The following is a 72089-nucleotide window of genomic DNA, read 5'->3' as shown; positions in this document are numbered from 1 at the left end:
GAAGCCAACTGTCCTCAGGGGATATGCAGAATTGTGCCTTATTTTGCTGTAACGATTAAATTCAGAGAGAGAGAGAGAGAGAGAGAGAGAGAGAGAGAGAGAGAAATTATGTAAATGAAGCTGCAAGGAGAAGCAAACAGGAAAGGAATGAGGGAAGGAGTCCAGAAACGAGAGAAAGGGGAGGAAGTTGACAGAGAGAAAAAAAAAAAAAGCCGGATATAATTAGAAGATAATATTAGGGAAAGAAAAAAAAAATAAAGAACCTGAGGAATGGAAAAAAAAATGAAAGAGAATTGAAAGCCAAAAAACAAAGAAAAAAAAGGAAATGGGAGTAAGCAGGTAAAAAATTCAGGACCAAAAAGAGAATAATGAAGAAAATTTTGCAGAAAGGAGTCTTGTGTGTTTCAGTCTGCCTCTCCATGTGACTCTACATGCTCCTCTCAAATAACTCATTTCCACTGTTCTCACTCTTGATTTCCGTCCCTCCAACAAGATCCAAGCTTCATTTCCATACGTTAGAGCTGGTATCACAATACTGTCATGTAGTAGCTTTTTCACCCCCATGCTCACTTCCCTGTTTCTTATCACTGCTTTCAAGGTGATATATATATATATATATATATATATATATATATATATATATATATATATATATATATATATATATATATATATATATATATATATATATATATATATATATATATATATATATATATATATATATATATATATATATATATATATATATATATATATATAATATATATATATATATATATATATATATATATATATATATATATATATATATATATATACATACATACATATGCGCTTGCTGTTACATATTCCACTGAGGTGGCGACCAAAGGCAGGAGAAATCTTCCTCATTCACTCACATTCAGTTCTCCAATTACTGCATAAAACAAATTACTGCATAAAAGCAAATTTAAGTCATCCACAGTCGCCCCATTAATCCATGTACTCGTAATTAGATTTTTAAAGGAACTAAGCAGTGCTGTTCAGTTTTATTACATTCCTGTTGTATTTCATCTTTTACGTCCAGTGTTATTGACAGCTGAAGCTATGGTCACTATGTGACGGGACATGAAAAGTGATGCTGGTAACAATGGCCTTTCATATGCCTGAATATGTTGGCATTGTATTGGTTCTGCTGATAATTTACAGACACTGAAGCACACAAACATAGCCTATGCAGCGCGTAGAATTTTAAAAACGTCACCCTCCCTACAGACATACCTTGTGGTGAAGGGTTAATTCCAGGGCTTAAATGATATATAATAGGTCTATGCACGTAAGATTTTAGCGCAAGTGGGTAGAAAGGTGTGGCGTCACTGGGCGACGAAAAAGAAAATGGTATTAGAATGGAAACTATCTTTTGTGCACCTTTTGCCTGTGGAAGTGTTAACATTTGTTAAAAAACAAATCTTCAAGTGGATGACTTTTCATAAGGAAAAAACATTTGGAAAATAATTTGTATTCATTCATCTTTCATGCTGGTATGATTATTTGTAAGGATGGAAGCATGTGAAAGATCATCATAAGTGTGACCAGGAGAAGGCACCCAATCTTGATTGGAGCACTACTGGCTGCTGACATGCGCTTGGGCCCCAAAAGCTGTCCACCATGTGACGTCACGAGCATCCCAGGGCGAGGAACGTCAGTGTATGGGCATGAATAGATCTGTTGTTGTTTGGGTCTTGGTTAACATCCTACTACCACTTCCCTTCCAATGAGAAAGTTTATTTGTGGGAAAAAAAAAAAAAAACTAATATAAACTGCTACAGATAATGGCGTCAGAGTATGTTGAAACGTTTGGGAAATAAACCTTCTGTAGTCCATGTCCCTTCCTGTTGCCATGTAGCTAAGGTGTCCTGCGAACACGCCAATATTTCACACACCAATTTATTATGTTTACGGTCGTATTACAGAAGGAGGGAAGAGAAGGGTGAGATGGAGAGTGTGAAGGAGGAGAGAGAGAGAGATGGACAGAGGGAACAAGGGAGGGAAAGATGGAGAGGAGATGAAATAGAGAAGGCGAGAGGAGATCAAGATGGAGGGAAGGAGCAAAGAGAGAGAGAGAAACTTTAGGGGAAACATTCAGGAAAGATGAAAACAAAAGGAGAGGGGAGAAAGATTGATAGGAGGACCAACAGAAGCGGAGAGAAAGGTGGAGAGCAGGAAGAATGATGGAGAGGTAGATGATAGGGAAATGCAGGGTGGGGGGGGGGAAGATGGGGAGAAGGAGAGAAAGATGAAGAGAATGAGCAAGGGAGAGAGAAAGGGAGAGAGAGAGGAACAGAGGGCATCTCCCTGATTCCCTGGATTTGGTGTTCTTAAGTACAGGTCGCTCTGAGGCGGGGTGAGACTGGTGAGGGAATACTGATGTTGTAGTTGTGGTTGGGGATGACGTAGGAGAAGGATTGTGGTAGTTGTGGTTGAGGATGACGTAAGAGGAGGATTGTGGTTGGGGATGACGTAGGAGGAAGATTGGGGTCGTTGTGGTTGATGTGGTGGATGGGGTCCACGTAGAATCCTTACGGTTTTGATCATTTTGGTGGCTGAGGTAGCTTAGGTACGGGTGGGAGTTGCATCAGTTGTAGCAGGGGTGGTAATTGTGGTAGGGTTGTGGTGGTTGGGTATGGAGAGGGGTTGTGGTTGCGATTATTGTGGTGGTTGTAGTAGTTTAGGTGTGTTAGTTTTGATAGACAAGATTTATTTACATTTTTCTTTCCCTGTAGAAGGTGTTGAGTCTTCTTTTGGGAGTAAACAGGGGATTAAGGCTGTGTTTTCCTCACCGTCTGTGTTGTGTTTGTGTGAGAGGCTGTTTGTGGTTTAGTTGATGGTGGTTGTGGTGGCTCTGTGTATAGTGTATGTGTGTGTGAGAGAGAGAGAGAGAGAGAGAGAGAGAGAGAGAGAGAGAGAGACGACGGGAGTAAAGGGAAGATAAAAAATAGAGAAGGGAAAAAAGCAGAGAGAGAGAGAGAGAGAGAGAGAGACTGTCCTCTCACTGTGTTGACGTTCCTTCTTGTGATCATCTCTCATTCCTTTTCCATGAGGCCTTCCTCTCTCTCTCTCTCTCTCTCTCTCTCTCTCTCTCCTAACTATAAATCTGTCTTCCTTTCAGTCTCTCTGTCTCTTCAATCAGACCATCTATGTATATCGTATGGCTATCTATCTCGACAGACGGATCGCTCAATCAGTCTTTCTCTTATATTCACGTCCCCTTCTCCCTCTTTAACTTTTTTTTTTTCAGTTCGCTCTCCCTCTCCCTGTATTTACTGATCTCCCTGCCTACCTCCCTCCATGACTGCCTCCCTCCCGTTACTCCCTCATTTTCCTCTCCATGCATGTCTGTTCTTGCCTCCCTCCCTTTTCTCTTTTCCTCCATGCATGTCTCTTCTCCCATCCCCCCCTCGCTCCCTGCCCTTCCCCTCTCTCCTCCATGCATGCCTCTCCTTCCCTCCCTCCCTCCCTCCTCCTCCTCCTCCTCCTCCTCCTCCTCCTCCTCCTCCTTCTCCACCACCACTTTCCCTCCCTCTCTCCCTCCTTCCCTCCCTGCCCGCCTCACTCCGGCCCCTTGCACATCAAATACAGACATGCGACCAGGCCGGATGTGTTGATTAAGTGCTTGGGAGGCAGGTAGGCAGGCAGGGAGGGGAGGCAGGCAGGTAGGTAGGCAGGCAGGCAGGTAGGCAGGCAGGGAGGGAAGGCAGGCAGGTAGGCAGGCAGGGAGGGGAGGCAGGCAGATAGGCAGCAGAGAGGGGAGGCAGGCAGGCAGGCAGCAGAGAGGGGAAGTGGGTTGACAGGCAGGTAAGCGGGAAGGCAGGCACAGGCAGGCAAACAATAAGAAAGGGAAGGCAGAGAGGAGAGGTAAGCAAGAAACGCAAATAGGGAAGGTAGGCAAGCAGACAGGCGGAGAAGAAAGCAAGCAGGAAGGCAAAGAGGACAGGCAGACAGGCAGGAAGAGAAGGGAAACAGGCAGTCCGCCAGGCAAGCAGAGAGGAGAGCCAGGCAAAGATAGAAGGCAGGCAGGCAGACTGACCTAGAATAGAGGCAGGCCAAAAGGGGAGGCAAGGCAAATAGTTAGACAGAGATTGAAGGCTGGAAGACAGGAAGACAAGAAGGCAGGAAGGGGAGGCAAGTTGGCGACAGGCAGACAGAATATGCCGAAAGAGATGGGAACCAGAAAGGCAGGTAGTGTTGGAGGAGATGCAGGTAGGCAGGCACCCACTGAATTTAGGCAGGTAGACAGGCAGGGAAAGAATGCAGACAGGCGGGCAGAGAGAGGAGACAGGCAGAGAGAAGAGGCAGGCAGAGAGAGGAGACAGAAAGATAGGAGATACAGAGGAGACAGACAGAGAGGAGAGGCAGGCAGAGAGAGAAGGCAGGCTGAGAGGGGAGGCAGGGAAGCAGAAAGAGAGACAGCAGTCTTGCAGATAGGGTTGAAGGAAGAGGGGGATAGGCAAAGAAGCCTAGGGAGAATAACAGGTTGACAGGATAGGAAATAGGCAGACAGAAAGAAAGTGCGGGAGGGAGAGAGGGTGAGTAGTGAGTATTCAGGTAGGTGGATAGGTAGGTAGGCAGGTATGTATGTATGTAGGTAGGTAAGTAAGTAAGTAGGTAGGTAGGTAAGTAAGTAAGTAGGTAGGTAGGTAGGTAGGTAAGTAAGTAAGTAGGTAGGTAGGTAGGTAGGTAGGTTGGAAGAAGGCAGGCAAGCGCGGAACGGGAGATACGATGGGAAGTAGTTGGTTAGGCTGGAATAAAGGTAAGTTAGTAGGAAGGTAAAACAGGTAGGTAGGTAAGTACAGAAGCAGATAGGAATGAAGGGAAGTAGGTGGGGAGGCTGGGAAAGAGGTAAGACAGGGAAGGTGATGAATATGAAAGTAAGTGAAAATCTGGGAAGGAGGAGGAAGGGAAGGTAACAGGGGAAAGTATGGCTTTTAGAGCTGTTTAAAGAGTTCTATATCCATCCACCTCGATTTTCTTACAGGACAGAAAGACAGACAGACAGAAACAAACATTCTCTTTTATACAGATAGATATGTAGGTATAGATAAACACATATAATGATAGACAGATTGGCAGATAGATTCATAAAGACAGACAGACAGACAGGGATAGCTTGAGAAAGGAAGGCAGATAGAGATACAGATATACATTCAGAATAGGTAAGTGTGTGTGTGTGTGAGAGAGAGAGAGAGAGAGAGAAGTAGGAGAATTGTGTCAGTTCCCATTTTAAGTCGAAAGTAATTCCATAATTTATTTCGAACGACTGATACTGTATATTCGAGGGATCAGGCAAATCACCCTTAAATGGTGCAGTATAACTTTACCCTAGTTAATCAAGCGACGTATTGTTAACCTTTTTTCCTCCTCCGCCTGACGATTTTGTTCATCCCCTGGGAGTGGTTCTGTTGCGATGGGGCCAGTGACAACCTAATTAGAAATCTTTAATCTGGATCAAATTATCCGGTGGCAAGAAGAATAAAATACACCTGGGGATGAGAAAAATAAACCAGGATGAAGGGAATTACCAGGAAAATATGATGTCAAATAGCGACTTATTGAACGAAGAGGAATTTCTGTTTGCACGAATGTACACATGAAGTGAACGAAGAAGTACATTAAAAGCAAGGATGGAAAGTATGGAAAAAAAAAAGGAATGTGAGTAGAAACGAGGATAAGCATAGGTAACGAAGAGAGAGAGAGAGAGAGAGAAGAAAAAAAAAAAAGAGCCTTAAAAGCAGTCAGGGGTGTTGGATGAAATTAGGGTAAGGAAAAAAAAAAACTTAAGAAAGAAAGAAAAACATGCGGAATGGAGGGGAAGGATGCAGGATGATTATGCAGAGGAGAAAAAAATATTAGTAAAAGAACACCAACAGTAGCAACAAAGAAAGCAACAACAGCATCCAATCCCAGTTTGCCCTGTATAAACGAAGAGGCCCGGGGCTAGGCTACTTAATTCCGATATTTAAGGCAACGATGACCAACCGTTCTAGTCTGAGTGGCATTACGTAAGCAAGAAACCCTATCCCCCCTCAGATGGAGTGCCTAAACCCACTAAACTGCCAGGCGTCAGTTATATCGTTACCATAATACCGTAAGGAATGATTTCCTGGGATACAGGAAAACATTTCTCTTGTCACTCAGTTAAATGTCACTAGGAGAGAGAGAGAGAGGGGGAGAAGGGTGTGTGGGTGAAAGAGCAAGAGGGGGAGGACGAGAAACATATGCACTCAGGGGAAGGTAAAGGGCAGAGAGAGAGAGAGATGCGGATGTGGCTTTGGGAGGGAGGGTGTGTGGATAGGCGATGGGAGTTGGTGAGACTGTTGGTGGAAGGGTGTGGTGGTGGATAAATGAGTGAGGGTGAGGACTGGTGGGTGAGTGAGTCAGGGTGTGTGTGGAAGGGATGGTGGGTGCCGGGAAAAGGAGGGAAGAGTGAGTGGGTGTGTGAGGGAAGGAGTGGGTGGTAGGGTGATTAGATGGGTGCTTGTATCACTTGGACGGTGGGTAGGTAATGGGGTGGGAGGGAAGATGTGTGTATGTGTATGTGTGTGGAAGTCTGTGGTAAGGTGGGGGGGGGGTGACTTGGAGAGTGGGTGAATTAGCATACGGGGGGAGGGCAGGTTTGTGGGTGGGAAGGTGAGTGAGTTTTGGTGGGAAGCAGGGTGAGTGTAGGTGTGACGGGGTGGGTGAGTGTGTGGGAGGAAGAGTGGGTGGTTGGATGTGTGGGAGGTAGGTAGGTAAGTCTGCAAGAGAAAGGAACGGTGTATGAGATTGGATGAGTGGGTTAGTGTGTGGTTGATAAAGTAGGTGAATAGGCGTTTGGGAGCTTGTGTGGCTTGGAGAAGGTGTGGGTGGATGGGTAAGGTTAGGTAGGGAAAGTAAGAACATGATTGGTTGTAATGGAGGACGTGATAGCATGGGAAAGTAGGGAGATAGGTGAGGAGAAGGATATATGGAGGGTAGATGTGGGGACGGGTATGTGGGTGGGTGTGTGCGTTTGTTGGAGACAGCGAGGGGAGGGAGGGGATGAGTGGATGGATGCGAAAGTACAATTGGAATAAGGGGAAGAGAACTAGAGAGAAGAGGAAATGGAGGTTGGGCGAGAGTAGAGGGGAGGACTGGAGAGGAAGGAAGGAGGAAAAATGTAGTGGAGACGAGGAGGGGAAATGAAATAGGAGAGAGGTGAAGACAAAATTTAAACTGGTAAAAGCTGGAACACACACACACACACACACACACACACACACACACACACACACACACACACACACACACACACACACACACACACACACACACACACACACACACACACACACACACACACACACACACACACACACACACACACACACACACACACACACACACACACACACACACACACACACACACACACACACACACAGGTAACGTTGACGAACCATGTAATTTCTCGTTAACATGGGAAAACGTTCGCCGAAAATTCTATACATGAAAAATTCCCTTTCTGTTCTACCCGACCAAGAACAAAAAAACGCCAAACCCTATTATTCTCTGTGGATAAAAGGTAATATATATGAGATGTAAATTTGTTAGTCTAAGCGTGTGATCAGTTGAATGAAAATGCTGATTTCTTCGTGGCTGCAACACACGTCATTTAAAAACAAGAAAGAAAGAAAGAAAAATAAACTGATACTAACTTGCCACATTTACACAAAGTCGCCAGTGTCAGATAATTAGGGCCAATCTTACTTTCAGAAGCCTGTAAATAGTCACGAAGCACGAATGTTTCCAGAAAAGTACAAAAAGATGAACTATAACTTGTCAGAGATTGTGTAAAGTAAGTAATAATAATTGTGTAAAGTAAGTATACTAATGATAGTAGTAGTAGTAGTAGTAATAATAATAATAATAATAAAATAAAATAAAGCGTTGCTAATGGGAAATATCACTACACCTGGCTGTAAAATCGTTAACCTGGCAATACCAGAAGCCACCAGCATCAAACACAGGCCACTAAAATCACCACTGGCTTTGACGTACAGAAAAGTTACACAGATCACAGAGACTTTTTTTATCCTGACTTTATGATTCTATCTTTGTCCGTCATTGCGCTGGTGTCTTTATTTTATTATTCATGTGATCACCAGGGGATTTTATTGCTCTCACCTGGCGATTTTATTTTTCTTCCAGACGATTTCACGCAGCACACAGGAGGGTTTTCTTAGTGAAGTGGTTTTAGTCTGTTTCAGTGTCATCTGCGTTATCATTGCTTTAATCTTAATATCCCCAAATTATTTACTGGTCTTTTACCCCAGTACTACAATATCGTCATTTTTGCGCTATATTTACGCAGCTACAGAGATTTTATTCAGCTAAGGAGAGCTCGGGGATAGTGGAGGGATTATTCATGTCTGTATATAATATTGCCAGTTCTCAGTATCCATTCTGTGCTGAATAAAATTATCGGAAAATATGTAAATAGAGTTAAAATGACATAATTTGATTGAAGGGTTTAACAGGGTTATCGGCTACAGAAACAGGAAAAAGGAAGCAAAACTCGTAGCTCAGTCATCACAGAGCCAAGTGGCATGGATCACGCTACCATTCATACATAATTTAAACCTTCAGGTCCCCAGTTCTGACATAGACGTACAAATTATTCCCAAGCGACAGAAATGAAAGAGGAAACCTCATCAGAAACACCCTCGCTCACAAGCACACATTGTCTGTACCGTATATCTATGTCAGGCTAGTTGTAATGCACTGTAGGACCAGAGCCTTTCATCCAAGAGAAAGCGATATCCTGAACAAACCCTTCCGCATTTTGGCTAAGTACTTATGTGAAAGAGGCGACTGTAGGAATATATCATCGGTAGAACGGACGCAGTGGGAACATGTGCAAGCATATGAAAGGGCACATTTCCAGCAAACACTTTAAATGTCAACCATGGTTTTAGTTTCAACCTTTGACTTGAAGCACTTGCACCGCGAGACGAGTACGCTACCAGTCGAACTCCCGCAGCCTTACACACACACACACACACACACACACACACACACACACACACACACACACACACACACACACACACACACACACACACACACACACACACACACACACACACACACACACACACACACACACACACACACACACACACACACACACACACACACACACACACACACACACACACACACACACACACACACACACACACACACACACACACACACACACACACACACACACACACACACACACACACACACACACACACACACACACACACACACACACACACACACACACACACACACACACACACACACACACACACACACACACACACACACACACACACACACACACACACACACACACACACACACACACACACACACACACACACACACACACACACACACACACACACACACACACACACACACACACACACACACACACACACACACACACACACACACACACACACACACACACACACACACACACACACACACACACACACACACACACACACACACACACACACACACACACACACACACACACCGTTGGGGAAAAAAAGTTACCGTCAGTGCTTTAAATAATTCGTAGACAACCTCACGGAAAAACTTAATCGAATGAAAAATTGCCCAAACCAGAGACCGTATAAACCCACAGAGCGAAAACTGGAACTGGAACATCCCTTAAAATATATAAGTTCAGTCGATATCGCTGACTTTAAATATCCCGGATCGAGTTGGCTGCAGGATATGTTTCTGTTCGTATTTTTCCGCTCATAAAATAATAGAAGGAATGCACAAGCTTACTGTTCTGATTATTTTGAAGGCTTGATTTCAGTGCTATTTTTCCGCCAGTAATACCTTTCCCTACAATTATACAGGAATGAAAAGTGTGCCTCTTGCCTGTAGTTGTGGACGACGATTATAGCCATGCGAGAGAGAGAGTTTTTTTTTTTTTGTGTGTGTGTGTGTAAGTATATATATGGACTAAAGTTTGGCGAGAACTGATGGGCTCTCAACCATTCAGTGTTTAAAGCGGCTGTCCGTCTGCCTATCTACCTGTCTGTATCTGTTTCTGTCTCTGTCTCTCTCTGTTTATCTGTCTGCCTGTCTGTCAATGTAAGTATCTGTTTTTACGTCCATCTGTTTGTCCGTCTGAATCTGTTTCTCTCTCCTTACCGGTCTGTATCTGTATTTGTCCATAATGTATATATATCCGTCTTTTTATTTTTCTATTTTTCTAGATCTGTCTACTTATCCATACTATATGTGATTTGAGGTAACTGTCTTCAGCTGTCAGTCTTTATGTTTGTCCATCTATCTGTTTATCTGTCCATCTGTCTGTCTGTCTTTCTGTCTAGTTAGCTGCTTAAATTTTATCTGTGCCTGCTATCTGTCTGTCCATCTATCTACCTGTCAACCTAACCTCAGTCTGTCTCTCCTCTCACCTACTTCACTATTCGTCTGACTCCACTATCGTTCTGCCAATCATATACGTACGCAAGCAACTGCATCTTTATTGAATTAATGGCATGTGTTGTCATGGTGCTCCTTTATTTACCTACATTATTTGTCTACCTATTTGTCTATCTATCTGTCTACGTGAATTTGATTTTTACTCTGTCTTTTTTTATCAGTCATTCTAAGGCTGTCTGTGTACTACGTCTGTATACTTGTCCATTTCCTTCTGGTACAGTATCCATTACGGCTATTAATTATCTGTCTCTTTATCTATCGAGCGATCTGTTTATCTCTGTATCTATCTATCTTCGTCATCCTCTGTCAATCAACATTTACGCACTTTACCACCTGCATCTTTATTGAATTATTGTCATATTTTATCACTTGTTCCTTTATCTCTCTATCTTTTGTCTCCGCTAATGAACTGACGCACATTATCGCAAATTATCTTACTTATTCTCCCTCTCTTTATCACCGTTCATTGTCATTCTTCCAGTTTTTGCTCTCTTTCTCTCTCTCTCTCTCTCTCTCTCTCTCTTCCTCTTTTTCTTCTTTCTCTCTCGTTTTTCGTTGTCTGTGTATTTTTTGTTTTGTTAGTTGTCATTAAGTTCATTGTACTGGTGTTTTTATATTCTCTCTCTCTCTCTCTCTCTCTCTCTCTCTGATTAGGTTTCCAGCATCTCACATTTCCCTGTCGACCCTTGCTAATTCTCTCTCTCTCTCTCTCTCTCTCTCTCTCACACACACACACACACACACACACACACACACACTAATTAGGTTTCGTGCATCTCATATTTCCTTGTCGACCCATGCTAATTCTCTCTCTCTCTCTCTCTCTCACACACACACACACACACACACACACACACACACACACACTAATTAGGTTTCCTGCATCTCATATTTCCTTGTCGACCCATGCTAATTCTCTCTCTCTCTCTCTCTCTCTCTCTCTCTCTCTCTCTCTCTCTCTCTCTCTCTCTCTCTCTCTCTCTCGCTTTGGCAATGTGAGAGAGAGAGAGCGCCCCCAATTTGAGGTGCGTGTGCGGGGTGCAATTAGAGATTCATATATGCACATTAGATCAGAGCACACCATTTTCCGATACCGGTCAGATTAGAGAGAGAGAGAGAGAGAGAGAGAGAATGGACTGGCAAACAGATAGATAAAGCAGAAACATATACATATCGATAGGTCACAGGTAGAGGTAGACTAATAGATTTACCGACAAACAGATACATTACAGGTAGGTGTAAGGAAATATTATGAAGCCGATGTGAAAATAATGATATAGGCAACCAGACAGACAGATAGGTAAAAGAAGCTTGCATTGGTATATCAGTAGTATAAGGTAAAAATAGCCTTTGGTTCCTTCTTTCTTGCAAAATAAAATAATGAACAAAACTGACTGAGAAATACCTAATGGACGCACATTGAAAACTGCTGATAAGATACAGAATACGAGTAGACTAGACAGACAGCCAGATATCCGACAGACAGACAGTGATAAGACACAACTGATGATAGACAAGATAAAATTAGATAACAGTCTTACAGATAAATAGACCGCAGTTCGTACTATACCTTAATATACAGACTCCGATAGACACAAAGGCAAAGAGTGTGAGAGAGCGATAGACTCCACCACAATATCCCAAACCACAAAGAACTCCTAGATAGATATTTATACAGATGGACAAGCAGAGCTAAATCGAGACATACAGAGAAGACACAGATCAAATTAGACAAATCACCTGGTAATCAGACAGCCAGACAAACAGATAGATTAACAAAGAAATAGAGTAGCTAGTCTTACCACTTACTGCCATGCTTCACACCAAAATGATTTACATAAACAGAAAGACCAATAGACCGACAGCCAGACAGAGACACAGACCCACTTTACATCATACCTCAGTACACCTCAACACAAATTTCTCCTCGATAGACAGATTGGTAGAGCTAAATCAGCCATACTTATACTGACATGATATATATTAAAACAGATAAACAACAGGCTAAAAAAAAAAAAAAAGCACCACTCATCACACGTTAAAACTCAGGCTCCCATGACTCATTCCTAGCTGAATAAAATCGTCTGACGCTAGCTGGAATAGAATGCTAGAATTATCCCGACCATGAGAGAGTTGATATTCCTATCCACAATGACCTTTATGGCTAAACAGTCAATCAGACAGAGAGATTGAAAGACAGACAGCACCCACGACATACCAATGCCCCATGTACAGAATGTTACCTAACCACAAAATTCTCTCTCTCTCTCTCTCTCTCTCTCTCTCTCTCTCTCTCTCTCTCTCTCTCTCTCTCTCAAAATACACATACAGGTATACCGATACTATTTAACGACTCAAAACGTAATCACATCGTCCGTAAAATCGTTTCGAGTCACATTTATCATGCCTAATTCAAGCCACCTGTGCTTGCATAATCTAGTTGTGGCTACTATAATTTAATTCTAAGTATGCTCTTTGAATTAGTGGCTCTTGACAGTGCCCACCACACTGAAAATGTTTTGTTGTTATAAATATTGATGAAAATATTCCTGTGATGAACTTTTATTGTCAGAGGGTTTGATTGTTGTGATGATGATGATGAGGAGGAGGAGGAGGAGGAGGAGGAGGAAGAGGAGGTTGTGTGTGTGTGTGTGTGTTTTTGTGTCCGACTCTGGGCAAAGGCTTCAGGGCCTATATCTCGGGGGCAGTAGCCTATCCCAAGGCCCAGTAGTCCTCCTACACCTCCACATGTCATCACTTCGGCGCTAACACCCACCGTCCATATTGAATACATGCTAGGGCTGTCTCATACAGGACTGGTGTATTGGTATTAGCGGGGGTACTTTTATGACATGTCGGCGGGTCATCTGGTAGATCAGGAAAGTCTGCTTCTATGAAATTCAAATCCTTAAACTGTTCCCTGCCCCAGCCGGGATTCGAACCTGGGTCCATCAGGACTGCAGGCGGCTTCTCTACCGATATGGTTTATCATCATCATCATCTTCAGAAATATCTTACTCCTATGTACACAGTTCCTTACGTTTCTGTTGCCTGTGTAGTGCATGTTCTCTCTGTCTAGGGATATGAATCAGAGGTGCGAGTCACTCCCTTCCTCCACGTTACCCAGGTGTGTCATAGAAGCAGCATGTACCCGGAAGGCGGTGTTTCTCTTCACCTATAATTACACCCCAGCAGGAGGGATTTTGTAGTCAGGGATGCTCACCGAACCAAGTCCTGTTTTCCGATGTTAATGCAGTGAGTAGAGGCACTGATAAACTTCACAGTGAAAATTTGTGGGTAACATAATTACATCTAGAGTCAAGAAAATTTCAAACCATCAGTAACAGATCTTCGTTTGGTGTGAAACACTGGTTTGACGCGTTTTTAGCCTAGGGTACATATTGAGGAGAAACTATTATTAATTCTGATATGCAGAAATGCAGGCAACATCCTAAATCATGACAGTTGTTAAAATATCTTTGAGTACATGATGTAGTTATTCTGGATCCCTCGTAGCAAAATAAATTAAAAAACGAAACTGAAGTGTATAGCACACCTCTTCCCATTTTTTACAGACAACACTACATTTTCGTGTCCTCATATGGAGAGTCGTTGCTTCCCTATGTCATTCTCTGGATGGGAGAGAAGAGAGGGTAGGCGGAAATCAGGCTGTCTTCCCACACCTCTCTTCTAACCTCCTCCAAGCCAAGGACAGTCAGCCACAAAAATCCATTCGACTTTTTGCCTCATTCATCGCAGAAGCCGTTGTTGCTTAAATGAGTCGTAGTGGCTGTTGTACATAATATGGCGCACCTCAGTGGATGATAATAAACAGTATACGTCAGTCCTCTACTTTGAGTACATGATGTGGTTATCCTGCATCCCTCGTTGCAGAACACATTACAAATGAAACTGTGTATGATTGTGTACAGTACACCCCCATCCACTACTTTTCATTCAAGCGTCAATGAATCCAGCGATGAGAGAGAGGTAGTGGAGGAGAACGAACCTTAGTTGACTCCACGTTTTCATTGTTTTATTCTTGCTATCTCCTGACCATTTCATTTAGCTTCGGATACACTTGTCGAACTGGTAGGGTTGCTTTCAGCATTCATTAGTACCTGTATAAACGGTGTACTCTCCAAATCTGAAAAAAATCATCTGACGGCAGCAAAAAAAAAAAAATAAAATAAAAAAATAAATAAATAAATTAATTAAAGATGTCAGCTACCGAAAAGATTAACCGATCAGCAGAATGACATTTTTAAAACGATTCATCCTTCTGTCACATAATTTTATTCAGCGTAGGAGAAACCAGTCGTCCGAAAAAGCTGATGGAGGTTGTTTTGCTGTCCTTTCTTGCAGAGGCCATTCTTGGCCTGAACTGAATCTCCTGGAGGAATCCGGAAATTAATAATGACTGCCTAGTGGTAGGTGGTGGCGACCGTCATCCACTTACTTGATCTAATGTTGATTACTTCCTCCTTCACATTTATTATTCTTTTTCTGTGGCTGCTCTCTTCCCCTCCAGTTTCTCCCATCCTTCGTGCCACTTTTGACTATTCCTCATTCCACGTCGGGTGGCTCAACGTCGAGTGACAAGGCTAATGATCTCCTGTAACCTAGGAAACCATTGACAGCGCTAGGCGGTAACCATATAGCCAAATAACAGGATGGTGTGGGGCCTCCTGTGGTGCCTCTGTTAACTGGGCGGAGAGACGCAAAAGTGGCAATTATTCAAGAACTAAACCTCCACACCTTTCCCTGCTCCTCGCTGTGGCAAGGGGAATAATCATGCTGAACGTGGCGTTGCTTTTGATTGAAGAATACAGTGGCCTTTTGACGAAAGACGAGTCATTGCTTCAGTTCTTACTACAAATCACTGAGCAGCGCCAGCAGCTTTATCAAGACAGCAGGAGGCAGACACTGATTGAACTCTGTGGACTGCACTGATTTTGTTGCATCTCTTCATCCTTTAAAATATGTATGTTGCAAACGGTGGTTGAACATAACATCGGCTTAAACAGTTAAGCATGTTACATAACTATAAGAAAATAGTACACAATTTGTTTATGTGTTTTTGTTAACAACTTTGTTATTTTTGTTTTCATTTTGATCATTAAGCAACATGTAAATATTAAACTAGAAGGTTCAAAATTTTTGCAAATATTTTAAACTCATATGAACATGTTTTAGGGGATAAGACCTATTAATAAAATACCGATAATCTTTTTGTACCACCTATATATATATATATATATATATATATATATATATATATATATATATATATATATATATATATATATATATATATATATATATATATATATATATATATATATATATATATATATATATATAATTTCATGTTAAGAGAATTGGTTTGCGGTTTGTTTATTCCGAAATTGCTTAAGATCCTTGTAAATACGGATCCCGGTGAACATCAGCGGTGACTTTTGAGCGCACGGACTCCAGTTCTGAATACGAGGATTTATTTAACGCCTCGTGGTGTAGTAGTTTAAGGCGCTTCAGTTGGACGTGACCTGCCTTGGCTGTAATCCGAGGGAATGCTTGAGCTATTACTAACATAATGCCACTCAGTGACCGGCGATAGGCTGTTTCACCGTAAAATAATGTCTGGACAGGGTAGCCTAGCCCAGGGCTTTTACTCTCCAAATTTGGAGGTTATAAAAAACAGCATGATGATTTTTTTTTTAATAGATTGCTATCTGTGTGAACAGAGCTAAAGTGTCAGGACTTGACTTTACTTTATATAGGCAGATATCGGTGTATATCAAATATATTTTTGCGTTAAAATCTTAAAAGGATGCAATTTCTTGACTTCAAGGACCTGCTGCATTGTTTTGTAAGTGCACTGAAGACAAGTCAAGATTTTTAACTATTTATGTAAGTAATAGTAGCGTAAAGGAAAAAAAAACAGAAGACAGCAATAGACATTTTGAGCAGAGTGACACAGAGATAAAGATACAGAGAAAATAACTAAAAACAAAGCATACGAAAGAGAGAGAGAGAGAGAGAGAGAGAGAGAGAGCGAGAATGGTGACTCCTCCCCTCACCAATACTAACACACCATCAATAAGGAAAATAGCCAACGATAAAAGCTAATCTACCTCGCTCATGACCTGGGGGCTGGAGAGAGAGAGAGAGAGAGAGAGAGAGAGAGAGAAGACATATGTAGTGAAGATGTCATTACAAGATCTATTAAATAAATGGTTACAGTATTACCAACAAAGACAGAACATAAGAAGGGGAGCGGAGAGAGAGAGAGAGAGAGAGAGAGAGAGAGAGAATAATTTATAGCGGGCATTTAAATGTTTATGAACCCATTTTCCCAGACAGTAAAATTCACAATACCCCTTCCTATACCAGTCTCTCTCTCTCTCTCTCATAGAGGGGCAAAAATTGAGCCCTTATGCGTACCTGTGTGTACAATTTTAAACTTTACTCTCCATGCGTATGCCATGTGCGTCTTTAAGCTTATGTGTGTTTATTTGCCTGAGCGTATTTGTGCATCAGATTGTGTTTTGGAGAGCAGGGAGGAGGAAGAGAGAGAGAGAGAGAGAGAGAGAGAGCCGCCCAGGTGTAGCAATTCCACCCACATTCTACTCTGCAGACGTGCACACTGCACACACTACGGCCTGTATGCCACATCCGGCCCTCCACACTGTTCAGTCCGATCCGCAAGCAAACTGTTTTGTGATATAGCCTAGTGGTTCTCATATTTAGTTCTCATCATCATTTTTTCTTTGTATCCTTGTTGTATAATGCAGAAAAATATATTAATATCTTTTTAGTTATATCGCTGTCTGAAGAGGAGTGAGTACTGTTTTTTTCATGGAGTGTACTACTCGTAGTTCAGTATATGTAACATTATTAATGACTTAATTTTTTGTTTGTGTGTTTGCGAGGAGTTGTGAACTGTATGTGTGTGTGGGTGGGTGTATATTAGAGTAGAATAACTCTGGATGAAGAATGTAAAATGCTGTCTACTTGATATTTTCTCTAGCTATAGTTTATATTCTTAGAGTCGAATCATTTATTATACTATACGACCTAATACAACTTTCACGACAAGAAATAAAAGGAAATATAATAGAAAGATAGCTCGCTGATTTCTGTCGATAACTGATACTTCCCTTCGTTGTAATTCTCTCCGATAAGTTGAGTATGTTTTCACCCCTTTTTGTTTGTGTGTTTGATTGTTGGTCAGTCTGTTGCAGGATTACTCAAAAACTAAAAGAGAGATTTGGACCAAATTTGGTGGGTAGATAGCCTATGTCCCAGGGAACAATCGATTAACTTTTGGGACCGATACGTATCGTATTACAGATTCGGGATCCAGAAAACACTTGTTGCGAATCCCTAATCAATGATGAGGAAACAACCCATTATGAAGAGTGGTTTGGAAATTACGTTTGCCTTGTCGGAGAGATGCGCTCCACTGAGTGCCCCTCTACTTTAGCTCTGTATCTTTCTCCCCACAACTTCTCAACAACTTGCCTCCCCCCCTCCAACCAGGTACCCGAGTTCTCGTATTCAAAGGCCAAAACCACTTTAGCAAAATTCTTCAAAATAGGAACGCTAAAAGAGAAGATCCAGTTACAGGGAGAGAAATAACGAGGCCATAAAAGCCAACGGCATCCACTTTGCTTGTTTCACGACTAACAATACGGGCTTTGACTTAAAATATTACACTGCGGATTGTTTACCATCTTTACCTAACCTGTACCGGACATACTCGTAAAACTCTCTCGTGGTTGTGTCACCATTCTTATATTATCGGAGCGAACGTTAGAGAGTTGTATTCATCTTGGAGTGGGTTATAGGAACCTGTATGAAAACTATGACCGTTAACCCTTGTGTGGTCGGGGCAACTCTAATACTCTTTTCTAGATAATGCCAGACGATCATATTCAGCTGAGAGGAAGTCAGAGGATCCAGGGAGTTAACAGTGAGGCAGTAGGAGTAAGCATCAAACACTTTCCTTGTTCCATGACAAACAATATGATCACCAACATAAATTATGAAGACAATGATCACTTGCCATCAATACCCAGGCTGTGATGAGATACTTACGGTAGAGGAAGTGCTGGTGGTGTGTTCCTTCATCAGTATACCTGCATATATTCGCACCCTCTTGCTTCAGGCTGATGATTTATGTAAACAAGGACACAAAGACCATCATTACAACACTCGGATTTTCGCATGCACGGCGCTTTCTGTACAGTAGGTAGTCCCTCCTCACCCACATTCGCTCATTCGTCCATTCTCTCTCTCTCTCTCTCTCTCTCTCTCTCTCTCACACACACACACACACACACACACACACACACACACACACACACACACACACACACACACACACACACACACACACACACACACACACACACACACACACACACACACACACACACACACACACACACACACACACACACACCGGAGCTTAAACACAACTTCCGTAGAGGCTTAAAACTGAGTAAATAGCGAGGCATGTTAGTTGGTAAAACTCTTGTGTACATGGACATTACTGCATCTGTGTGTGTGTGTGTGTGTGTGTGTGTGTGTCCAATGCTATTTATTCTCTGCAATCCTAAATTATATTAATAGACACATAACCGAAATTGGATAAGCTGTTCCAAATTGATCAGAGCCAGAATGCATTTTTTTTTTTTTCGGTCAGGATTTTCGTCTGTGTGAACCATTTTTACCTCTCGGATTTGAGTCATGCAACATTAAGACACACACACACACACACACACACACACACACACACACACACACACACACACACACACACACACACACACACACACACACACACACACACACACACACACACACACACACACAGATAGATAGATAGATAGATAAGGCGTTACAAAAGATGAAATTCCAGTCCTGAGAGAGAGAGAGAGAGAGAGAGAGAGAGAGAGAGAGAGACTGGTATAATAATTAAAGGTGAGGGGTGGAGTATATCAAATCCTATGTATGCAGATGACGCGGTGCTGCCTGCTGATAGTGCACAGGAGCTCTGGAGACTTGTGCAGAGGTTTGTGAATGTTTGTGGAGTTTGTGTTTTTATAGTTAGCTTAGATAATGAGTACAGCCATCATTTTAGAGTACCGTACAGTGATAGTTTTAGAGCTCAGTGGTGGTTTTAGGGAGAAGAGGCAACTTGCAGTCTGCTGGGTACATGAACAGAGAGAGGTTTGATTTGGTGAGGGAGTTTAGTATCTTGATCCAGAGAGAGAGAGAGAGAGAGATCCTGAGAGAGAGAGAGTATTTCCTAGCTGATATCCCAAAATTTTAATACAAAATTGAAGTTTAAAAAAGTCGAAATGAAAGTCAAAAGTCGTCCAGGGCTGTGCTGATTTTGCTCATGATTTCTTGGCCTCAACTTGACTTTCATCTTGAGTTTCGTCTCTCGCTCGAATAGATTTTTCTGCTGGAAGTCAAGATGAGTCAAGATATATTTATTTTTATCAGTTTAGGCAAATGAAAGGCTTGATTAATGTGAAGATGACATTGGTTAGGGTGCAAATAATGGTAGTAGTGGAAGGGTTGTAGAGATGTTGGAAATGAAAATGGTTACAGTGATAAGGAAAGTTGTAAGAGTGGTGATGGAAATGGTGATAGCTGTGGTGGAAATTTTCAAAGTGATCGTGGCAGTTGTGATGCGGATGAAGTAATGGTGATAGTTATTGTGGACATGGTGATAATGGTAGTGGAAATGATGAGAGAAGTCGGGGAATGACAAAAATGATTGAAGTAGTGACAGTGATAGAGAAATGGTGATGGTAATGGGGAAATATTGATGGTGGTGAGGTGATGGCAATGATGGAAAGAGTCGGTGGTTCAAGTGTCCAGTAGATGTAGTGGTAGTGGTAGATGGGGTTTGTGTACTGGGTAATTTCAGGAAGTGCAGATACGAATGGGAGATGTGAATAAAGGGAAAGAAGAGGAATGGAAAGTTAGGAAAGAGCTGGGAGGAAAAAAATATATATGCAAGAAAGAAAAATAGCTAGGAGCAAGAGAAAAGGAAATGGTGAGAGAGAGAGAGAGAGAGAAATTGTGTGCAGGAAAGGTAGAAGCGTTTTGTGGGAAAAGAAGGGGATTTATTTAATAAAAGGGAAGGGGGAGAGACAGAGAAAAGTATGACAATGAGTGGAGGACGAAGAAACTGAGAGAAAAGTACAAATTGACGAGGGTCAAGAGAATAGAGTAGGACTGAGGAGAAAGAGAGATACAGGAGAGAGCAATGCAGGGAAGTAAAAGAGAAAGATGGGAAAGGAGAAGAGAAGAGGACTGGAGATAGAGATAGATGAAAACAGTAGAGAGCAACGAAAGAGAAATATGAGGAAAGAAGGAAGACAGGACAGTAGAAGAAAAAAATAGGCAACGCTATACTGTTACAACTCTCCTTCTGACGAAGTACATATCCCCCCCCATCTCCCTGCACACCAAACCAAGCGCATAACCCCCCCCCCCCCGTATAAAACAGAGACAGTAAAACTTGAAAATTTCAGTAGTTTATCCATGGTAGTTATGAGCAGAGTTCTTGAAATTTTGACTCGTGATTTTGCTCATTTATGCAGCCATTTTTTTTATGATTACATAATAGGTAATGTGTTGAAACTTGATACATACCGTTATTAGATATTCATATAATCATTTATCATGAACAATTTCTGCCTCTTAGGTGAACAGTAGATCCAAAGGTTTAATTGAAATATGCATTACCAAATCAGTTTAATGTATTTTTGCAAGTTCATAACATTATGAAATCACATGGCATTTTAATTACCAAAAGGCACCAGGGGGCATATTGACACACATTCCTGGAGAGCTTGAAGCTTGTACCTCTGTTGGTTTCTGAGTCCTAGCCCGGAAACGAAATATGATTTTTTTTTTCATTATTTTAGAAAAATAAGACTACCTAAGACACAGCATTCTACATAGCAAAAGGCACAAGTTCACTATAAGACACATAACTATGTCAAATTTCATGACTATAGTGAATAGTTTCTGAGTTCTGGTCTGAAAACGAACCCTGTGTGCCTGGCCAGCCGCCCTGTCGCCCAGCTCTACGGACAGACACCTATTGATCCCAGCGATAGCAATACCCTGCTCTGACTTTATTAGGCGAAGGGTAAGAAGAGAGGAATAAATAGAGAGGAGCGAAATCGACAGGTGGAGGAGGAGAGGAAGAGACGTAAGAAAGAGAGAAAAGAAGATGACCAGTAGGTAGGGAGATGGATAGAGCAGAGACTGAGGGAAGGAAGAGGAAATACATGCTCCACTTCATAGTGGACGAGTCATTTATCATATTGAAGGGAAACATCTTCAATCTCTTCCCTTCCATTACTTCGTATTGATTTGATTAGCTACATTTACGTTAAGCCGTGGTCTGGTGGTTGTGTGCGCAAGAATGCTTATAGGTGTGTGTGGGGGGGGGGAAGAATTTCGTGTAATTGGTATTCAAGACTCATATCATGTAACGTACAAGAATGCATGTGATTGTTAAATGTGTAGAGACGTGTAGCTTTGTATATTTGTGTATGTACGTGAGAGACCCATGTCAGAGTTATCCTTTGTGTGGGGAAGAGTGTGAGTGTGGCGTGTGTGTGTGTTTATGTACACATGTATGCGTGTATGTGCGTGAGAGAGCTGTGCAAGTGTTTTCAGACGTGTGGGAAGAAGTAAGGTCGTGTGTGTGTGTGTGTGTGTGTGTGTGTGTGTGTGTGTGTGTGTGTGTGTAAGAGAGTGAATGAGAGAGAGAGAGAGAGAGTGCATGAAAATGTGAGTGTTGAAATGAGAGTGTGGTGGTGTGTTCCGCTTCAAGCCTCACCTCTGTATTGTGAGGAGGGTGTTAGGGGGGGTATGGATCCCGGAATACCTGCATTTTTTCTCCCCCTCCCCCCCACTGCATATTCTCCCTTACATCCCGTTCTCTCACCCCTACTCCCACATCCTCACCACTCTTCCTACTACCACATTCTCCCCACTCTCCCCTTCATTGCCACACCTCCCCCAGTCTTTCATTCTCTCCTGCCACACTCTCCTATATCATCCAGCTTTCCTCTTTACCTCCACTAACTTTTCTCTCTGCTGCCCCAACAATATACACACACACTTTTATCCCCCTACCCATCCACACTGCCACACCACCACAGACCTTTGTCTTATCAACCTTTACCTACTCCCTCCCCCTCCTCCTTCCTCTTACTGCATCCCCTGTCTCACTCCATCAGCTTTTCCTCTCTTCGACCCTGCCTATCACACTGCCTTTTTCATTCCATCCTCATCCCTCCCATTTCCACACCCCACCCCTTCAACCTGCACCAACTCCCTCTCATTCCTTGTCAACTTAACCATTCCGGCCAGCAGAAATGTCTGCAACACTTCACTAATAATCTTTGTTGTATTTGAAAGCGGCTTTGGAACCTCCCTGGTAGCTGTTTAATCTCAGCTTTCACTTGTGTAATGATTCATTGTTTTTCCTACGACCGAGTTGGACAGAGCTTATGTATGGACTTCAATGAAAAATAGTGGATAGGTGGGCAGTGGTCCAAAGAAAAGTTGGTTAGATTTTCAGGTGGATCTGGATATGAATGCAAGAATAAATAATGGCTTTTATTAGCGTTCGCGGAGGAATGTGCTCTCTGAGATGATGTAACAAGGTAGGCTAAGACCGTGGTATCAGTTTACTATGTGAGATGATAAAATCATTGGTTTGGTAGGAAAGGAATTTTAGCAGTAAATCATGAATTTTCTATCGTTGACAGAGGTTTGCGCTCTCTGAGTATAGTTGACCTTGTTTTTTATTTTATAATGGCCATTTCACTGTGCACCCCTCCCCCCCCAGAGAGAGAGAGAGAGAGAGGGAGAGACAGTCCCATATTATTCCCTCTGAGGTATGTTAATCGGAGGCTAGGCTACTTGGTTTCAGTATATGTAAAAGGAGATGACGTGGTACTCTCCTTGGTCACTACATTCAGTAACGTCATGTGGAGCCAACCCATGAGTATTGCAGAGCCATCATTGCGACTGGGGTGTTCCAGCTTCAAGATCATGAGGGTACTAACCCACCAGTATCACAGAATTTTTGTAATCCTGTATTTTACATCTCGTCTCTTTCAGGTGTTAACCCCCCTAAAAATGGCTGGGACTTGCTCAGATGGTAGGATTTTTATCGGTAACCAGAATATAATGGCTACTGGACAACCAGGACTCCAAGGAGTCCAAAAACGTTACAAGAAAGTATAATGGTAGGGTGACGTGACGTGAGTGGAGAGGTCATTACTGAGTAGCAACAGCAATGCCTAAATTGCCTTGAAACCTTTGGTCAAGGCCATACACCTGTCTCAGGTTGCAACGTCAGGCCATGTGTAACCCCTTCAGTCCGAAAGCCAGTATCAACCTGGGATAGCCCCTTGTAATGAGGTCTTAATGAAGATCATATATAACCTTCCAAGTCCGAAAAATATCAGTAAATTCGTCTTAAAGACCCAAGAATAAAATTCGTAAAATGCTTCATCCCGCTAAATACAGTAGGATGTAGATGTTGACGGATATAAGCCTCGATATCTTGATATGTCCTCTGAAGGATTACGCAGATGGACATTTGTGTCTCTGATGGGCAGTATCATTAAAACCTTCATCTTTTTTTTAGCCAAACTTTATATATATATATATATATATATATATATATATATGCCGCCGTTAGACACACTTTACTTAATCCGGGTACAGAATTCCACTGTAGTTCATGGCCTGGAATTTTATATGCATTGTTCTTCGTCAGGCCCCGTATTCTACACGAAATAATTTCAGTTCATTGGCATGACATATTTTTCCGGGTCTTTAATATACTCTCACGTGACCATGTCAGGTGCAGTGTCTCCTGTGTTTAAATGCCACATAATACCAAGGAACTGCCTTCATAAAGTTAAAAAAAATAACTTGAAATTATGACTACACACCTGGCAGTAATTCACCCCATGGCTGCCGAATATTGCAGCACTCACGCTTCTTACCCGCGGGAATTGAACGCTGTGGGCAGTATATAAATTGCTTTATAGTTTCTATGCCTTTGTGTTTCCGGAACAGGCAATTTATATCGCTGTAGATCATTCGTGTCGACGATAATACGGAGGTCAAATTACACCTACCCGGAAGTTCATTGTGGCGGTCTTGGTGATATTTATGAGAATATTTAGACGCTTAGTGTAGTTACCGCATATATATTCGTTTGCAGTAAATAACCGTTCCCTTACATCCATAATCCTCTATGCTAATGACCGTTTCTATTAATTGTCTAGTTTTATTAAGATATATACTCCATTACGAATATAGCGTAGCTGTCGAACAATAATTCATCACACCAAATATTTTATTGTAATATTTTTAATTTTAATCTCAAATGGGCATAAAATCGTGAATTTTCACCCAATTTACTCCAAATTTGACATGTGACATCTTTGACTAGATATCATGTTGTGTTTGTACGTCAGCACAAAAATGACTGTCGGGGACGGGTTCTAAGCCTTGGCACCACTTCTTGTTCTTATATTTGTTTGTTAACTCAGTGTTCTTTCACACCGTGAGGACTGTGTTTAGATTTAGTTTATTGAGTCTATGTCTGTTTATTACTATAATTTGAATATATAATAATTTCAATATTTCTTTGATATTACCTTCGTTGTTCCTTCAGATTTATTAATTAATGTCAAATAACTATTTTATGAACACCTAAAAATATATTTGTATAGTTACTTCATACTGATAACAAGCTGTTGTATGAACTTCTTGTTAGCAGTGATATGTTTTTGGTTACCTGTTCCGTAAATAATAATTAGCATCAAGTTCTCGGTTTAACAGTGTGGTGTATTTCTTTCAAGTGAGTGTTTGCTTATATGGATTGTAACACTAACTTTCATGTGACTCATTTGGCTGGAAAAGAATACAAGAAGAGTAAACGCAGTGGAAGGTGTAACTACCATTTTATGATTCCTCACGTACCATATTTGTTGCAGGATTGTTCGTGTATATTTTCATCGATTTAGCGGTGAGGTAATGTGTGTTTGTGTGTGTGTGTAGCTTGATTCTGGATGTGTTAATACAGAAATAAAGTGTATAATGTAAATGTTGGCATGGAAACAGTGACATAAAATAAAAAGTAAAGACGCCATCATAGAGAGTGCGTGAATACTCAGGACTGCGTTTTGATGTAAAGGTTGGTTGATACGGAAGCAGCGAACCAACCTATTTCCGAGTGAGACTTATCATGTCGAGTGGTGTACAGTACAACCATCCGGTGTGGTGTACAATACTTAGCAAATCAAGCTTGAAATTAAGACAAAGAATTTTGGGTTACAGTCTTCGTATGATCCTTCCTGTTAATCAAAAGCGTGAGCACTCAGGAAGGTAGATAATCAGGGTTCTGTCCTGCTTTACACATGATTTCTGCCCACTTCCCCTCCATCGACCCCATGTCTCCCTTGATCCAGCTCTCATTTCAGTCCCCACTCCCCTCTGAGCCAGTTCCTTCCCTCCCCCTCCCACCCCTCCGTCCAGTTCACTCTTCCTTCGATCTACCCTCCCCTACCTCCATCGTACCCACCCATCCCTCCTTCCTTCCCTCACTAACTCTCCATCTTAGCTTCCATTCTTATCTGCATTTTCCTTATTCAGCCTTCTACCCCTCTTTCATCATCCACCCTCTTCTCTCCTCTCCCCTCCTTCCTTCCTTCCCTGCTTCCATATTGTTCCTCTTCATTTTTCCATCTTTCTCCCTTTCCATCGTCCTTCTCCACCAGTCTTTCGTTTTTCCTCCCACTCTCCCCCTTTGTCCTCCTCCTTCTTTCTTTCCCCCTCCCTGTATTTCTTCCTTCAACCTCCTTTCACTCCTCCTCCCCCCTCCTTCCTTCCTCCTCTCCTCATCTCTTTTCATTATTCACCCATTTTTCCCTCTCTCCTCCTGCTACTTCCCGTTTAAACTGTCCTCTTTCTTTATACCTTCCCTTCATTCTTCCTTCTTTGTATACTTTCCTCTTTCATTTATCCATCTTCCCTCCATCATTATCCACACCATCCCTCCCCCTCCATTCGACCTTTCCTCCTCATATTTCATCCCTCCATTTCTCATTTATCCTTCAGCCATTTCTCCTTTTCCCCTTCTTCTCATCCTCCGTCATTCTACCGCTTCTTTCTCACTCCCTCCCCCTATTCCTGTTCTCTCTCCCAGCATTCCTCCCCCTTCCCTGTCCAACCCTCTCATCGACCTTTCTTCTCCCCTCTCCACCCTCTTCCCGTTTCTCCCCTCCACTTTCCATCCCCCTTCCCCTCTCCATCCTCCAGTCGTCCTCCTCTCCCTCCATCCCCTTCCCCGTCTTTCCCTCCTGTCTCCATCCCACTCCCACTCATTTCCCCATTTCTCCCCCTTCCCCTCCTAGTTCCTCCGTCCCCTCCTGATCCTTCCCTCCGTTCTGTCCACTCACCATTCTCAATCCCCTTCCTTCTCCATCCCCCTTCCTGTCCTTGCCCCTCCCCTGCTAATCCCCACAGGGTGTAACTCTGTGATTGAGGGTGATTTATGTGATCTGCTGGGACGACTGCTCTACTGATTCTATCTCTGGGTCTTCCTGTCTGTTTCACTCTTTAATTATCTCGTTCAGCTTGCCCATCTAACCCCCCCCCCTGTGTGTGTGTGTGACTGACTGTCCTCTGGTCGAATCCCTTCCTCCTTGCCTTACCCTGAGTTTTTGTGCAACTTTGGAGTAAATTGGGTGAAAATTGACGATTTTATGCCCATTTGAAATTTTAGGCCCAACCCACCTCACATTGACCCCCTTACTGCTAACTAGGGGGTGACCCCCTGATGTAATGAGGCATGTTATAGGATGCAGATTTGACAGATGCACCTTGAGGCTTTGGTTTCATATCCATATGACGAATTTGAAAAGAGTTAAGGCGAAAAACAATTTTTACCCATCCCCGTTTTTTTTACTTTTTTTGGGCCTACGGCGTGGGCCTTGGCCCAATTTGGCCCAAAATTTAATCCGGTGATCAGGTCATATCCCATCATCCCTGTAATTTTAGCTAAACTCGCACCGCTAGTTTTCGCGTAAAGTTGTTAACAGAGACAGACGAACAAACAGACAAACCGAGTGAAAACAACATCCGTCCCTGAGCCCCTCCGGGGCGGGGACGGGTAATTAGCCAGCAGAGATAAAGTGAGATGTAAAAGACGAAACATGTGGTGCACTTTTGTTTCTGACTGTACATTACCAGCAAATTAGACCACACCATTGGCAGAAGCATACGTCATGAAGTAAAACGGGCAGCGACATGTCAGGCATAGGAAGAAATTATTACTGCCTGTGCACTAGAGTGGAGTAGTGTGTGTGTGTGTGTGTGTGTGTGTGTGTGTGTGTGTGTGTGTGTGTGCTTTACAGGGAAGGGTCGATGTGGGATGGAAGGGGAAGGGGAAAAAGGGGTTATGAGAAATGATAGTTGTTGGTTCGGGGTTGGGTAGTGTGTGGAGGGGGAGTAAAGGAAAAAGTGGAGGAGGTTAGAGGGAGTGGTGGGAGGGAGTAGCAGAAGTGGGGGTGACTTTGCAACGTCGGTATGCAGTTTAGCCGCTCGTAACCTCAGATAAGGCTGCCACTGCCACGTTATTTACTGTTTAATCAAGAAGAACCACACATTCCTACCAAGAACTTTGCTGGTAATAGGGTGGTGAACAAGTAACTTTATACAGTATTGTGGATAGAATGAGCAGATTGGTAACTCTTATGAATTTCTTCGGAATAATGACTGTTATAATTAGTTCTTGCCCATAAAGGATGATTTTGTTTTGGTTCAGTGTCCCGTCATACTGAAGGGAGTGAAAAAAATCTCCACCTTCCCCTTTTCTACTGTGAAGTCTTATATTTTGTACCCGCTCCCGCTAGACGATTTTGTTCAACTTAGGAGAGATCTGGTGTGGTGAAGTGCATGAAGACCATCCTCGTTTTCTCCTTCACAGCCATGACTTTTTGCCACGGTCAGACTTTTTTTTTTTTTTTCCAGAGAAGGGAATACCTAAAAAATGAAGGAGTGGATAAAAAATTGCACATTTCTAGAAAGAATCTTGCCAATGCAGAATGGTGGTGAACTGTCTTTACTGAGGGAAATTTTCCATGATGAATATTCACGCTGTTGGTAGTTTTGCTTTTACGCTTCCATGGTGACGATGGTGGTGATGATGATGATGATGATGATGATGATGATGATGATGGTCATGATGGAGAAGCAGGAAGAGGAAAAGGAGAAAGAGAAGGAGGAAGACCTAATTTAAGATCTTCCGAGGGAAGGAAAATTTAATTGGCAGTTAGGCAGTAAATTGTAATATGCAGATGCTTAGTCATTATTAGACCACTTTGTCTGAAAACATTGGTGATGCAGAATAAAATTCCACGTCAGAAGGCATTCCTCACACCTTACAAACAAAGTCAAAATTAGGAAAAGAGTCAGGACAACGCTTAACCTACTTTTCTCTGGATTATTTAAACCTCTTCTTCGAACAGCCAGGGCAAACCATTTTCTCGAAACCACGAAATTATCCCAGTGAAAACGATTTGACACTGTTCACAGAGTACAGATGTACCCCGTTGCAGCAAATCCAGCTCAGCAAACCTCTCAGATAGCAGTAAGTCCTGCAGTGATAGAGTCTGAATGTGGCTGGGACACTTCGACTGGGCACGAGCTTGCTGTAAAGATCCCGTTTTCTTCTCTAAAGATACAACCTTCTGACACAACCCATGCCTCTGGTACTCAGTCAAAATGAACTACACCCAGAGGAGAACCGAGGAAGGCCAAAACACTCGGGCAGGGACCATCAAAGTTTATCCTAGAGCCAGACTTAACTCAGGATCACAGCTTATCTCGAGCACTCTTGACAGGACTCACCAGCTTGCTCAGGCTTAATCCAGAATCACCCATCAAGCGTCAACACGCAGGATTCACCCTCTTTTCTGAACGCACCTCAGTGTCACCAGCACGTCAGGCCTACTATGGTAATTTTTTTCACTTGACAACACGACCACTTCCTCAGCTTGAATACTAAGTCGTGGTTATGTGAAGTTCGATGAGCCCCAGTCATGAGTTGAGAATGCGTCGCTTTGCTTACTTGTTAAATCGACCGTCCGTTTTGACTACACATGGCCATAGACTCGGCTCAGGGGCTTTTGGGATCATCATCAGGTTAGAACAAAAGCACTATAGTCCAGTGTTCTAGTTCTCTTACGACTATTTGTCGTCTGAAGTCGGTAGTAGGGGTCATATCCGGGTCTCTGATCCAGCACTAAGGTCTAAAGCAAACTAGCTGCCCTGAACCTTGTTATCCCTGAGGACAAAGACGCTAGAGAAAGAAGTGCAAATTGACACTTACATGCACATATTCACAAAGAAAGGCCACTGAGACAATAGTACATTTAAAGGCAAATACCCATTGATCATTTGTATTTAACAATCCAGTCTTTCTGCCCTTGTGTCCCTTATCTAAATAATGAAGTCAAGCTCTCTGTATGTGTATATGTCTGTGCGTTTGCTCGTTTCATTCACAAAAACAATAATGGATATCTACCTAATTCTTTTTGCATTAGGCCGGGGAAAGTCGAGGGAGCGTCCGAAAAATGTCAAACAATAATTTTGGCTATTGCGTGCGATGTGTCAGCTCTAACTTGTCATATACCGGGACACGCGAAAATATACGAAAATAATTTTTTCGACTTTTTTGGTTAGAATTGTCACTGCAGGCTCCGTAACAGTATGTAAACAGAGCTAATGGTATCTGCAAACATTTTGTGATCGAAAGGCCATTAGTCCCGCTGATTTTTGCAGGCAGGCACTAGTATACAAATAAAGTAAACTGTATACCTTAAAAGATTCACGTAACGCCAGAGCTGCTAAAGTAATAAAATCTTATGCAGTGACGAAGGTATGAAAGGACGCCTGTCCTGAACAAATACTTGCCACAGCACAGGCACTCCGTTACATACAGTACACACATAGCGCATACATAACGCGTAGATTCTTCGCGCTAAATCGTCATATTCACCACTGAAATTCAACACACACACACACACACACACACACACACACACACACACACACACACACACACACACACACACACACACACACACACACACACACACACACACACACACACTGACATATTCACTTGAGCCTAAGGAAAAAACACACAGAGAGCAATCCACTCTAATGACTTAAATAAGAGACCGCGCTGCAATCCACTCCTCCATCGGTCCAATCCACCCACTCTGATGGACTCTCTGCCTTCATGGACTGTGGTGGAGAGAGGGGGGAAAGGAAGGAACTGAGGAAAAGGGGCAAGGAATGAAGGAGTGAAGGAGGTGATAGAAGAGGAACGGGAAGTACCAGTGGAAGGGGGAGGGAAATAGAGTTAGGTAATGAGGGTGATGATTCTGAAAATGGGAAGGAAAAAGAAGGAAGGAAGGAAACGGAAAGAAAAAAAGGGAGGAAACAAGAAAGTAAGGAGGAAGGAAGGAAGGAGCTATGGAAAGAAATGATGAATGAGGGTGAAATGGAAGGAGGGAAGGGAGAGAAAAGGGGAAGCACTTGACTGAGAAGAGGAGTGAAAGAAGAAAGAATTTAGTATTATGATGATATTGAAGAAAGTGGAAAGAAAAAGCTTTGCGAAAATGGATAAGAAAGAATGGCAGAAGGAAGGAGGGTAGAAAAGAGAAAAAGAAATGGTGACGAAAAATAAGGGTAACGGAGGAAGGGGAAAGGAGGAGAAGGGAGAGGAGGTATGATTATATGTGGTGATAGTGAGGAAAATAAGGGATAGAGTGACAAGGGGTGAAAGAGAAGGAAGGGGGAGAAAAAGGAGAGAGAGAGAGGGTAAGTATTGGGGTGTTATACCTGAGGGGAGGATGTAGTAGGAAAGAGATTACAGACTGGGAGGGTATGGAAGGAGGGAGGAAGGCAGTAAGTAATAACAGAATAACCGAAGCAAAACAGATGAAGTAGGAAGGAAGCGAGAGAGGAAGAAAATAAAGAAAGGAGATGAAAATTAAAGAATGTGTGTGACGGGAGAGAGAAGAGGGAAGAAAATGAAGGATGAATAGAAAAGGTGAAAAAAGGTGAATGGAGGGAGGGAGGAGAATAAAAGAGAGAAAATAGAGAAAAGAGTATATCTAGTGTGTGTGTGTGTGTGTGTGTGTGTGTGAGAGAGAGAGAGAGAGAGAGGAAAAGAGGAAGGGAGGAGAAAAAAAATATAAATAAAAAAGTCTGCATAATAAAGGAGGAAAGAAGCGAGAAAGTACGAGAGAGAGAGAGAGAGAGAGAGAGAGAAAGAAGGGGTATGTAATGGTGATAGGACCGAGGAAGGATGGAAAAGATGAGGCGTGGAGAAAAAAGGCAGGAAGTGAGAAGTGTGTGTGTGTGTGTAATTTCCGTTCATCGTGTATTTCAGAATAGTGGTTGCCTTGGGTGGTATGTGTGACCTGTACAACATGCGTATTAAAAAAATGGATGCATGTGTGTGTGTGTGTGTGGTTGTTGTTGTTGTTGATTAATGTATTGCAAACATTATTGCCAAATGACGCACATGCATATCAATACACAAATCTATACAAGCGAAACTCATGCATACCAATCACAGATGCAGACCAGCCACACTCGAACACCTACCCAAACACACACACACACACACACACACACACACACACACACACACACACACACACACACACACACACACACACACACACACACACACACACACACACACACACACACACACACACACACACACACACACACACACACCCACACACACACACACACACACACACACACACACACACACACACACACACACACACACACACACACACACACACACACACACACACACACACACACACACACACACACACACACACACACACACACACACACACACACACACACACACACACACACACACACACACACACACACACACACACACACACACACACACACAATCTCACCGACACCCACACAGTCTCGTACACAACGCCTTCCTCGGCTATATTCATGCACTCGTATATCCTGGAAGAAACAAGGAAGAATGCAAAGGTAAGCTTATCCTTGCGTGGTGCAGGGAGAGAGAGAGAGAGAGAGAGAGAGAGAGAGAGAGAGAGAGAGAGAGAGAGAAATAACTGACGAAGGCAGTTTTGCTTATTGCAGTAAATTCCAGTTTAAGTTTATGACCAGAATTCGAGGAGGACTGCATATAAGAAGTCATTCCCTCATCCACCAAAACCTCCAATCGAAGGTGGGAGGAAAAAGAGAGGTGGAACTCTGTGCTGCATAGTTAAACTGGCTTGGAAATGTTTATAGGAAAGACTGAAGGGAGGGAAGACGCTCAAGGGTTCTCTGTTGCACTGGAACTTGAGAAAAATATCACAAAGATTTTATTCAGCATATCTACCTTGGTAACTGGAAAGAGTGTTGATGCAATCATATCCAGTCATATGATTATCTACCCTGGGTTTTGAAGCTGTGTCGAATTAGCACCAACAGCATAACTTTTGGCTGCTTCTACTTGACCGCTGACTTTATTTCCAGGAGAGTTTCTTCCTTTCTTTGTACTAAATTGGATTCTTTCTAAGTTGAATATATTTGATCATTTTGTCACCGGTGTACTTTTTCTGAAAACTATGAACGTCTTCGTTAAGAACTCACGTAATTCACTTGAACACTTCAGCTAGTTTCCACTGGTTTTACGCCTTTCGCTTTTTTGGTTCAAATTCATCTTTCTTAACCTGTATTTATGAAGAAGGTTCCCAGTGTTATGAAACATTTGTGCTGATTTTCTTTGAACACTCCCTAGGAATAAGTATACATTTTTGCTGCTTTGAACACTCCCCAGGAATAAGTATCCATTATATTGTCCTAGGAAAACTATTCGGCAGCAAGTTTGGCTTCACTGTAGCAAGATAAAGTTGTACTGTTACTAGAAATCTAATGTTCAGCATCTTTGTTTATCAATCCTCTTTCTTAGCACATTTTGAATAATTATGCGCAGCTGTCTCGTTTAAATATCCTTGTTGAACATCACTATTAGATCCTTCTCAATGTCTGATCTGCCAACTTCTGCACTGTCTAGTTTGTGAGAGGCTGTTTTGACTGGTTTAGCTAATGAGAGAGAGAGAGAGAGAGAGAGAGAGAGAGAGAGAGAGAGAGAGAGAGAGAGAGAGAGAGAGGACAATAGGTTAGGAGGAAGGGGAGAGGGAATATGTGAATTTTGATAAACGAGGCAGAAAGATGGATGCAAAGATAGTGGGAGGTATTGGAGGAGAGAGAGAGAGAGAGAGAGAGAGGTGGGGGGTGGCGAGGGGTTGGGGGTAGTCGGGGAGGGGGTGTTGTTACGTGCCCGGAGCGAGTTCCTCCACTTTACGACTGCCCGGTGTGACAATTTCGCGGAATCGATGAAATATGTGGAGGAGGCCAGTCCAGCAGGGCCCCGGCGGCACGCACTCCACTGCACCCCGCTCCTCTCCACTCCACACTTATTCGCACTCATTTACACTCATTCCCACTCCACTGCACTTTTTACCGCACTTATTCACACTCATTTACCTTCATTTCCACTCTACTGGACTGTACTCCACTTTACACTTATTCACACTCTTTTACCTTCGTTCCCTCTCGTTTCTACTCCTTCCCACTCACTTGCACCCTTAGGCCTCCACTCCGCTGCACACATATTCGCACTCATTTACCTTCATTCCCACTCCACCTCACTCCACGTAGCTCCACACGCATTGATTTACTTTAATTTTCACTTCACCACACCGTACTGGCTCCATTTATTCCCATTTATTTACGTTAATTCCCATTCCACTTCACATCACTCCAGATTTTTATTCATTTAGACTTCGCTCTACATCTTTCCACATCACTCCACTCTTGTCCTCACTTATTTAACTTCATACCCAGTCATTATTACACATTCATACTCCCTCGCACTCTCAGGTCTCCACTCCATTCCACACTTATTCCCACTTACCCAGATTCATTCCCATTCATTCACACTCACCCGTACTCCCTGTACTCCAGTCCATTCCACACTTATCCCCTCACAGTATCGTTCACTGCAACTCAGCCATGTTCATCTCCACTCAACTCCGCGTTTAGTCGCACATAATCACACTAATTTATCTTCTTTCTGCACTCCACACCTCTCGTCACTCGCTGTCACCCAAGCTCAATTAGTATTCTTTCCCTCTCATTCCCACTCATTGTTTTTCCGGCACATTTCCACTCACTGACATTTCTTTTCCCCACTTATTGAGCACGCATTTCACCTCACTTCACAGTTACTCGCAGTCACCACCACTTACACTTGCGATCATTCAGTACTTACTTCGCACTCATCCATATTTATCCACAGTTCCATTCGTTTACCTTTTAAGCATTTACCTGGCACGTACTCCATTCCACTTCTCATTCCACATATACTCTCATTCATCCACACTCATTCACAGTCACAGTCATCAACACTCACATTCTTTTTTTAACACTTATTTCTCATGCACTCCACTCTGTTCCACACATACTTCCACATCCTCCCACTCATTCCTATTCATTCGCACTCACTCCCATTTACCTTAATCACATTCACCTGCTCGTGCCCAGTTAAGGTCTTTCTTCGTTTCGTACGTGCTCCACTTCATCTCTCGGTTTACACTTAGTCCCACTCATTCCCTGTCACTCCCACTCAGTCGCTTTCCTTTACGTTTATCTAGCACTCCACTCCACTCCACCTCCGTCATTCACTAGCATTCAGCCACACTCATGTGTATTCATTCTTTCTCGTTCATGCTCCACACCACTTCACATTCTCACTCACTCCCATTCACAAGCACTCATTAGCTTTTTGTCAGAACATATTTTGCACGCACTCCACCTCACTCTTCACACTTCAAGCACTGTCATTACTTATTTCCACGCTTTTCACTCCTCACTCGTTCGCACTCAGCTTGTATTTAGCACATTTTCAAACTCATTTTACTCCTTACTCCACACTCACACATCTTTATTTTTTCCAGCACTCATTTCGCTCCCGTTCCACATCACTGCCCACTCCACATACTACTTCGCACCCATTTCCTCTCATTTCCGTTCTCTTGCAGTTGTTTGGCACTCATTCGTACTTGTTTCGCATGTGCACTTCCTTTTTTAAGTGTTTCGCACGCTTGCAATCATCCGTATATACTAAATCGCACTCATTGTCTCCTGTTTCACCCTTACTCACACCTGTTTTCACCCACTCTGCCAACCATTTGCTCGCATTCATTTGCTCTTATTTCGCACTTCTGAATTCCTTCTCACTCATTCGCACTTACTTCACAGTCATTCGCAAGCGTTTAGCAAACAGCTACAACTTTTCATCACTTCACACATTTACTCTGATTTCACATACATTTGCACTCAGTAATGCTCCTTCAGCCCTTTTTCTTTCTTTCTTTCTTTTTTTTTTTTTTAATTCTTTCTGGTCCTCGGCCACACAAAATTTAGCTGCATTATATCGTGCTTATTTCATACTCAGTTGCACTTGTTTCTCACTAATGTCCTTTGAGCACTTATTTTCTAGCAGTCGCCTACACTTGCTCTCCCCCAGTGGCAATTGTTTAGCTAACTGTTTGTCATTAGCACTTGGTTCACTTATTTTCTCTCATTAGCACTTCGTTCACTCATTCTCCCTCATTAGCACTTGGTTCTCCTATCCCTTCTCATTAGCACTTAATTCTCTTTTTCCTCTATACTGTTACCCTATCATCATTATTCTCCTGACTTTTTTTCCTGTCTGTAAGTTTGGTGAGGAAATTATAAAAACTAAAAACACCGTCAGTTGCAAGAAGAAATAATGTATTGGCTTTCATTCCCAAGCACTTAAAAGCTTCCACGCTCTTCTTCATCCGCCATTACTGAACATTGTTGAACACACGCACATTAAGCACACGCACGAAGGGAAGGAACCTGAGCTCCCCTCCCATTCCCTCCCACTTTCCCCACACACACATTACTTAAACGCACGTACTTACAGTAAGGAACACATTTCAATACCAGCACTCACAGCATTATATACAGTATTTGCATCTACCCACGCACGGATATCATCACGCAGTTATGCACTCCGGACCTTATCCTCCATGTCACCTGCTATCGTACTTGAACACTTTATTACACACGAACCAGGGTTAGGCCACACCCACGCATGGCAAACATTTAATTCTTTCACAACTACAGAAATCCTAACTGTTTATTCTTACTACCACTAGGCAGTTTTAATAAATTTAGACGTGGTTTTTGTTGATTAAGGACTAGTATAAGCTTTTATTCCCCTAGCATTTTAGCCTCGTATTTTCTGTTTTGATACCAATGTCTGAATATATATATATATATATATATATATATATATTTACTGTGTGTGTGTGTGTAGACCGTGCGGATTAGAAACAAACTCCATTAACTACTTTGCAACAGTGGTATCATCAGTATCGCAGTTTTTGTGAAGGAAAGAAGGAGCCCAAGGCTTATCGCCTGTAGAACTTCTTATTTCCAAAAATATTCATAAATATCAAAGAAAAGAATCGTTACTTTAAGATGCCTGGATACAGTGCATTTGCAAGACAATGATGTTAAATGCATTCGGAAAGGCTGATATTTCCAGAGTTCACCTGTTGCATACATAAAACATTTCGCATACCGGTTGAGTCTTGTGTTACAGTTGGACAGAAAAGGGGTGAGGTCGTAAGTGTGTGTAACTAGACATGTGTTGCGTGCCTAAACATGAAGCTCGAAACAGCAGCCATGTTGAATGGAATCAGTGAGAGGAGGGGAGTTGGTAAGATTAAAAACTGTAGATTTTTCCCTATTGACCAGTGGTATGTGAATCGCGTTACACTTGAGAGCCGTACTCCATACTGTGTTTGGGTGAATAGATCCATGTACAAAATTAGCAACTGACTGAGGTTAAAGAATGCTAAGGAGTTGAGTCAGCACACCTAAACTTTTGAGAAGCTGTTTCTGTAGAGAAGTAATGTGGTCTTTCCAGGCCACTGCTACTGCCAGACTATTTCATTCTTTTGGGGGGAGATATCTCGTTGTGAAAGGGTTAAATATTTCGCCGTCTGCTGCAGAATGTAAGGATGTACAGCGTGTTCAGCCTCTTTCTATGACCTAAGACTATATCCTCCTGTTTTCTGTCCTTGCGGTGGCAGCTGTTGTGCAAACGGAAGCATATTTGGCTCGGGACCTCTCGGTGATGGGCTAAGTCAAGTAAACATAAAGGTATACAACTTTTACCCCCCCCCCCCAAAAAAAAAAAAAAAAAAATGGAAAGGTGACCTTGACTTAATTTTCGGTCTTCCTGTCCTCCGCCTTCCATGCCAGCCCAATCGCAAAACATAAGACACTGTAACCCCCCATAGTTCCCTCCCCATTCTTCCAAACCAACCCAGTCGGAAAATGCATTACACCTTTGTTCTCCACTAACAGGCGGGATGGTTGACATCCGTCAGTTGGAGTGAAGATGAAAAAAGGTTTTAATATGAACAGTTTAGTACAAAAGATGTCGACAATATAGTTGTACTAATTCCTTACAGAAATTGTTTCCCAATAAAGAAAATTGTGCTCCGCATCATTTTAGCAATATTTCTCAGTGATGTGCAGTTCCTTTGTAACAACTCCTACACTGCAAGAGGTTTTTATCCATCCATCCATCATCCAATCTTACATTGCCCCATGACGAGCGTAGGAGCCCGAGGCTAGGCGGTTGGTCCCGACATTTAAGATAAGGGTGATAATCTCAGTAAAAGTATCTTACGGTAACCATCATCATCATCATTATCCCAATAAAAAGCTGAGGAAACGGTATCAATGTATATCACTATCCCAAGAAACAGGTGAACTAACGGTAACTATTTATAGGAGTGAATGGAGCCTGCAGCAGGACCTTAGCTTGATTCTCGGGATTGCCCTCCTCCTTCTCCTTCCACGCACACCTGATCGCAAAATATGCCGTGGATCGAAAGCACTCTCTCTCACGCCAAATGTCCACTTTCCCCATCCGGCACGGAATTTTGGGAGAAGCCATTCCATCACACATTAGCCCAAACACAGAGAGAGAGAGAGAGAGAATTACTTGCACTCATACACCGCGTCCATATGTGTGTGTGTGTGTGTGTGTGTGTGTGTAGACGAGACAGTATATGAGGACAGTACTTAAGGATATAATATCTTTTGCATTTCGCCAAGCTCACCACCACATACCAACATACATACATACATACATTGAAACACACGGCCACAGTGTTTAACTTTCTACCCATAATTTATTACGTTTACACACACACACACACACACACACACACACACACACACACACACACACACACACACACACACACACACACACACACACACACACACACACACACACACACACACACACACACACACACACACCACGCCCACACACACATAAAAATACACAGAGCCGTTTGATGCCTCCCAAAGCATCCACTCAGTTGCACACACACACTCAAATATGCACACAAGCACCCATAACTCGCAATCCAAACAATGTCTCCTCGCTACCTCAAACACCTCACTCCCTGCGTATTTCCTGGAATCGCCCACACGCTCACATAAATACACACCCACACTTTTAGATAAACCAGCGGTCTCTCTCTCTCTCTCTCTCTCTCTTTCTCTCTTTTTCTCTCTGCTTTGATATTGTTGTCTTTTTTTCATATCCTAGTTACCTTCCTTATAAACTCTCTTATAATAGCCTCGAAAGGAACCCGTATATTTGTTGCTGTTTTCCATTTAACTTCATTACCTTTGCAAATTCCCGAAAGTCAGTGGCAGAAGAATTAAGTACGCCCACACCCGCTTCCAACCTCTTACCCTTCACACCCACGCACGCACACGCACTCAAAATTCCCACAAGGCGCACGCAGACAGGACCACAAGCACCCTTCACCTCCACCAAACACGGAAGGCAAGTAGGCATGCATGGGGGAGAGAGAGAGAGAGTGGTTGGCATGGTTTACGTGGGTCAGAGGGGTTTACTAATGTTGGCAGTGTAAGGGGGTCAGGACGGATTATATAGGGTTGAGATGGGTTTACTTGGGTTTGTGGGGGATATGCAAAGGTCAGGGGATTCACGAAGGGAGGGGTTTATGTGGGTTTTAGGCGGTTTATGGAGGGTTCAAGGGGTTTACAAGGGGAGAGGTCGTTCCTCCTCTGGCGACAGATCTAGCAAGCCAGCCTTGGGTCTGTTGCCATGAATAATTGAACAGTGACTGACTAACTTGAGAGCGAGGGAGGGTGGGAGGGGAGGGGAGAGGGAGGGAAAGAGAGATGCACGGAGAGACAGAGAGAGATTGCGATGATTAAAGGAGAGAGAGGTGGAGGAAGAATGGATGGAGGGAGAGAGTGGAAGGTAGGGAGAGGTGGAGATGGTAATGTTGGAATAGTTTAAGGAAAGTGAGAAGAAAGAAAGGAAGAATTAGAGAGAAAGGGGAATTGGGTGGTGAAGGGTGGGAGGGAGAGAGGAAGGCAAGGAGGGTGAGAGGGATGGAGAGAAAGACGGAGAGAGAGAGAGAGAGAGAGAGAGAGAGAGAGAACAAAAGAAAAGAGAAGAGGGAAAAGGAAGGACAAATATTAGCTAATTAGATTCAGTACACAAACGAATAGAGGAAGGGGAGGAGAAAGATGGAAAAAACTGGAAAAGAAATAATTATTGTTATTTAATGATTGACGTGTGTGAGTGTGTGTGTGTATGAGAGAGAGAGAGAGAGAGAGAGAGAGAGAGAGAGATGAATAAAGAACTGATTTGATTAACTTGTAAAAATACTTGAGACGGTGGAATTACTGAGACGAAGAAAGTAAGGATGATTGAATGGAAGAGACTGATAAAGAAGGAAGGAAAAGAAGCAAGAAGAATGAAAGAAAAGATAGAAAGGAAGGTAAGGAGAAAAGATTGAAAGATTAAGTTCGGATTGATTAAAGGGAAAAGAAAGTGCGAGAGGAAAGAAGAAAGTGAAAGAAGAAGGGAAAGTAAAGGAAAGGAAAGAAGGAGGAGAAAGAAAAGTTGAAGGAAGTGAAGGGAAGAAAGAGAAAAAAGAAAGAAGTACACACGAGGAGCAAAAGAAGTGAAGGAAGGTGGGGAGTGAAGTAAATAGTAGAGAGGTGTCAGGGAAGGAGAACTATGGTACCAGAGAGACTGTGGAGGTGCGTAGTGGGGGGCTAGGAGACAGCATTAAGCAAGGAAGGAAGAAAGGAAGGATTAAGGAGACAAGGGAGAAAGAGCTGAAGGAAAAGCTGGAAAGAGGGAAGAAAGAGAAATATAGAACACGGAGGAAACAAGAGGAGGAAATAAAGAGGTGAACACAGGGAAGGAAGAGGAGTAAGATACAGGAGGAAGTATACTAAACGAAGGGATGGGCAGAAGGAAGAAAGGAAAGTGGAGAGACGTTAAGGAAGAATAAAAACGGCACCTGCAGAAGCGTATAGGTGGAAGAATGGCGGATAACAGTAAAAAGTGCTTGAAGGAAACAAGAAAGTGAACATAGAAGGAAGGAAAGTACAGAAGGAAGGAAAGTATATAACCCGGAAGGAAAATACAGAAGGAAGGAAAGTGTATAAGCATGAAGGAAAGAGGAATTGAAGAGAAATAAAGAACGAAGAAAAACCAGGAGCCAGAGAGAGGAGAAAAAAGAGGGCGAGAGGAAGAGGCAGAAAGATATGTAAGAAAGGAAGGAGGGAGGGAGGGAAAGAAGGAGGGAAAAGATGTCAAAGTACCAGCAATAGCATGGAGGTAGGGGACTAGGAAGCATCATTAAAGAAGGAAGGAAGGAAGAGAAGAAGCTAGAGAGGAAGGAGGGAAAGATGGGAGAGAGGAAAGAAAAAGACAAGGTATGACAGAGGTGAGAGAGAGAGAGAGAGAGTAAAAGAGAAGGTAGAGGTAGGAGGAAAGAAAGGAAGGAAAAGAAGTAAAGATGGAAGGGAGATAGAATATAAGGAAGAAAATAGGGAATGAAGATAGGAAAAGGGGAAAAAGAAAGAAGGAAAAGTGGAAGAGATACAGGAAAAGGTAAGAAATATGGGGAGAAGGAAGGAATGATGGGAAGAATGGAGGAGTTCAGGAAAAGAAGAAAGAAGAGAAGGAAGGAGGGAAGTAGCGAAGGAGAGAGGAGGGAAAGTATAATGATAAACACCATGAAGGAAGATGGAAGAACTGAAGGAAGGAAGGGGGGAAGGAAGGTATGAAAGAAGGAATAAAGACACGTCAGGGAGGAGGAAAAATGGTACCAAGGACATTGTGTAAGTGAGGGGCAAGGGTACAACTGTGAGGAGAGGCGGAAGGAAGGAAGGAGAGAAGTAAGGATAGATGGAAGGAAGGAAGGAAGGAAAGAAGATAGGAAGGAAGAAAGGGAGGAAAGAAGAGAGGGAAACGTAGGAAGGAAGAAAGGAAGAGAGGGAGGAAGGAAAGGAGGGAAAGAGAAATGAAGAAGAGAAGAGAGAGAATTACGAAAAAGAAAAAAAGAGATAAAGGAAACGTGAGAATAATGGAAGTGGCAAGTAAAATAAAGAAAAAGGGAATGACAGGTAAAAAGAAAAAAAAACAGGAAAAGACTTGAAGAGGACCCAAACATGGCCGAAACTGTTGAACCTTCACATTAAACAAATTATTTTAAGTGAGAATAAATTCTAAAGGGAACAGAAAACTAAAGGAAGAAGGAAGGAGACTTATGAAGGACGTGAGGAGAAAGAAAACCAAAGAGGAAGAAAGAAATGGAAGCACAAGGAAGAAAGAAGCTGAGTAAGGATTGCGAGGAGAATACAGTAAAGGAAAATCGAAGGAATGAAAGAGGAAAGAAGGGAGAAGAAGAAGTAAAATCCAGGGGAAGGAAAAAATATAGTAGGGAAAATGAGGAACAAAGAATTAAGGAAGGACTATAAGAAGATTGAGCCTAGGGAAGGAGGACAGAGAGGAAAGAAGAACCGAAAGAAGGAAGGAAGAAAGGAAATACAGTAATACAAAGGAGAGAAGAATAAAAAGAAAGCAGGATATGAAAGAATGATGACGGTGATTGTTAAGGAAGGAAGGAAGGAAAGGACAATGGAGGTTGTGGTGCTAAGGAAGGACATGAAAAAACAAGGAAAGGATGGGAAATTGTTTTTAAGAAAAGAAAAAAGGAATGAGGAAGGTGGTTATAACGGAAAGGAGGAAGGAAAGATCGAAGGTAGTGGTTTGTAAGGAAGGAAAGAAGGAAGGATATGGTTAATAAAGAAGGAAGGAAGTAGGTGGTTGGTAAGGAAGGAAGAATGAAGGAGGTGATTAGTGAGGAAGGAAGGTAAGAATGAAGAAGGTGGTTGTTAAGAAAAGGTGGTCGGAACGAATGAAGGAGGTGGTTGCTGAGGAAGGAAGGAAAGAAAGAAGAATGAATGAGATGGTTACTATAGAAGGAAGGATTGAATGGATTGGTTGCTAAGGGAGTAATGAAATAATGAAGAAGGTGGTTGGTAATGAAGGAAAGATGAATGAATGCGATGGCTATTAAGGGAGGAAGGAAAGAATGGAGGTGGTTGCTAAGGAAAGAATTAAGGAGATGGTTACTGAGGAGACTATAATTGAAGACTAAGGCGTTATCATGGAACTAATTACATCTCAAGTAGTCATTATGGAAGAGGGAAGAAGGAGAGAGTGAAGGAGGAAGAAGCGAGGAATGGTAGAAGGGAGGGGGGGAGGAGAGGAGAAAAAAATGATAAGTGAGGGTGAGGATAGGAAAAAAGGGACAGAGGAAACAAACAATAAATGGGGGTAAGTGATGCAAAGGAGGAGCAGGAGGAAGAGGAAAAGGAGGATTAAGAGGAGGAAGTTAAAGAGGAAGTCAGAGGAAAAGCAAGAGGAAGAGGAGGAAGTTAAAGAGGAAGTCATAGGAAAAGCAGGAGGAAGAGGAGGAAGTTAAAGAGGAAATGAAAGGGGGACAGGAGAAAGACAATGCATATAAGAATGAAAGAACAAAAGTTAGGAGAGAAGAAAGGGAGAGAAGGAAGAAATGGTAAAAGAAGGACGGGGAGAAGAATGGAGAGCTTAAAATATGGATGGAGGGTATAATGAAAGACAATGGAAAGCAAACAGCAGTAGATTTGATGGTCCATGAGAGACGCGTTATTACAGAAAAGATACTGATTTTTTTTTTTCTGAGTCAACGGTAAGGAGAGTGAAGCAAAATTAATCCCCCGCCCCCCATTCTCAGGTGAGGGAAGGAAGAGAAACAGGAGAGAGAAGAGATTTGGGAGAGGTAACGAATGAAGAGAAGAAGACAGGGAGGAAAGATGAGGTGTATGGAGTTGAGGGAAGGAAATACAGATGAGAGGAAAGAGAAGGAGAGGTGAAGGAAGAAGTGACAGATGGAGGGAAGGAGAAAAGTGAAAGAGAAGAAAAAAGTAAATTACCGGGACGAAACATTGCATGGAGGAGAAAATGGTTAAAAATAGTGAAAATATTACAAAGAAAGAACAGTTGAGGTGAGGAAAGTAGATGAAGATGAAGAAAGGAGAAGGAATTGATGAAATAAATCAATATTAACACCGAAGGGATGAACTACCATATTACCATTATTGTGCCAGGAATCAAACCCGAAACCCTTACTTGAGAACAGGCATCTTTCCACTGTACCACGACCGAGTAAAAGATGTCTTACCTGTCACATACTTGTAGCCAAGGTACCCTCGCCCCCTACTGTGGGTCTGACAGGGAAGAAACAATCCCCTGACACTCAGGCAAGTAGAATCATATAATCATACACAAATCCCGACCGGCAAGGCAGTATGATGAAATTTACCTATATTAACTTGGGAAAATCAACTAACATATCGATTCTGTGTTGGGAATCGAACCCGGAACCCTCAAATAGGAGCCAGGTAGCTTTCTACTGACTGACTGGATGGATATGTTTTGGGTAAGATTAAAATCTTAATTGTCCAAGTGGCAGGGGGTTGTCTTCCCTGCCAGGTCCACAGTTGGAGGCGAGAGTACCTTGGTTCGCAAGTATGTGATAAGACAACTCTTACTTGGTCGTGGTACGGTGGAATGCTGCCTGGCTTTCACCTGAGTCCCGAGCTCAATTCCTGGCACAGTAATGGTAATGTGTTAGTTAAGGACGAGTTACAGAAGCATGAAAGTGCTAATACTGATACGTTAACCCTCACATAATCGTGACAGCGATTGAATTACGTTGAGAATAGATCATAGGAGCTTTGGAATGATAGGAGGGGAATAAAGGAAGAGAGAAAAATGAAAAGGTAGGAGGAAAGCAAAGGGAAGTAAATCCTGTTCCCCTGATGCTAGGTTAATATCCCGTGTCGGCAGTGAGGCTCTGAGGGCTGGAGCAACGCTCTTTGATGTCTTTCTTGAGCACCTCCGTGGTCCCTGTTATCGTGACATGAGGAGGATCCATTGCACCTCTTACCTTACCATTTATTTCAACATTAACAATTTCATCCGAATTAGATTTCGACATATATATATATATATATATATATATATATATATATATATATATATATATATATATATATATACACACACACACACACACACACACACGGGTAGATAGACAGACAATAAATACTATTTTTTGCAGGCGATTTATTGCGCATTGAAACATTTAATTTTTTTTTAAATTCCTTTCTAAACAGTTTTCATTCACACTTATATATAGTGTTTACACAGTGGAACGCCAGTCTCTGCTGCAAATAAAACCCTTACATTTTTTAAAAGTCATCCGTTTCGTAATTACCAGTTTTTTCTCTGAATTACTTTACGTTGTCACAATTAAAATAATGGTAAACATCCCTTGATTGAAATAATGGTTAATGCTTCTAAACGACGGTCAGTGGTATTATCCCCTCGCACATTAATATTATTTTTGTTCCTAAGTTGGTGTTCAGGTCTAAACCTGTGTGTGAGACGATGAAAGGAAATAATGAAAGAGGATCCTAGTCGGTTCAAACTGTTGCATCTTCTCAATATATATAATTGTCACACATTCACATTCTTCTTCCAGTTTAGCAGTTCGAGTCAATGTGAAATCAAGACACACTGAAGAAAGAAACTATTAATTTTTGAAGAAATGAAATTGAGAAAATTATGTCCGGGCAAGGAAGGAAGGATGAAGTACTGAGCCACGAGCAGGCAATAACAACACTAGTAAATACGCACCGTACATGTGACAGAAATAAATCTGCTCCCTTGAACATCATATTTACTTGGCCTGAATTTCGCGTATACATATAGGGAATGAAATATGAGTGTGTGGTGGCCTGATATTCCACTGTGTGCAGTGTGTCAATATTAACTTAAGGTGAAAAGAGGGCGTCTGTATTCTTGGGAAGGGACACGCCGTTTTTCGTTATCAGGATGTCGTGTGAGGTTCAGGTATGCACATTAATCATTTCTGGTATTGTTAATTTTTCATCTTCGTGACCCTCTTTCCCACTTGAAATTGAGATTAGGTAGGAGTCCATGCGGAAATAATAATAATAATAATAATGATAATAATAATAATAACGACAATAGTAGTAGTATTAGTGGTAGTAATAGTAGTAGCAGTGCTAGAAGTAGTTGCAGCAGCAGTAGTAATTATGATGATGATGATGATTATGGTTATTATTATTAGCCCCGGTCAGTCCTTTGTACCCTTGCAGAGGTCCCGCTGTGTGGGAGTGCTGGAGATTAAGCTACATTGTGCATATTAATAACAGTAACATAAATATTACACAGCATAAATCTAGTAAATAATGTAAGGAAACATAAGAAAAACAGCAGAAGAAACAAGGTAAGCAACAAATTCAACCAGAAGAAACAAGGTAAGCAACAAATTCAACCAGAAGAAACAAGGTAAGCAACAAATTCAACCAGATACATTCACAAAGACAGAACTTTAAATGACAAGACGTCAGTGGAAAACAATAAGTAAAGAAGAACTTAGTTAAAAATTATGTGGCAATAGAAAAGCAGAAGGAAACGGTAGAGGGGAGAGGGGGACAAGTATCCGCTTCCATCCCGTGACGTGGTTTGTAGTTTATTCTTGTTGGTTAGATAATTTCATACAACTTAGGGTAGGCCTGTCGCGACGAGTGGATTAGAATTATGGAATTATATAGATAGGAGAAAAAGGTGGACCAAAGAAAGAAGGAAAGGAGGGAGAGAAGGCATAAGAAAGGACGGAAGGAGGAAAACATGAACAAAAGAAAGTAACAAACGCAAGAGCAGGAGGCGTAAGGAAGAAGGGAAAGAGCGAAGGTTAAAAAAAAAAAATGTAGGGAAGACTGAGGAAGTAGTGAAGGAGGGAGCAAAGGGTACACAGAAGATGGCGGCAGAAGGAGGGAGAGAAGTAATAAGGAAGGAGGGAGGAAAACGATACACAAAAAGGCAGGAAAAAATGTGAGAAGGGATTATGAAGCAGGAAGCAGAAAAAAAATGGACAAAAAGAAGTGACAAACGGAAGGTAGATGGAGGAAGAAAGAAATGAAGGAAGAAATGTGGAAGAAAGGAATAAATGAGCAAAGAAAATCCAAAAAGAAGATCAGAAGGAAGAAAAATATAGAGGTAGGAGGAAGGAAAGAGGAATGAAGGAAGGAAGGATGGGAGGAGGAGGAAAAGATGGACGGGGAGGTGTCAAATAATAAGTATTGGACCCTAACAAACTTGTGGGAAACTGTCGGCTTGGCAGGCAGGCAGGAATACGGGGAGGAGGGTAGGAAGGGAGGGAGGAAAGAAGGATGGAAGGAAGAAAGGAAGTAAGGAAGGAGGAAAGATTGGAGGGAGGGAGGGAGGAATGTAGGAGGAACGAACGAACAATGAAATTCAGAAGAAAATGAAGGGAAGAAGGCAGTTATGAGTGAGGGAGGAAGGGACGAACTGAAAGAAGGAAGGAAAGATGAAAAGGAGATTGGAGGGAAAGAGTGAGGCAAAAACGAAGAAGGAAAGGAAGAAGAAAGCCTGGAGAGAAAGGGATTGGGGAAAAGGAAAAGACAGGGGTGAATGGAAGACAAGGGGAAAGGAAGGGAAGTAGGTAGGATCAGAAGAAGAAAAAACACTAGAGTAAAAAAGGGAACTATATCTGTCATACAATCGTTTATTTACCCAGTGTCAGAGTAACTGTCCGGGGCTAGGCTACTTAGTGCCTATATTTAATGCCATGCAGGGTAACCGGTCGCCCGTCCCTGAGTGGCATTATAGTAACAATAAACCCCAACTTTCCCTCGGATGTAAACCCTTGTGGGCCACATTCGGTTGCAGCGCCGCACTGCATTGGACCACGAGGCGTCTATCTGGTGGTGTGGTTACCGCCCGACGTAATTATGGCTTTCCTGGGCTGCAAGAATCCATTTTGCTTGGGAGTCAGTATGCCGTCGCCTGAAGGTTGCTGTGCGCCTCGTGTGTAGAATGGTGCGTGCCTCCACCTACCTCATAGCAGAAGATTAATGGGAGAACAACAGAGGAAGCTTAATGGTAAGGAGGAACGACAGGAAGGAAGGAAGGAAGGAGGGAGGAAAATAAAAAGGAAATGTGATGGACTCGGAGAAAATTTTTAAAAAATGTGGTAAGAAAAGTAGGAGTTTAGAGAGACAGAAGAGGAAGGAAAGAAGGAAGGAAGGAAGGAGAAAAAATAAGAAAAATGGGAAGGGAAAATACATAAAGACACTGAGGGAAGCAAAGTTGGGGTTGGCAAGGAAGGAAGAGAGGAATCAAGGAGGCGAGAGAATAGACAGTATAAGAAACGGTAGATTTAAGTCGCATGAAACGAAAGTGAGGGTGGAGTCATGTGAGGAGAGAGAAGGAAGTAAAGAAAGAAACAAAGACAGGAAAGGAAAAACAAAGGTTGGTTGGAAGATAAAAGTGGGAAAGAAATGCAAGGGAAGTGCTCGAAACAAGAGAGGAAGATCACAGTATGATAAGAAAACAGAGAAAGAAGGAAGGAGTGAAGGTTGATACCCAGTGAAAGCTGTTAGAGGAAGGAAAAATGAAACAAAGGATAGAATAAATGGAGGGAAAAAGAGGATGAGACAAAGGGAATGAGAGAGAGAGAGAGAGAGAAACGAAGAAGGAAGGAAGGAATAGCTGGCTGGGTAGGTGGAGGGAGGGAGGGAGGGAAAAAAGAGAAGTCAAGAGGCTAATTGGAATAAAGGGATTGGTGAAGGTGTAAAGAAAGTAGAGAAAAATGAAAGGAAACAAGAAAGGAAGAATCGAGAAAGAAAGATGCATGAGAAAGGAAGAGAGATAGATTTAAAGAAATGAAGGAAGGAAAAGAAGGAGGTGGGGAGGGAGAAAGTTATTATAGTATGGAATAATTGATCACAAAAAGTGTACCTAGAATTTTATCGAAACAAAAGTGGCTGTTAGGAGGGAGAGAGGAAAGAGTGAGAGGGGAGAGAGGACGAGTTACAGAGGGGAGAGAGTGAAGAAAAGAGGAAAGGAGGAGGAATAGGGGATAAAAGAACGAGAATAGCGAGGGAGGAAAGGAAGGGAAAATTATGAATGAAAGAAGAAGAGGAAAGAAAATGAAAAGAAGCAGAAGAGGAGGGAGAGAAAGGGGAAGGTGAGAATAAGGGAAGAGGATAGAGGATAAATGTGAGGAGGAAGAGAGGGAGGAAGGAGTTTGAGGAAAGGGAGGAAAAAAGAAAATAAGGAAGTCAAGGTGAGGAGAGAGAGCGAGAGAAGGAGGAGGAGGAAGAGTTTAAGGGAAGGAAGGAAAGATGAAGATAGGGAAGGCAAGGAGAGAAGCAAGGCAAAAACAAAAATAAAGGGAAGGAAAAGAGAAGAGGAGAATAGGGGTGAAGTGGAAGCAGGAAGACATGACAGAAGGAAAAAGATAAGAGAAAGAAGGAGAGAAGGAAGGAAGATCTTAAAAGGAAGGAGGGAAATAATGACTAACAAAGGAAAGATTGTAAGAGGAATGAGAGAAAAACGAAACGAAAGAGAGACGGAAGGACGAAAGAGAAAGTAAGGGATGGATGGAAGGGGAGCGAGAACAAGGGAATGAAGAAGAGGAGGAAGGAACAAGAGAAGACGGAATGAACAATGGAGTGAGGAAGTGAAGGAAGAGGAGAGGAGAGGATACGGGAAGGAAGGAAAGAAAGAGGCGGGGGGAATGAAAGAAGGAGTGGTGTTAGAGATATAAGTAGAGAAGGAATGCAAAAAACAAGGAAGGTGGATAAAAAACTAAGAAACAAGAAAGAGACGGAGGAAGAACAATGGAGGGAGGGAACTGTAACGAAGAGGGGAAAAGGAAATGAAGATAGGGATATATGGAGAGAAATCGGAAAAGAGGGTGGAAATGAAGGGGTAAAAAGGAATACAAAGGAGAGCAAGCAGCAAGAGACCTGTCAGTCCTTTCGTGGCAGTTTAAAGAGGGAAGGGTATAACTAAGAAAATTATTAAGTCAGCTAATGAAAAGAACAGAAAAGGAGGAAGGGAGATAGTAACGTTAAGGAAAAGAGGAATTAAAAAAGAGTGAATGGTAAGGAAAGAAAAACGATGAAAAGAATAAAGGAGAAAGAGAAAAAAAAAAAACAGTGATAAAACGAAGGGAGGGAGAAGATTGAGCACTGAAGGGAACTGGGGGAAAGGAGGGAGCAGCTAATTTGAGGAAAGGAGGAGGAAGATAAAAGGAAAGAGGAAAGAGAAATATAAAGAAGGATACTGAAGAAAAAAGTGAGGAACAAGAAGGAGCACTCAGAGTATGCAACATCTGCACCCAGCACTTTATCTGATGAACAAATATCTGACTTTACTCCGTGACATAGCCCTTAGAACAGTAACTCACAAAATCGAATTGTTTCATTCTCTTCTGAGCCTTAATTTTTCCACAACATTGGCATAAATCGGATCAGAGCAGTTTAAGCTGACCTTATTATATGGCCTTTATCTTTGGCCTTTCTCTCTGATCTTGATCTTCGACAGACTTCACAAAATCTTATACCTTAACCATAAACCTTCCAAAAAGTTTGGTTTAAGTAAGATAAATAAGATTTAAGCTGACCATGCCATATGACCTATCCTTTGACCTGTTCTAAAAAAAAAAAAAATAATAATTAAAAAAAAAAAAATCGCTCCTCAGCCCTTCCACTAAGTTTATTTTAAATCATACGACAAACGTGTTAGTTAGTTTTTTGAGACACGACGCACGGATCGAACTTTGACCTATCCCTCTGACCTTGACCTTGTTATTTTTTTGAGACGACGCACGGATCGAACTTTGACCTACCCCTCTGACCTTGACCTTTGACCAATTATTCACAAAATGGAATCTTTTCGTCCTAGCTTTACGATCTGCCTCGAAGCATAGTTTGGCCTAATTGTATAAACAAATGATTAAGCTGACCTTCCGAGGTGAGAAGTTGACCTAATCCTGCGACTTTGACCTTTGATATGTTGTTCTTAGAAACTGGTCAACTTCTCTGAAGACCCTCAACTCGTACACCAAGTTTTTGTTAAAATCGGATTAAAACTGAATTATTTTGTTCACACACACACACACACACACACACACACACACACACACACACATACACACAGAACAGCTAGCCAGACAGACGGCAGGGCATGTCTAGTAAAACATTACTCTGCTCTCGCTTTGCTAGAGCGGGAGTAATAGAGGACGTGCAAATGCAGGGAGGAAGGGACGGAGGGATTATTGATGTTGCTAAACCCAGGTCCGTCTGATTGAGGAAACCCGTCGACGGCAGGTAAACAACTGCCTTTATGGGATTATCTCATCGGCTTATTTAGGAAAAGAAAAATAAATTAATAAAAGTAAGAAAGAGAGGACAATAAAAGAAGTAATAGAAAAAGAGAGGAGAGAGAAATTAATGAAAGGGAGAAAGAGAGGACATTGAAAGAAGTAATAGAAAAAGAGAGAGAGAAAGGGAGAAGTGAAGAAAGAACTGAGAGGAGAGTGAATAGGTAAATGTAGGCAGGACGAAGAAAGGGAAGGAAGGAGAGCGGGCAGAAGGAAGAAGGATATTTAAGTGAAGGGAAGAGGTAAGGGGAAAAAGAGGTGGGAGGCATAGAGGGTCTGAAGACAACAGGGTGACAGGAAGTAACCACAGAAGAAAAGAAGAAATGAGACAGAAAATAGAAGGAAAAGGTAAGGGACAACAAATAAAATAAGAAATAGCACGAGGAAAAGGGAAAGAGTAAGAGAATTAAGAATGAGTCAGGCATATATTAAGCATAAGGAGGAAGGAGTTATAGCGGTAATTGCAACCCGAGGCTCATCTAGACGTGAACCAAATGGGCCGCAGGAAACAAACACTGCAGTCTACCACCCTTTTTCCGGGAAGGGGAAGGCGGAAGCTGGGAGAAGTTTGTGCATCCGGGAAAGTTCCTCCGCTCGGATGTATCGACGCCACAGCGGGAAGGCGTCCGTCTCTAGTTGTAAACGAAAAATAAAGAGGGCAAAAGTAGGAGACAAATGGAGAGACAGTAAGAGGGGAACAGGACAGGTGCTAATATCTTCTGTCCAGAGACGTGTTTTTCTCTTGCTGCTACCATACGATGTTATTCATCTTAGAACACGCTAGCAGTGAAGGCTGTAATCTAACCCCTTTTCTGTAGTTCGAGAAGTTTCTCCTACGCTGAATAAATGCATTTGAAGATGGGGAGAATAAAATACGTACATGTTTTCTATGTACGTGATTGGATTAAGTTGGTTATTGAGAGGGGATTCCACTATTAAATATAAAAATATTTATAAAAGTCATTAAGAAAAATATATCCTTTGGTTAGGAGGATAAAGCCCACTCATATATTCCCTGCGAGTCGTAAAACGTGACTATAAAAAAAATAAATAAAATAAAACGTGTGAGATTTAGTGACACATTCTCATCGATTTCGGAGGCTCCAGAGCACCTCATACTTACCTCATTATTTGTGATTAAGGCGCTTTAATATTCCTGCATATTTTATTTTCCTTAGTGTATTAGTTCCATAATTAGCACAGGAGGATATTAATTTACATAGGCATTATTAATGACAAATAATAAGGAAACCGCGTCAGTACCAATGTTTGTTACTGTTTTATTACGTGTATCATTCCAACGCTTTATTGTATCAGGTTACGTGCTTGTTTTCGTGTGTTTTTGTTAGTATAATTTGTATGAAACCTCTCGTGTTTGCCTCTTCTCGTGTAGTTTATTCCAGCTAATGCAATGCGATTCTATTCAGGAGAGAGTGAGCCGCAGGAGCCTGAGTGTTAATATTGATTTCATTAACCCTTTCGCTGTTCGAACAAATTTAGTAGCCCTTTTTCACGTAACCCCAGACGTTTATGCCAAGTTGAAACTGAAGTATAAGAGGCTGAGTGTATGAAAATTATTTAGTGTTTCTTCGTTTTCACTGCAGCATAAACCGTGGGAAGGAAAACATTTGGTAGTGTTCTGCGTAATAACAGTGGCGGAATAAACCCAGCGCTGCATGTGTTGATGCATACACTGCCTTGTTTAAATTACCTCTGTGTGTGTGTGTGTGTGTGTGTGTGTGTGTGTTTAGAGGTGGAGGAGGTAAGTAGGTCAAAGTGCACTGACCTTTAACACTCCACCCCACATCTTTCACATTTCACTTTCTTTACCACTTCCTCTTGCTCGTTTTACTCTCTCTCTCTCTCTCTCTCTCTCTACCTTTTTCCTCCTTTCCCCTCAGATGCCCATGCTCCTCTTACCTCACAATTCTCCACTTATTCCCCCATTTCCCTTCGTGTTTCTTCAGTCCCAGTCCCCCAGTCTTTTTAACCCTCCATTCAGTGTCTCTTTTCCTTTATTTCCCTTTCCTCTATCTTTCCCTCTTCATTTTCTCAGTCCATACGTTTTCCCCTCTTCTCCTCTCTCTTTCTTCCCTTCTCTCACTTTCTCCGCCCTTCCCTTCCACAACTTCCCCATTTCCACAGTTGATTTCTCCTCTCCGTTTCCCCATCCTCCCCATGCGTACCCTTCCCTATAGATCCCCGATACGTCACAATGGCCCCCCACTCTCATCAACAGGTCGCCTAGAACAGCAGCAAGAAGCACCCTTAGCACTCCACCGCCCTGCATTATCGACGCAAACAGGAGAATGGCGAGAATGGAAAGGGAAGAATGGGAATTAGAGGAGAAAGGAAGGGAAATGGGAATTATGGGAGAAAGGAATGAAAATGGAAATTATGGTAGAAAGGAATGGGAATGGTGTTTGCCTTTTTTTTTTTTACAGTAACTGGATGGGAGTAGGAATAGTATTGGCTTCTATTCAGCAGTGATGTAGGATGGAAAAATAGAGACGAGAATAGGATTTTGTGGGTCTGTAAGAGCTGTTATTAAAATTTTTCTTTATACGTCATCGTTGTCTCTGGTATTTTTACTAACTGCTTTACTCCTCCTCCTGTCACATTTTTGTATTTTTTCCTATCCATTTAATTTGTTTTTTCCTCATTCCACTGTCTTTTCTTCACGCTTATTTCTTTCTTCTCTGTTGTATTTCCTCCTCCTTCCGCTTCAAGTTTTTTCTCCCTCAACTTCCCTCCCTCCCAGCACCATTATCTTCCCCTCCAGTTACCTCTAAACTACCAGCATTCTCTCTCTCTCTCTCTCTCTCTCTCTCTCTCTCTCTCTCTCTCTCTCTCTCATTACCTTTGCCTCTTCTCAATGATGTGTTAAAGGGAAATAATGGAAGATGGCGGTAGGATGCTTTATTTACTGTATTTATTTATTTTTTATTGTTCTAGCGAGAGAGCGAAGCAAACGAACAAGGATACTTACATTCAGAGTTTGCTTCCCAGGCTCGCGGGTGGGTTGGGGTGTAATATTGGGCAGCTTATAATTGTGCTGTTTTTTGGGTGGCACTATTGAACGTATACCAATGAATTATGTCCGTTTGAAATCCTCATCAAAAACTTATATGACCATGTAAAATAATGTCAGAATTCTTGTTTTTTTTTTTTTTTCTGTATTTCAAATAGCGGTGATTTGGTTAGTATGCCTGACAAACTGGTTAATGAAAGCACCGTTTAGAGGTACGAACTTTTATTTTCGTGTGTGTAACGTTTCGCCCAGGTCTGAATAAGCCAGGAACAGGGAGAAACGTAACACATGGGATGATAAAGACCCTTACCTCTGAATGGTGCTTTGATTAACCGATGCCAAAAGTATCCTTGAAAATGTTGTAGTGCTAAGCTTATTGAAGTTATGATCTTTTAGGAATAGTTAATTTGACTGGGTATCCATTAATGACAGGATTTGCCACTTAAGTAATGAAAAGTGGTTCAGGAATAACGATTTTATGTGAGATTGTGTGTGAGCGCTTTTGTCTGATGTCTGGTATTGCTGTCCCCATTTAATAAGCGCCCGATATATACCCTTTGACTCGAGTCGTACTGGAAGTCGCGAGGTGCTTGTCAGATTTTTGCGGAAAGAAAATAACAGAACGACAATAATTCAGTTGGAGTAAATGATGAAACTACCGCGGAAAGTGGTGACTCTGAATAACATCTGTGCTTCAAATACGTTCCGTCAACACGTTCCCCTTTCTCGTACACGTTCCTCACCCAGTTTTTGTGCATCATGCTTCCATTTAATTTTCTCACTCTGATTTTCATCCTTATTTTCTTCGTTCCTCTTTCATTCCATCATCATCTTTCTGGTTGCCTCTTTTCCTCTTTGATGGAAGTGGGAATAGTGGGAAGAAATGGAAGAGTCAAAACTACATTATTATTTTATTCCACGTTTACCATAGTCTCTCTGTAATTCTGTTGTACTTTTCAATTAATATTATCAGAATATTTTTCGATCCTCACCGTAGCCTGTCTTTTTATCTATTCTGCGTTTTATTTTGTTTCCCCATCTTTATATCTTATTTATTCCGTCTCCGCACTGATGGTAAAGGAAATAATTGAGTGGGAGGCTGTGAGCAGCTTTTCTGTTTTTATTATTTATCAAAGACCATTCTAACTGCCATTTATTGTCTTACTTCTCTGTCTTTCTTCAGTCTTTCCTCCTTTTCTTTTTACATTTCTTTTCCATCATATAACAGCGATGGCGAATGGCAGACAAAGAAGAAAAAAGAAAAGAGAGAGAATGAAAGGAAATGAGATAATTGGAGTGAATCAGTTCCTTCTTCATACTCATTATCGTTCGGTTTATTTTTAGATTATGTCTTACGTGTTCCCATATCTTTCCCACCCATCTTTCCTTTTTTCCACTTTCCATTGGCGTATTTTCATGTTTGTTTCATTCATCTCTCCTCTTTCTTTCTTCCTTCCTCATCCTCTAGCTTTTTTATTTCCTCTTTCCTTTACACTTATTTTTATTATTTATTTTTTTGGATTTTTTTGACCCAACTTCCCACCCTCCCAGTGTCTTCCCCTTCACTGACCTCGAAAACTACCAGCATTCTCTCTCTCTCTCTCTCTCTCTCTCTCTCTCTCTCTCTCCCTCTCCTCTTCCACTTCCTGCCATTCCTTCCCTCTCCATTTTTTTTTTCCAGCTCCATCCCTCTCTCCTCTCCCTCCCTTTCCCTTTCCTCCAACTAACAAATAATTTCCATGACTTATTTTGATCTCTCACTCCTCCCTCCCCTTCTTCCTCTTTTCCCCCTTGCTTCCATTTCTCCTTTTCCACCTTTCCCTCTCCCTCATCGTCCTTCCCCACTCTTCTGTCCACAGTCCTTTTCACTTCCCCTTTCCCCAACTTTTTTCTCTCTTACTCTCTCCTCCTACTCTTCTCCTCCATCCATTCTCCCGCTCACAAATAATAATGAACACTTACACGCTTCTCTCCAGCCTTCAGTTTCTCTTTCCATCTCTTCTACTGTCTTCATTTTCTGCCTCTCTCTCCTCTCCTTCACTCCTCGTTTCCATTCCCCTCTCCTTTATCTCTCTCACTTTCCACGTCTCTCCTATCTCTCCCTCCCCCTCTCATTTCGCTTCTTCCCTTTTCACCTCACTCTCCATGCACATCCCTACCTCTCTTCCCTTCTTCTTCCTTTTTCGTTTCCCTATCCTCTGTTCTTCTGTTCTCCGTCCTGTCTCTATTCTCTTGTCCTTTCTTTCCCTCACTTTCCCCCTTCCTCCTCTCTCTTCCACTTCTCTCTTCTTCTCTCCACTTTTCCTCTCCATTCCACCTCTCCCACACCCAAACATATTTGCACTTACACGGTTCATCACGCTCTTTTTATCTCTCTCAAGCTCACACTTACTCTTCTGCTTCTTCCTTTCCCTCTCTTTTCTTTTTTTCTCCTTCTCCTTCATCTCCTTTTGTCCTTTCATTTTCTTTCCTTCCCATATGCCTTTCCCTTTCCTTCCCCCATCCTCCTCCTCTGCTCACCCCTTTCTCTTCCGTTTCCTTTCCCTTTTCTTTCCTTTCCCCTTCCATCTCTCCTCCTTCTCCCTCGTCGCCTCCCTACCTTCCTCCTAGGAGCCTTCTTGCATTGCCATCGTCATCTTCGACTCATAAAACAGATATCATAGTCATAGTCTTTTCTCTAATAAGCAGCCTCAAAAGAACGACATACGGTAGTCTGTTTCCTTTTCTTTGTATTCTTTCGTTCCTCCTCCTTTTCTTCCTCCTATCTCTTGATCTCTTCTTCCTTTTCCTCTCCCTTATGCATATCTTCTCTCCTTCACGTCCCTCCTGTTCCCTTCCCCCCTTCTTGTGACACAACCATTATTATTTTTTCTTCCTCTCCCTCCGCTCTTCCTTCTTCATTCCTTCACGCTTATCCCTTTTCCTCTTCCCTCATTCCGTCCTCCCTCTACTTTGACTTCCACCATTCTTGCCTCTCCTCTTCTCTCATCCCCCTTCCCTTTCTCTCCCCATCCATTTCTCACATTCTTGTCCATCCCCTTCTCTCATTCCCAAAGTCGCACCCTCCCTGTTTCTCTCTTCCTATCCCTCCCACCTCTCTTCAGCATAAGGGGAAGAGGATAGGAGGGGAGAGGAGAGGAGAGGAGAGGAGAGGAGAGGAGAGGAAAGGAAAGGAGAGAAGAAAAGGAGAGAGGAGAGGCAGGGAGGCAGTGGTCCGGAAACACAAAGGAGTGTGTATTTTCCCCCACACCACAACCTTACTTCCGCTCTCGACACCGCGGGGGGCAGGAAGAGGAAGGATGGAGGAAGGAAGGAAGGAGAGAAAGAGAGATAGGACGTGGGGCGAGAAGATGGAGGAGGGAATGGGGGAGAAGAAACTAAGGGGAAATGGGAATGAAAGAAGGAGGGAAAGATTGGCGGGAAGAGAGAAGTGAAGATGGAAGCAAAGGGGGACAGGATGGGAAGGAAAGAGAAAGAGATTGGAAGTAGGGAAAGCATATGACAGAGGGAGGAGGGCTGGAAGAAGGTAGGAGAGAAAAATGGAGAAAATGGAGCACAAGGGAGAAAACAGAAATAAGAAATGGAGAAAGAAGAACAGATATAGAATACATCAGAGGTAAGAGGAGGGATGGAAGAAGTGTGGGAATGAAGGAAGGAGAAAGGAAAGTTAGAAAGATAAAATGAGAGAATGAAATGGGAAAGAATGAGTCCAGAAGAGCATGGGAGTACACAGGATTAAGAGATTAAAGGGGGAGGACAGAAGGAAGGGATGGCTGAAAGAAAGGAGGAAAGGAAGGAAAGAGAAGTAAGAGATAGGAAAACCGGATAAGAGATATTGGAGGGAAGATTTAGCGGAGAGGGAAACAGGAGTACAGAGGATGAAGAGATAAAAGTGAGAAAGATGATGAATGGCATGGGATGGAAGGAAAAGGAAGAAAATAAGAGATAGGGAGAGAAGATACAGGAGATGAAGAATGGAAGAAAAGGTGAGGACATAAGATAAACAGGTAGAAGATGAGGGAAAGAAACGAAGGAAGAAAGAATACAAAAGGATATCGAAATTACACAAGAAAACATTTTTAAAACCAAGAAGCCTGTTTTTTGGCCTTTAAGGAAGTTTTCTGCTGAGGGTAAACTAGAGGCTCTACGGAAATAAATTATTCACAGGCCTAAGTTACGTAAGATGAAAAGAACAGAACAGAAAAAGTCTCAGATGTTAGTTATACAAGAGAGAAGAACAGAGTATAAAAAGGATCACATCTAAATCTGTATCAGAGGGAAAGAACAATAGAAAAAGGCTTGGTTTTAAGTTATATGAGAGAAAAAGAACAGATCAAGAAAATGCTCTTCCCCCTTCCCCCCCCACACACACACCACCACCACTACCACTAGCACAGCTACCACAACCACTGTCACAATCACTAACATTACCACCATCTATACCAACACTACCACTGCTACTGTCACCACAACCACCAGCACCACTACCACCAGCACCACTACCACCAGCACCACAACCACCAGCACCACAACCACCAGCACCACAACCACCGCCATTACTGCCACCACCACTGTCACCACCTCTACGATCACCACTACCACCAACCAGCACATCCCAATCCTCACTTCAGCCCGCCAACCCCACCCCAGCCCCCCCACCACCATCACCACAGTCTCCCCTCACTGGACCCAGAAGACAAGCTGGTAAACATAAAAATGGAAAATATTATGGTGGATGGCAGAAGAAGTCACACGAATCAGGAGTATATGGAACGAAAAAGGACAAAAAGAAATGTTTCTCGTCCCACCCCATCATACCACTACTGCCCATCTCTCGCCCCGGAAAACAAGCAAGTGGGACAGGGAAAGGAAAACATTATTATATTTGGAAAGAACAAATAAAAAACTTCTTCTTGGACAGAATACAAGGAAAATACTATAATTTCTTTAAATTGTATGACCCGGCTTCTGAACAGAATTTTACGGGATAAGTCCAAGTCAATCCATTACCTAAGATGGCTTTAATGTTTTTCCCGCTACCACCAGGCGATTTTACTCAGTTTAAGAGACGCATCCGTTCTCTATTGTCTCTCTCTCAGAAAGGTAAATAAAGCTATCTTCAGCAATCAAAAACGAAACAGGCATAATCGTCGACAGTGTAACCTGCGTCGTGCCCTGAAACCTTCAGCTGAAAATAGTGAAAAAAGTAATTGGCGTAGTAAGTAAAGGAATGGGTTGGAGAGGGTTCAAGAAAGCTATATTCATAGTGCGGTCTAGGCTTACTTTACTTTAGGGAATCTGCTTTAGCCGTCTGTTCCTGATTTCTCGTCGTCAAGATATTTAACACTTGTAGCTAGAAATATTTTATCACTTTTTAGAGCTTAAGGTTTATAAAGTTATTTGTTGCAATCCATTCAGTTAAGAGGAAGCCATCGTAGTGAAGGAAGAACAGTCCCTTCCTCCTTACTGCCGTGACGCCGTTTTATTGTATTCCTGTCACCATTTAGCAATGTTATTCAGGCAGTGAGAAATCCCTGAGTAAATAATGAAATACGTTTTGTGGTGATTACAGGTGTCCAACATACTAAGAAATAATTTATGTATAATTGATAATTACATGATCGGTTATGCATTAGAATACATAAGAACGGTTGCATGAAGACTGAGGATATAAGGAAGAAAAGAATTAAGAGAAGTAAACGAAGGTAGAAGAAAAAAAGAGGAAGATAAAAGGGAGTGGAGAGAGAGGCAAACGCTGGAAACAGAGGCAGCTGAGAGGTATGGCAAGAGGAGACAGGAAAAAAGGAAGATGAAGAAATATAGACAGGAAAGAGGGATGGAGAGAGAAAGAAGGGGAGGTATGCGGTAATGATAGAGAAATAAGAAGTAGGAAAAGAGAAGGCAAGGAATAGATAAGGAAAGACAGAGAAATGGTAAGTGCAGAGGAGACAGGGATAGAAGGAAGGAAGGAGATTTAAGTAGGGAAAGCGAAATAAAGAAGGGAAAATTGGTGATAATGAACGGGGGAAAGAAAGGAGGAATAGGAAGTAAGAGGGGAAAAAAGAAGAGATGGAGTTTGAAGGAATGTGAAAAGACGGAAGGAAGAAGGACGAGGAGGGTTGAAGAGAGATAAAGGAAAGAGACAAGAAAACAGGGAAAGGAAGAAAGGGAGAGAAGAGATGCCGAAGGAGAATAAGAGGTAGGAAAGAGTACAGGAAAGAAAAAGGAGGAAGGGCATAAGAAGAAAAAATAGGAGGTAAGGAAGAAGAATGCCAAAGAGATAATGAAAAGATTGTAAAGAGAATGTTATGGAGGAAAGGCAGATAGGAGGAAAGTCTAAGTACAGACTCTTCATTAAGGTTTCGTATCCTCCATTTGATTATTGCTACATTCAGACGATCTTATTCAACTTAGGAGAGGCGTTCTTAATATCATGGTTAACTACAGCTTGGACTGACCTCTCTGGTGCAAAATATCTCCCTTAAGATAGATATAATTGGCTGGATGAGAGAGAATGTGCTAAGAGAATACTAAGAGAAATATCCAGAGGGTTAAGGATGGATCAGGGAGAAGATAAAAATAAAGAGAGTGATTAAAGGTAATACAGAATAGCAACATGAGAGAGAGAGAAGCATGAGATCAAGAAATACTGGCAATAATAGTGATTAACGATAAAAAAGAGTTTTTAAAAAGGTTTGGTGACAACACATAATAATACACAGAAAAAGAGAGACAAATGAGAGAATAACAGAAAAGACTGAACAGAGGAGGAAGGGGAGACATTAATGAAAAGGGACGTAAATGAAGTAGAGACAAAAGGGGGAAGAGATTAAACTTAAGAAGTAACAAAACAAAGAAGCGAAGGAAAGAAATTAGGGAGAGAGAGAGAGCGGTATAAAACTCATAAGCAAGAGCAACAATTGGCGATGAAGACTGTAAAGAAAAGATAAAGGGAAAGGAAAGAGAGCAAAAAAAAGAAGGATCAGGAGAAGGGGAGAGAAGTGAAACTTAAGGTGAGAGTAGAATAGTAACTTATAAATAAGAGGAATTGTAAAAGCGCGGGCAAAATGGAGAAGGAAGAGGTAGAGAAGAGGAACAAGACCTCCAGAGCTTCTTCTGGAAATTATTGAAGAAAGGATGTAATAAACAGGGGAAAAAACAGACGAGGAAGAAAAAAGAGATTGTGAGAAAGGAGGATAAAATTATGCTAGAAAGTGAGATGTAGAATAGTACACGTTAAAATTAATCACATGAATAAAATATACAATACAACGGTATAGGTAGTTCAGTATACATCAAAATTAGTTAAATAAATGAAGTATGCATGATATTATGTATTTATAAAATTAGTTAAGTATTTGCAATATACATCGAATTAAATAAGCATGAAACAGATTGAATCAGTTAAATGAAGGTGCAGAAGCATGAATGATAATGAAGTGGGGAGAGATGGCATGGAATTAGTGTAGAAAAAAATAAATAACAAATGAACGATTAAAAAAAAATAAAATTAGCAAAAGACACGATGGTGTAAAAAGCAAGAGGAAAAGAATAGAAAACGTGGAAAAAACGAGGAAAGAAGAGGAAAAAGAGGGAAAGAGGAGGTAAGAAGAGAGAGGGAAAGAAGAAACAGGAAGCTGAAAAGAGGAAGTTAAAATATTATGGAGAGAGGACGAAAGCAATAGGGACAGAGTAGGAAAAAAGAGAGGAGAGGGAAGTAAAGCAAGAAGTATAGCAGAGAAAACAAGTTAAGCGCACTCAGAGAGGATATACCTCCGTCAGCGCCCATACCAGACAACTACCACCAAAATTTAATCGACTTTTCCTTGATCCATGACCCACTTATCCACAAAATTAATTGAAATCCATCGATAGGTTTTTGAGATATCTTGCAGAAAATATAAACGGGTGAGTATTTTGTAACGTCCCTCAACTTCGCTGGCGTGGGTACTTGTAATAAGATGGAAAGAAGAGGAAAACAAGTGGGGGAGTCGAGAAATTAAGCGGGAGAGAAGAGGAAAGCAAGAGGAGGAAGAGTACAACAAATGGAAGAGAAAGGAAAAACAAAGGGGGAAGGAAGAGGTCACAAGAGGAAGCGATGAGGAAAAGACGAGGAAGGAAAGAGAGAAAAACACAAGGAATAAGAACCAAGAAGTAGAGAATATAATAAAAGAGAGAAAGGGAAAAAAAGGAAAGGGATAGGAAAAATGGAGAGATGGGAAACAAAGGGAAAACAAGAAGGAGGGAAGCAAGAAGGGGATAAGAAAAAACAAACGGGAGAGAAGAGTGAAATATGGCAGAGAGAAGAAAGGGGAGAGGAACACAAGCCGGAGAAAAGATAGGAAGAAAAGGGATGGAAGAGGAAAACAAACAGAAGTGGCTACAGAAACAGGAAGAAAGAAAAAGGTTAGGAGATGGAGAGATTAGAAGAAACAAGAATAAAGCGGAAACATTAAGGAGAGAAAGAGGAAAACAGTTAGAAGAGAAGAGGAAACAGTGCGAAAAGAGGAAACAAGAGAAGAGGAGAGAAGGGAGGAAAGAAAACAAGGGAGAGGAAATGGAAGAAGAATATGAGAAGAATATATCCATTGGAAGTATAGAAGGGAGAATGAGAAGCAAGAGGTAATACAGGAAATGAAGACAAGAGGAAACAGTAAGGAAAGAGAAAAACGTGATACACACACACACACACAAACAAACATATATATATATATATATATATATATATATATGAAAACATGGAGAAAAGAGAATTACAAGCGGGAGAAACGACGAAAATACCGAGAAGAGAAAAACAAGCTGGACGGAAGAAGAAAACAAGGGGGAAGGAGGAGAGAGAGAGAGAGAGAGAGAGAGAGAGAGAGAGAGAACCAGAAGGGAAGAAAAGCCGAAAGTAATGGAAGAGAATTTGCAAAAATTGAGTAAACAGAACAAGTTTATTCCCCTGAGATTCGTTGACTCGCTTTAAAGTATTTGCAAAAGTTGCTGATAAGATCTGGCGCAGATTTCTGTGGCTGTTATTTTCTGTCCGCCTTTTTATTTTTATTTTTATTTTTTTTTTAATCCATCTCTCTCTCTCTCTCTCTCTCTCTCTCTCTCTCTCTCTCTCTCTCTCTCTCTCTCTCTCTCTGTATATATATATATATATCATTCAGAGAGAGAGAGAGAAAGATTACTGGTTAAAACTGTTTCCTTATTCCTGTCTCATATCACTCAAAATCAGTGTAATCATAATAACCATTTCTGTCATCTGAACCTTCTTCCACACCAGTACCAGGAGTGGGAGTATAGAGACGCGGGGATGGCAAAGGAAAAGCTGAAGACCTATCGAAATTCAAAGTTCTGCCTCCGAGTCCAAACGGTCCAAACAGAATTGCGCTTCATATTGCGTGTGGTATAGAGCCATGCCGTCTAATGCCAAGTTTAAAAGGGGTACAACATCTGTCATGTACTCTGCATTTCCATAAAAACTTAATCCATCCATTGGTACCTTTCAGCAATTCTTTTCCTTTCTCAAATTAAATGTCACGCTTACATTGTTAACTACAGTTTTCTTGGCCTTCTATACGTATTTCTTCCTTCAAAGTCACTCATATATCCCCTTTCCACACCCTTCATACGTTAGAGTTGGTATCACAATATTGTCATGCAGTGACTTTTTTTTACTTCCATGCTCACTTCCCTGTTTCTTATCACTGCCCTCTTTGTGTGTTCACATATTCTCCATGTGGAGGCTGAGGGCTGGAGTGGAAGGGGGGTAGGGGGCAAGAGGGAGGGGGTGAAAGGTATCAGAAGGGAGGGGGCGAGGGGATGAGTAATTGGGAGTAAAGTAGGGGATGGGTGCGGTGAAAGGAGGAATGAGGGATGCAGGAGGGAGAGGATGAGAAGGAAGAAGATGCTGAGGAAGTGTGGAGAGGCGAGGGAGTGAGGGGGGAAATATGAATGGGTGAGGCAGGAGTGGAAAAGAAAAGAAAGAGGAGGGGGGGGGGTTCGCGGGAGATGTAGGAGGGAGTGGTAAATAGGGATGTGAGGGAGGGTAGCGATGAGAACATGGTAGGGAGGGATGAGAAGGAAGAATGTGGGGTGGGAGAACTGACTGAGAATACTGGAAGGTTAGCAGTGGGGAGGGTGAGGGGTGGAGGAAGAGCATGGTGAAGGAAGAAGGAGTAAAAGGGTGACGGGAAGGAATTGACGGGTAGAGGTAATTATGAGAACGATTGAAAAGGCTGACAGTGTGGAGGGTGTGGGAGACGCATGAAAAGGGTAATAGTGGAAAGTGTGAAGGGGAAGGGAAAGAGGGAAAGAAGCAGGGATAGGAAGAGGGGTGACAAAAGGGAATTGCATGGAGGGACAGTAGGACGTGGATGGAGAAGGGGAGGATGAGAGAATGCGTGAAGGGGTTGGGGAAGCATGAGCGATGATGGGAATGGTAAGTGAGAAGTGAGGGATGGAGCACGAGGGTCGGGATGGGGAATGGGGTGACATGGACGACAGTAGGAAGTGTGTGGGGAGGGGAAAAAAAGGTGTGGATGGGAAGTTGGGTGAAGGGAATGGCATTATGGTGACAAGCGGAAGGTGAGGAAGGGGTAAAGGAGTGGGATGGACGGGTGAGAGGAGGAGGAATGAATAATTGGGAATTCGTGAAGGAAGAAGGTGAGGGGAAAGGGAAGAGACAATGGAATGGTGAGCGGTGAGGCGAGAGAAGGGAAAGAACACAGATGAGGCATAAAACATGGAGATTGTAGTCGGGTGAGGGAAGGAGTAGGAAGAGAAAGTGATGAGAAGGAAGGTGTGGGAGGAGACCGGTGATGATTGGGGGGAATGGAGGAGATATAATTAGAGGAGAGTGAGAAAAGTAAGGGAACGTGGCAGATAGGGAGAATGGAGTAATAGGAAAGAGTATGAGTGAGGGTGGTTACGAGAAGGGAGTTAAGACAATGAGGAGGTAAAAGATGAATGAGGCGGGGGAGAGGAGGGAGTTGGTGTGAAGAATGGAGGGGATGAGGGTGAGGGGTGGGGGCGATGATTAATGGTGAGGGTGAGTGATGATAGAGATGAGGGGGAGGGGGTGAGGTGACAGATTGTAGTGAGGGATGATGACACATTAGCGAAGTGAGGATGAGGGGTGAGGGGGAAGGAAAAGACAGGTAAGGAGAATGGAAAGTGACAAGTAAGGGGTGATGACAGATAGGAGGGGGAAGAGGAGGAGGATACAGAGAGGGAATGGGGTGGATGAAAAGAAGGGGGAGGAAGAGAGAAAAAGGTTGAGAAGAAGAGGGGAGGGACTGAAGATGAGGGATGTAACACACACAGGTGCAGGGAGGAAGAAGCGTAAGAAGGAAATGGGATGGGGAGGGGGTTTAAGGGAAGTGAAGAGTCAACCGGTGGATGAGGAAGGTAGAGGAGGAAAGTTGGTGTGAACGATAGAGAGGACGTGGGTACAAGAGGGGGAGATGATTAATAATAAGGGTCGGGGTAGGAGGGAGGTGACAGATGGGATTGAAGGATGATGACACATGAAGGGAGAGAGAGTTGGGAGGGAGGAGGAGGGAAGGGTGAGGGGAGGTGACAGGTTAGGAGAACAGGAAGTGATAAGTGAGAGATGATGAGAGATAGTGGCGAGGGGGAGGAAGGAGAGGGTGAGAAGATGAATTACAAGGAGGAGAGGAGAGGAGCTGTGGGTGAAGGTTGATGAGGTGAGAGGGTGGGAGAGGAAGGGTGTGAGGAAAAAAGCGAAGGGTAGAGGAGCAGAATAAAAAAAAAGGGAGGAATTAAGGAGAGAGGGAGAAGGGTGAAAGACAGTCCGGTAGGGAGGGGTAAGGAAGGTTATGAGAGGAAGGACCACATAACTGAAAGGAAAAGGAGAGGGTGCAGGAAAGGGGAGTAAGGAGGATAACCAGTACTACCCGGTACTAGGAAAGGTGAGGTGGGGGGATAGGAGGGAGACAGGGGGGGGGAAATTAAGAGAGAGGGGAGGAAATAAGGAGCGAGGGAATAATGAGAACTAGTAAGAAGAGACGACGAGGACAGGGGAGAGGCGAGGTGCGGAGAGGGAGAGAGGGATGACCAAAAAAAAAAAAAAAAAAAAAATGAGTTAGGGAGATAAAGGATAAAAGGAAAGGGGTGAAGGAGGGGTGAGAGTGTAAGAATGAAGAGTTGTGGGAAGAATGACAGGCGAAGAGGAGTAGGAGTGGGGTTGTGGGGTGGGATGTGAGTGGGGGGATCGTTTGCAGTGAGGGGTATCATTAGAGCTGGATGGCGGTCTTATTTACAGCCGCTCCCCTTCCCCCTCTCCCACTCTCTCTCCACTATGCACCCCTCTCCATATTCTACCCCTCCCCTCCCCTCTCCACACTCTTTCTCCTTTTCTCTCTCCTTCCCCAGTCTCCTTTATCCCTCTGCACTCTTCCATGCTCCTCTATTTTCTCTTTCCTCCCCGCTATCCACTATTCCATTTCATTCCCTTTGTTCTCTCTTTTCTCCCCTCGCCTCTGTCCTCTCTTCCCCCTCCCTCTCTGCCCTCTTTTCACAGCCGTCCCCAATTTTATTGTCCCCCTTCTCTCTCCTCTGCAGTGTCATGTCCCTTCTCTCCCACCTCCTTTTCTCTTCCTCACCTCTCTCCTTCCCCTTCCCCTCTCTCCCCTTCCCCCTTTCCTCCTTTCTCCCCCTCTTTCCCAATACATGTCCACCTCATTAAGTATCCACCTACCTGTCTACCTACGTATCTGCCTATTTGTTTATCTGTCTGTCTATCTGTCTATCTGTCTGTCTGCCTATCTTTTTTTCTAAGTATCTTTCCATCTATCCGTCTATATCTGTGACTCAATTTTCAGTCCTAATATATGTCCACTTCATTCAATATCCACCTACCTGTGTACCTACGTATCTGCCTGTACGTTTATCTATCTGTCTGTCTGTCTGTCTACCTATCTGTCTGTCTGCCCGTCCTTCCGTCATACATCATTTTGTCTGTCTACCCATCTATATGTCCATCTCCAACCCTGATTTTTGTCTATTTAACCAGTATCCACTTAACTATCAGTCTGTCTCTCTGTGTAACTATCCATCTGTCTCCCACTCTATCCCATTATCCCCCACGCTAATGACCTCCCTCCCTTCTCTCTCCCATCAAGCCAAAAAGGAGGAAAATTTAATAATGAAAATTTTCCCAGACGCTAAAACCGGTCGGCGATCTCGTAAATTTCCGTCCAACTTTTCACATTAATCTTTTATCGAATTGTCAGACTGGGAAAAACGGAGGCCAAGACTCCAGTATTTTCGTAATTTTCTGGGTTTGCGTCTTTCGTGAGGGGGGGTGAGGAGGGCGATTGGGGAATTGACATCGTAATGCTTGACGATTAGAGGGAACAGTTTTGATGCGTGGTTATGTTCGGGGTTTAATTATTTATGAAGCATTTCCACTCTTTCTCCTCTCCTCTTCTTTGTCTGTCTGTCTGTCTGTCCCCTCTTATTATCTTTTCTATATTTTTATCGTGGCCTGTAATGAATGGATTGGGGTGGATTTTCTAGTGATTGGTGCTTAAACGGAGCCTTTTGTTTCCTTAATAGTTTATTCCCATTTTGTCATCTTTCGTTTCTTCTCCTGTCTTCACTTAAATCATATCTTTTCCATTTGTCATCTCTCACATTTCTTGCCCACATTCAACATTTCCTTCTTTTCTCATCTCTTCTGTGTAATTTCTTGTCACTTCTTATTTAATTGTCTTTACTTCTCCTCTCGTGTGTTTTAGCAATTTTCTGTCCTTGCATCTTTCGTGGAGGAGAGGAGGGGAGGCAGTTGGCGATTGATTTTGTAGTGACAGGCAATTAAAAGGAGAATGGCTTGTTACCTTTATCAGCTCGTCTGCCTTCTGTTCGCGTGATTATCTTCTCTGCACATTTTTCCTCGATTTTAATGCCTCGTCTCTCAATCTCGTCTCTTTTGTCTCTTCTTACCTACGTTTTCTTTCTTTTTTCTCCTCTTCCCCTCTTCTTATCTCCTCTCTTCACTCCTCTCTTCTCATCTCTTCTCTTCCATTCTCCCCTCCTCTCTTCTCTTCTCGTCTCCTTTCCTCCCTTCTCTTCTCTTTTCCATCTGTTCCGTCAGCTTTGTAACTTGTAATGAATGGGTTGGGATGGATTTTCTAGTGACTAAATTTTGTACGCAACAGTTTCATTATTCTAAATTAATTTTTTCATCTTTTATCATCTTTTCATCTCCTCTCCTTGCCTCCATTTTTACTCCTGTTCTCATATGAACTGATTTGTAGTGAATGGTAATTAAAGGGAGATGATTTGACTCCTACATCCTACGTTTTGACATTCTTCTCATTATTTTCTACTTTTCTTTCCTACTCTTTTTTTCATCTCGTTTCATCTTCTGTCTCGTTTCATCTTCTCATCTTTATTGTCTCTTGTCTCTTCTTCTGCTCTTCCCACCTCTTTTCCTTTTTTCTGTTTTCTTCCCTTCCCTTCACTTCTCTTTTCTTCTTCTCAAATTTCTTTTTATTACACTACTCTTGTACTTTTGTTTGTTTTGTTTTTTGCGTATTTCGTGAGGGCAAGGAATGGGGTTGAATTTATAGTAATTGATGATTAAAGTGATTGATTACTTTTGTGTGTGTGTACATAACGCTCTTCTCTCCTCTTCTCTTCTCTTTTCTCCTCTTCCCTTCTCTTCTCTGTTCAAATTTACTTTATTCTTTTCTTCTCCTCTCTTTTCTTTTTCCTTCCTTTCAGTATACTTTCAGCTTCGCAATTAGCTATGAAAGGACTTCTATTGATTTTGTAATGAGTGGCAATTACAGAGTGTGATTTTACATATATTACCTGTTTTCTTTTTTTTCATTATCGCTTCTCATATTGTCTCCTCCTCCCTTCTCCTTTTCTCTCCTTTCCTCAAGTTTTGCCACTGTTTCTTCTCTCCTTTTTTCATCTCTTCGTTTTCCCTACAATCCTCTTGTCGTTTCTTCCGTTCCCTTCCCGCCTCTTCTCTTCTCCTCTCCATTTCAGCTTCTCTTTTTACTGTTGCTATTTTCTCCAATATCTTCCTTCCTTCCTGGCCTTTCCCCGGCTCTACAGTAGGGTGGGGGCAAGGAATTGATTTCTATTAATGACATAATTTACGCTATATTGCAAGTTGTCAGGCAGTATGTTCAGCGATTTATGTACTTCTTTGATGGAGGAGAAATTTTTAAAGTCCAGTACAAAGAATCGCTCCCAAACTGAAAAGTATAATCAGGAGATGGCAAGGATAGAAAAAAAAGAACATAGGTGTTCTGCCGGAGTGAGTGAGAAGGAGCTGTTTTGTTTGTTTGTTTGTGTTTGTGTGTGTATGTGTGTGTGTGTGTGTAAGAGAAGGCAAGAGTGCACATAGACATGCCACCCTTCCTCATATATTCCCGATCACACTTACATTCAAGTCTGCTCCCGTGTAATTGTATGAAGCTAATCCTTTCCGTACGATTACAACTTGTTATAGTTTATCTTTGCTAATAAACGTAATTTTATTCAGCTTAGGAGAGACACTTAGTAGAGGGATTTACGCCTTCAGTACAATGACCACTTTTTAGTATATTTTTGGCATCTCCTGACACTAATATTCAGTTTACGAGAGACTTTTAATATAGGGGGTAGAGCCTTTAATAACCCCGTTCTAGTAGGGCGCTCTCTAAAGCTTAATATAATAGATGGGTAGTAGCAAGAATAAATTTAAGGTCCTAAAACTGAATGAGCTCTTGAAGGTTGCTATAAGCCATCCGGTCGAAAACTGAATAAAATCGTCTGGAAGTATCAAAGGTGGCACTGTAATGAAGGGGTTAATACTGTAATTCTTTGGCAGCTTGTGGTTGGATGGTGTGGAGTCAGGTTGGGGGGGGGAAGTCGATATGTTCACTGTGGTCGTTGTTGTTAATCAAGGAAGGAATAATTGAATTGTTCGTCTTACGTGAAAGGTTGTGTGTGTGTGTGTGTTTAATCAAGGAAGGAATAATTGAACGTGTAAGGTTGTGTGTGTGTGTGTGTGTGTATGTGTGTGCGCGCGCGCGTAAGTGTACACTCCAAGGAGGTTTTTGAACTGTCTAATCAGGAGCATAATCTGAGTCAGAAATAATTGCCCACACATACAATCAGCTCTTCGTCATTTATATCCAGATCACACTTCCATTCATTACCAGTGCCTTATAACTGTACAAAATGAACACTTTAATGTTATGGGTAGCTGGTATTAGGTCAGTCTTTTACCAGCTTAGGGTTCATTGTAATCCTCCTTGTCGCTGCTGTGTGTGTGTGTGTGTGTGTGTGTGTGTGTGTGTGTACATTTTCTTGAATCAAATGGTCATTTATGCAGTTCTTAATAAAGGAGAAAGTTGGAGCTGCTCTTAATTGAAGACACATCATCATCTAAATTCTTACGATCAAATTCAGTACACTTCTCAGTTACTTTAGCAAATTCTCTTTTCAGGTAAGCCGTGATTCCTGTGACTGGTGGGCGCCGAGACGTAAGAGTGAGTACTGATTATTTTATTTCTTGGCGGGGTACTGAACGTGGATGATGTATCGGTGAGTACTGAGTTTGCGTCTCTTGGTGTATTACTAGAAATGGATACATAAAATAAGTTCTGAGTATGTAGTTACAGATGATGCACTGAAACGTGAATGTATCGAGTGAGTACTGAGTGTATGTTTGTTTCCTGGTGGGGTGCTGAACATGAATATACTGGGATTAGCTTTCGTGCTGTTGTGGATACTGGGATTAGCTTTCGTGCTGTAGTGGTGGTAATGGAGTCAGAAGTGGGCCTTACCTGGCGGCCACGCCTCTTCACTTATTATAACTAGATCACACCTCCGTGGCTGATCCCTTGTGACTGTGTGAAATGAAGACGGTAATGTTAGGGTGACTTGAATTAGGTCACTGAGTGGTCAGATTAGGGTAGAAATGTTACTGTGTTCACTGTAATCGTCCTAGTCGTTTTTGCTGTGTGTTTGGCAAGGAAAGAATAATTGAAATTTTCTGTTTAAAAGGATATTTTGTGTGTGTGTGTGTGTGTGTGTGTGTGTGTGTGTGTGTGTGTGGTGTGTGTGTGTGTGTGTGTGTGTGTGTGTGTGTGTGTAAGTGTGCACTCGAAGGAGGTTGTTGAACTACATCTTCCTTCATTTCTATAATTTTTTTTCTGTCTGTCCTCACTTTCTATTTTTCCATCTTTCCTTTCGCTCTTTACTGCTCTTCTTTCCATTTAAAGTGGCTGTTCACTGAGTTACAAGCCAAATGCTTTTTTTTCTGAGGAAACCATTTACAACGCTGGGTGGTAACCATACAACCAATTAACGGGATGACGTGGAGCCTACTGTGGTACCCCTGTTACCTGGATTGAGAGACGCAACTACGGCGTTCACTCAGGAACCAAACCTCCTTACTAATCCCCTTGCTTCGCTGTGGCATGGCTCTGTCAGCCTCATGGGAATATCGGTTCACTGCATGGGATGGCCCCGCACGGGCGGTTGCTTGCCTGCGGTTGATGGGTCTGCTCGATCAAACAGTCTGCTGTAGTACCACAACAATAGCAGCAACGTAGAGTGGACACCCGTCCTCA

This window comes from Coenobita brevimanus, chromosome 101 (assembly GCF_032717465.1).
Source record: "Coenobita brevimanus isolate Jiangsu-jjx chromosome 101, ASM3271746v2, whole genome shotgun sequence".
Classification (NCBI taxonomy): Eukaryota; Metazoa; Arthropoda; class Malacostraca; order Decapoda; family Coenobitidae; genus Coenobita; species Coenobita brevimanus.
This window is presented reverse-complemented; position numbering follows the sequence as displayed.